Below are 72,089 nucleotides of genomic sequence, written 5' to 3'. Positions count from 1 at the left end.
CAAATTGGTTTCGAATACTCCATATGAACTTTAGACCGGAAAGAAACCAAGTGTCAGACATTTGAAAATTTGGGGTTGTCCAACACATGTTAAAAAAATGAGTGCAGACAAGTTGGAATCCAAGACCAGTCGTTGCCTATTTGTAGGCTACCCAAAAGGATCTGTAGGTTACCTATTCTATGACCCAAGTGAGCAGAAGGTGTTCTGCAGTCGAAATGCACAATTCTTGGAAACCGATTACATCCTGGACACCCATCATCAGGAAGTTGTTCTTGATTAGGAGAGCTCAGGAGCAGTGGGAGATGTCCCACAAGTTCCATGTAGTGACCAACCTAGAAGATCCACTCGGGTATCCAAGTCACCAGTCCGTTATGGTTATGACCAGGATAGTTACCTGGTGGAAACCTTGACTAGTGAGGAGGATCCCGTGACTTACACGGAAATTATGTTGGACATAGATTCCCAGAAGTGGGTGAAGGCCATGAGAGCAGAGATGGACTCAATGGAGACCAATGGAGTCTGAACTCTAGTAGATCCACCCTCTAGGGTAAAAGCAATCGGTTGCAAATGGATTTACAAGAGGAAGAAGGGCCCCGATGGTAGGATTGTGACCTTCAAAGCTCGTCTGGTGGCAAAAGGGTACACTCAGAAAGAGGGCATCGATTATGAGGAAACCTTTTCACCTATGGCCATGCTTAAATCCATTAGGATCCTGTATAGCTATAGCAGCATACCATGATTATGAGATTTGGCAGATGGATGTCAAAACTGCATTCCTGAATGGAGATCTTACTGAAAAGCAGTCGCAAGGCTTCATTGCTTCATTGCTGCAGGTCAGGAAAACATGGTATGTAAACTTAATAAATCCATTTATGGATTTAAGTAAGCTTCTAGAAGTTGGAACATCCGTTTTGACTCTGCTATCAAATCGTTTGACTTCAAGCAGAATCCGAATGAACCCTGTATTTACAGGAAGTACAGTGGAGATAATGTTACCTTCTTGGTTCTATATGTAGATGACATTCTACTCATTGGGAATGATGTAGGAATGTTAACTATGGTGAAAGTATGGCTTTCACAGCAATTCTCTATGAAAGATCTTGGAGAAGCCTCGTATATACTGGGTCTTCGACTATATAGAAATAGATCGAAGCGGATAATAAGATTATCCCAATCTGCTTACATTGACAAAATAGTCAAAAGATACAGCATGGAAAACTCCAAGAAAGGAAATGTTCCTTTCAGGCACGGAGTCACTCTCTCCAAGAAGATGTCTCCCAAGACTTCTGAGGAGATTGATGGCATGAAAGACGTTCCCTATGCCTCTGCCGTAGGGAGCATCATGTATGCCATGCTATGCACTCGTCCTGACATCGCTCAGGCAATCAGTGTAATAAGCAGATTTTAGGCCAACCCAAGGCAAGAGCACTGGACTGCTATGAAAAACATACTTAAGTACCTTCGAAGGACAAAAGAGTTTTGTTTAGTATTCAATGGTAACTCATTACAGATCCAAGGGAATATAGATGTCGATTTCTAGTCGGATCCAGATGATAGAAAGTCTACATCTGGATATGTTTTCACGATAGGATCATGTGTTGTTTGCTGAAAAAGCAGCAAACAGGGGTCCACTGCAAACTCCACGACCGAGGCCGAGAACATTGCCGCAAGTGAGGCTGCCAAAGAAGCCATGTGGATGAAGAAGTTCATTCACGAGTTGGGAGTAGTTCTGTCCAGCACGTCACCCATCCCATTGTTGTGTGACAACAATGGAGCCATTGCTCAAGCTAAGGAGCCACGAGCCCACTCGAAGTCGAAGCACATCGAGAGGAAGTACCACGTACTGCAGGGGATTGTTGGTAGAGGGGACGTCCTGATTCAGAAGGTAGCGTCAATGGAAAATGTAGCAGACCCATTGACAAAGTCACTATCACAGAAAATGTTTGAGAAACACGTGGAAAGCATGGGACTCTGGCTTGTACCTGATGGGACCTAAGAGCAAGTGGGAGCTGTTAGACAGTTTTGTGTGCCCTTAGCTTCAATCAGAATGATGTACTTTATGAGTTTATTATAAATGAATAAAAGTGCATATTTGATTCATGTTCCCTTGGTATGTTTCTATGTAATAACCTTAAACTGGACACTTAATGAGACTCGTGTTAGTTTAGAATATTCACAGTCAGTGGGTCGGTCTAGGGAGACCTATCCTGATAAGGCTGATACTGTGGTGCCACCAAGTCGGTTGGAGTGGCCTGTCTCAGCTGCCAGGGTGAGACCCTAGGCACATACAGTGTAGGATTAATTGAATCTATGAACTGGACCAGATTTCCAGTATTGCCCTAGACCTTGGAGATTGATGGGCAAAACTGGAAAGTTACACCCGACCCCTAGACTCGATTATGATACTGCAATAGATGTCGGATTGGGCTGTCTTTGATGTACCAATCAGTGAGATCCTTAGCGGGGTTCAAAACCTGGGTATGTTGGGACAGTCTGAGAATTCATCTGAGTGTGTGATCATAGTGACAGGATCAGCCCCTTTGTCGGACAAAGGTAATGATCGGGGATGCACTCTCACTGATGGAAACCAAGACTACCGGCAGCTGATTTCAATCGTTGAGATTTGTTTTGCAAAGTATATTTTATATGAGATATAAAAGTATATATATTATAGTTTCTAAAATGTTTGCAAGAAAGTTTTAATTCCTGGAATCCATATAAGTAGAGAGTGCAACACTGTTCCTTGCAGCCGAGGGAGAGGTCCTCTCTTGTCGAGCAGTGTATGATCATTATGGGCTGAGAGGTTATGTGTAAGACCATTGAGGATAATACCTGATGGGCTAATCATGCATCAGCCCACAGTCCCTGGGTGTTACAAGGTGGCTTGGCCCAGGGACCACTTAGGGTTAGTGTTGGGCCCATTGAGCCCATTTGATGGGTTTCAGGGGGTGCACTGTCCATAACAGTGTATTCGGCTAGGCCTTGTAACAAAGGCTGGGCCGAACCCAATGGCTGATGTGTAGATCAATGCTTGGGTCCCATGCCATACAAGGAAGCCCAACTGGGCAGCAGTTAGGAAGGTTAAGTGAGCACATAAGCTTAATGGGCCTAAAGCCCATTTCGAACTGGGCTATTTAATTAGTCAATTATGGGGCGAATTTCTGAGATGGATTAGCAGATAGGATAGGATCTTGACCCTATCCACTCAGAGAGTCCTGATCTAAATGTGATTCAGATCTAGAAACCTCCTAATAAGATTAGGAGAAAGCTGATATAATCTGCAGATAAGATAAGGGTTTATCCTTATCACCTAAAGAGAGGGCTGATCCAAATATGATTTGGATAAGCAGCTCCTAATTGGATTAGGAGCTGATTTTTTAGTTTAACAAAAGAAGGAGGGGGCGGCAGCCTTTAGGAGACAGATGTTAGACAGTTTTGTATGCCCTTAGCTTCAAACAAAAATGATGTACTTTATGAGTTTATTATAAATGAATAAAAGTACATATTTGATTCATATTCCCTTGGTATGTTTTTGTGTAATACCCTTAAACTTGACACTTAATGAGACTCGTGTTAGTTTAGAACGTTCACAGCCAGTGGATCGGTCCGGGGAGACCTATCCTGACAAGGCTGACACTGTGGTGCCACCAAGTCGGTTGGGGTGGCCTGTCTCAGCTGCCAGAGTGAGACCCTAGGCACATACAGGTTAGGATTAATAGAACCTTTGAATCGGACCAGATTTCCAATATTGCCCTGGACCTTGGAGATAGATGGGAAAAACTGGAAAGTTACACCTAAACCCTAGACTCGATTATGATACTACACAAGATGTCTGAGTGGGTGATCATAGTGACAGGATCAACCCCTTTGTCGAACAAAGGTAATGATCGGGGTTGCACTCTCACTGATGGAAACCAAGACTGCCAGTAGACGATTTCAATTGTTGAGATTTTGTTTTGCAAAATATATTTATATAAAGATATATATATATATATATATATATATATATGTTATGGTTTCGAAATGGTTTGCAAAAAGGTTTTAATTCCCAGGATCCTTATAAGTAGAGAGTGCAACACTATTCCTTGTAGCCGAGGGAAAGGTCCTCTCTTGTCGAGCAGTGTATGATCATTATGGGCTGAGAGGTTAAGTGTAAGACCATTGAGGATAATACCTGATGGGCTAATCTTGCATCTGCCCACAGTCCCTGCGTGTTACAAGGTGGCTTGGCCCAGGGACCACTTAGGGTAAGTGTTGGGCCCATAGAACCCATAAGATGGGTTTTCAGGGGGTGCACTGTCCATAACAGTGTATTCGGCCAGGTCTTGTATCAAAGGCTGGGCTGAACCCATGTGGCTGATGTGTAGATCAATGTTTGGGTCCCACATCATACAAGGAAGCCCAACTGGGCAGCAGTTTGGAAGGCTAATTGAGTACATAACCTTAAATGGGCCTTAAGCCCATTTCGAACTGGGCTGATTTGATCAGTTAATTAAAGGGTGAATTCTAAGATGGATCAGCTGATAGGATTGGGCCTAGACCCTATCCACTTAGAGAGTCCAAGATCTAAATGAGATTTAGATCTGGAAACCTCCTAATTAGATTAGGAGATGGTTGATCTGATCTACAGATAAGATAAGGGTTATCCCTTATCACTTAAAGGGACTTCTAACCCAAATATGATTTGGATTAGCAACTCCTAATGAGATTAGGAGTTGATCCCTTTAAGATTATGAAAAAAGAAAGGGGTGAATACAGTTTTGTGATTTTGATGTTCAATTCTCTTCAGAGCTGAAAATCACAGAAATAGAGATTTTCTGGACCTTGCGAATTCTCTCCTGCCGCCTCCTTCCTGCCGTCGCCATTGCCTTTAGTTAGATCTCCAGTTCTTGGGAGAAATCAAGATCTGATCTTGATTCCAATCTTTTGGGAAAAGATTGGTTAGAGCTGTACCCACAAGCCATCCAGTTGATTCTTGCGAAGTGTCAAGTTCTTTTGGAAGAACGTTGTTGATTCTGCTCCATCCTTCACTGCGCCATCTTCAGTGGGAGCAGATTTTGGATCCTTCCTTGGGCGTGAACACCTCCATTGGGAGATACTTCTTCTTTGTATCAGGTACATCCTTCCTCCTACTTCTTTTGGTTCAGATCTGATTTGGTTATTGATTCAAGATTGATCTTTGAAAATATGTTTTCTAAAATAGGGAATTTGATTCCCTGCAAAGATGGGAGAAATTTTTTTTTGAAATTCGCACTATCCTTTCCGCAAGACTTGGGCGTCCATGTGACGGATATCCCATCCCTTCAGTGGTATCAGAGCCATGGTTCAAATCTTGAATCAATTTAATTCAGATCTGAACCTACGCAAATGGGCAGAAGGTGCTCTACTCGATTTGCGCAGATATGGTTTTGGGAAATTTATTCCCAAAATTAATGGGCAAATAATCTGAAATTAATTTTATATAAATCTGATTATTGTTTAGAATAGTTCTTTATGATTTTCTTGATTTATGGGTTGTTCGTACAAGAGGAGATCGAATTCTTGGTTTGCACAGGGAACCTGCAAGATTTGCAGTTTCTTGATTTATTCATTACATTTGGTCTGTAAATAATTTTTTTTTTTATTTTTAGACTCAATGTATTAGGTATTCGATCTGATGTAATTATAATAGAAATTAGGTTTTCTATTTAATTTATTTTTGGATCGAAGATGGCGACGCAAGGAAGGAGATTTCGCAGATGGGACATTCGCTACCTGCGATTTGCAGTTTATGAAACTGCATTCTATAATCTAACCTCTGTTTTGCAGGATGGATTGTATGGACAGCCCTAGATTAACTGATTCTTGTTTTCTTTTATCAGTTCTTTAATTTTAGATTATTTTCTTGAATTAATGATTTAATTAAAGAACAAACCCTAAACCCATTCGAACCAAGATTGCTTCAAATTGTTTGGACCGGAATCTAGGGCTTATTCAAGGTTGAAAGTCAACCCTAATTTTCCCACAAATGGGCCTAAGGATTGATGTTTAATTAAATGGTTAATTCGGCCCAACCTGTAAGGCCCAGTTTTAAACTGTTAAAACTACCAAAAGCCCACTTCAAAGAAACAAGCTATATGGGCTGAACTGGGTAACCCTGATTCAGCCCATATACCTAGATGATATTAATTGTTAATATTATGAATTAAAATGGGTTTCAAATGGGCTATTACAGATATTTAATTGATTGGATCAATTCCTCCCTGCATGTGATGTATGGATGTGTGTGATGTGCTACGTTCATGGGCCATAAGTGCTTGGCCCATGCTGATTCGATAGTGGCTCTTGCGCACACCATGGCTGAATGCACATCATTGCCATGGTGTCCCTACTTGTCATTTGATGACCTCCCTCAATGGTGATCCCCACACCTCCTGAAGAGGTTACGTGCGAAACCCTAGCCGATTTAGGCCCACCGAAATCTGGCTTTATGAAAGTCAGTGGGAGCCACTCTGGTTTGACCTAAAATAAACTAGGGCGTAATTCTTGTTCCCTCCAGTAAGTATGAGTGCATGTGATAGGGAGATTCATGTGATAAACTCTCTAAAGGCCTTCCATCATTAGCATGAGGATGGGTCCTTCAGTAATGAGGAAACGCACCAGAAAATGGTCTATCCATTTGCTGTTGGGCTTGTCTAAGTGTTTCATAAGATGATAGGGGCATCATAGACCGATGTGGGAGAGGCTTCACCAGAAAATGGGAACTCTCTCACGGTACCTTGGCATTCACGAATATGATGGGTGAGCACTCACTGGACAGAGAGGTTTACCTGAAAACGACTCTGAACCTTGTCTGACAGAGGCCAAAGGGAAAACTCATATGATGAGTGGATGTGATCCTTCACAGAAAGGTGGTGGGGTTTTGCAGCTGAAACAGTTGGCTTCATGCACCCTATGTGGTTTCCCACATTTCCAGAGATAAGTCGCTGTCTCCGTCCATGAGCAAGAGGGAAAACTCAGAGATGAAAAAATGGGAATGGAACATAGATTAAAATCCATATCTGTGATTTGAACATGAATCAAATAAGGTTGTGGACTGATATTTGCTGCTTTATCAGAAAATGGCAAATGGACAATTTGCAAAGTTTCTTGACGACAACAAGCTTAAGGGCCCAAACTATGCCAACTGGTACCGTAACCTAATGCTGGTTTTAACATCTGAAAAATTGGACAAGGTAGTCAAGTCTCCTGCCCCAGAATGTCCGGGTGATAGGGCTTCTGAAGCCCGTAGGAGAGAATTCCAAGATTGGGAGGATAAAAACTCCCTAGGTTCAGTTTATGGTTCAAGAATGATCATTGAAAATATGATTTTCTAAATAAGGAATGTGATTCCCAGTTGAAGGGAGAGAAAAATTTTTGAAATCTGCCCCTTTATTCCACAAGACTTAGGCGTCCATACGATGGATCTCTCATCCCTTCAAAAGAGAGGTTCTCCTAATCCCATTAGGAGTTTCCTAATCCAAATCTTATCTATAGATAAAGATCAGCCTTCCTAATCTAATTAGGAGTTTCATGATCCAAGTCATTATTTGGATCTGAACTCTTTGAGAGGACAAGCATAATCCCTTATCCTATCTACTGATCTAAATCTCAGAACCGCCCTCTTTTAATTAATCTCATTAAGTTAGTTTGAATTGGGCTTTAAGCCCATTAAGTCTACCTGCTCACTAGCCCCTCAATTTGCTACCCAGTTGGTTATCCTTGTATGGCGTGGGTCCCAAGCAATGATCTACACATCAACCACAAGGGTTCAACCCAGCCTCTATTACAAGGCCTGGTCGGATTCATTGTAGGAGACAGTGAACCCTTGAGTCCATCACCATCGGCTTTTAATGGGCCCAACATTTACACAAAATGGTCTTTGGGTCAAGCCACCTTATAAAATTGCAAGGATAGTGGGCAGATGCAAGATTAGCCCATTAGGTATTACCCTCAATGTTCTTACACTTAACCTCTCAGCTCATAATGATCAAACACTGCCCGACAATAGAGGACCTCTCCCTCGGCTGCAAGGTATAGTGCTGCACTCTCTACTCACATGGATCCCGAGAGTTAAAACCTTTTGCAAATATTTTGAAACCATAATATATATATGTATATCTCTATATAAATATATTTTGCAAAACAAATTTCAACGGTTGAAATCAACTGCCGGTAGTTTAGGTTTCCATCAGAGAGAGTGCATCCCCGATCATTCATTTTGTCCAACAAAGGGGCTGATCCTATCAATATGATCACCCACTCAGATGAATTTTCGGACTGTCCCAGTATACCTACGTTTTGACCCCCTGTAAGGATCTCACTGATTGGCATATCAAAGACAGCCAAATCCGACACCTAGTGCAGTATCAAAATCGAGTCTATGGGTCAGGTGTAACATTCCAATTTTGCCCATTTATCTCCGAGGTTCAAGGCAATACTGGAATTCTGGTCCGGTTCAAGGTTTCAAGAAAATCCACACTGCATGTATCTCAGGTGTTTCACCCTAGCAGTTGAGACACAGGCCACCCCAATCAACTTGGCGGCACATCAGTGTCAGCCTTGACAAGATAAATCTCCCTAGATCTATCCAACGACTATGAAGATTCTAAACTAACACAAGTCTCATATGTGTCTAGTTTCAGGGTATTACACAGAAACACACCATAATAACATGAATCAAATATGTACTTTATTATTTTACATTAAATGTCATAATGTACATCATTCTGATTGGAGATAAAGGCATACACTATCTAACAGTGTTGCGGTTCAACAGTCAATTAGTAGCTCAGGTTTGGTATTTCACTAAACTTTTAGCTCAGGTTTGGTATTTCACTAAACTTTTGCATCGATTTTTTATTATTATTTTTTTCTTGCTTAAAGGCAAAGTGTCTTGGAGGTAATTAATTGCTAGAGCTTGGTAGGTTTTATCAATTTAGTTTAGTGGCCCTATAACAACCTCAAAAACGATGATGCAAAATCTAATTAGTATGAATTGCAATGTTTCTAAACGGTTCGCTTGGCTAGAATTGATTCTTGGCCCTAAAGTTTGTAAGAAAAAGTATAGCTTCCCAGCTACAACGAAAGAGTAACCGTGAAAGGTTGGTTTAAGTTGCAAGTTTGTGTGCACTTTTTCTTTTATTTTCTTCTCTCTAATCTCTTATGTTCTTCTCATTCTTGCATCTTACTTCTTGTCTTTTTTACTAGATAATAACCATCTAATAGTAAGGGTGCTTGAAATTGTGCTTTAAAGAAATGAACTTTTTACAGATTTAAAAAAAAAAAAAAGTGTATTGAAAGCTTACATAAGAGGGAAATTAACTTCTACTTATTCTATAAATTTGCACTTGACTACACGGATGAGATACAAAACTAAATGGCTAAAAATGTTGCCTAATTAATGGTAAAAAATGTGGTTCATTTCTATGGAATTATGCATAACAGTTTTCAGATTATGAAGGATTGGATCATTTTGATGGAATTAATCACGACAAATTTTAGTTTAGAAAGGATTATTTTATTTCATTTTAGATTATGAAGTCATATTTACCTTTGGAGACCAACCGTGAATCTTTTGCAGGGATTAGAATCTTATTTTTTTTGTTTGTACTAAACCAAAGCAAGTATTTATTTATATTCAATGGATACAAGATTCATTCATGTTACTTGTTTTTCCTTTCCTTCAACAAATGATGAGTGGATGCATAGTGGATTGAAGAAACACTAAAGCGCGATTAACAAGGTTGCATTTCTTACAGGTATTTTCTGCTAATACTACTTTCAAACCCTGTTCCTTCCATCTCTCTCTCTTAATTTAAAGCATCTAGGTTTTATTTTCTAATTCACCATTTTTCCATTTCTTAAACTCACTATATGGACCATTTTTGTGCAGGAGAGGCAGTGCTTACTGGCATCAAATATTCTCAAGTGGAACCATGACTGGTATAGTTCATATCTTTGAGTAATTTCATAAATGGATAAGAATGTGGCTATACAGATCCACATAGGATGATCACTTGATCTTTTCTTTTTTGATTCATATTTTTGGTTTCTGGAGAAACTTATCATCTTATTTTGGATTTTGAGTTTGATACAATCAACTAAGAAGTAATGGGGGATAGGAGATAGAATTTTGTTAAATCCTATCTATGTGGGTATAAAGGTTGTAAAACAATGTTAGCTTATGAAGATACAAATTTAAGCAAAGTCCTAACTAATGGAGACTCAATTTCTATTAGGAGTTAGGAGGCCACTGTTACACAACCCCCAAATTCCTTTTGCATTGACGATGTGGTTTGGATCTCCCATGCAATTAAGAATAGGGAATATGCTTCAAAATTCTTGGATTCACTGTTTGTATTCCCATATTACCTCCCTTTGTACAACACATGATATTTTTGTTATTCTTGGTTAGATTATATTGTATTTGCTTTGTTGTTGATCCTCATGTTCATACATGTTTGTTGGTAATGGGCTAAAGGACAGGTGCCTAAAGAGAATAATGGGTTTGGCTACTACAGGTGTAAAACATGTGAATAAGTACCTGTTTAAGTATATCGGACTACCTGCTCATTTCTATTTGTGAAATGTGAATATCATATGGGTTTAGCAAAGGTGAATATCGTGGTTTTTAAGACAAGTGCCAACACCAAATGGGGAGAAGGATTGGAGTTATGAGAGAGAGAGAAAGAGAGAGATTGTCATAGGTAATCAATGTTTGCTTTGTTCTTTGTTGTTTTTTTTTATATTTTTGGTACGAGGTGCATATACGAGGTGCATATATATATATATGGTTCATCATCATCATCTATTTATCAAGCAAGGAAATTTTTCAGAGAATGATAATTAAGCTCACCTTGTATGTAATTTCAATAACCCAAGTGTTGGGACTGATATTTTAGCCAATGACCACATGGCAATCGTAATTTTCTGAAAGGTTCCAGTGAAAAAGAACAGCCAAATGAACACCTACAGACCTTTTTGAGTCCTTTTCCTCCCAAATGAAACAAAATTTCCCTATAGATTTTTTAAAGAAATAGGAATTGGGAAAGTTGGTTCTTAGTTGTGACAATCTATAGTTTCTTGATCAAATCTTATTTCTTCCCTTCTCTTTTTATTTATTTGTTTGGTTATCTCTTTCTTTTAATAAAAAGTAAGAATTGCACTAAATTTCCTTTATTTTTCTATCGTGTAGGTCCAGACTAGGCTGCCAATCTTTTCCCTTATTAGCTCCTTAATAATTTATTTTCCTTTTTAATTGAGCAGGTTCGGTTTTTATTGAAAATGGAAGATGATCAGTTGGGACACCCCTTACCATTGTCACAAAAAGGGGATTGGGGCTAGGCTGGGATGTGTTCATGATGGTCTAACAATCAACATAACTTTACCTTCAACCAAGTGGTCTCGTAGCCTCTCCAAGGCAAAAAATTTCACATGTTTTAAGAATTGTTTTTCTACACTCGTTGTGCAGGGGCCACCCTGCTAGTTTTTATTTAAAACATTAACTTTTTTAGGTAATGTTAGAGGAAGCGGGATCTTTTTCTCACAAATGGGCATCTCACAGGCACATTCATCGTGCATTGGGAACATCTCCCATGAATAATAATTAATAAGTATAAAAAATGCTCCCAATGCATAGTAAGATGTACATGTGAGACGCCAGGTGTGAGGAACAGATCGGATCTCATGTTGGAAAGTGACATTTTTCCAGGTCTGACAAAACGGTGCTGCCATAGCATATCGTTTTGTCATAAAATAGGATTTTTTTGGACCATTCTTCCATTCTTACATCAGTGTTTTTCAACATCACATCATCCTATTGTTGCTAACAGTATAAAAATGAGAAAATGGAAAGAGGGCCATTTTTATTTGTGGGACTTTATGACTGGCTATGTCCAGGTCCAGAAGGGTTTTTTTGCGGTACATGTTACAGGTTGGTGATGACAATGAATGATGGTGCTGCGAACTTTATATTAGAGATTTGTTTACGCCAAAGGGTCCTATAATGACGAAGTCGTCGGTCAATTAGTTTTCAATTTACACTGATTTGAAGGAAGAGAAATATAAGGAAACCTGATTTTTCTACCATTTTTTTCTTTTTCCTACTTCTTCGTTCAAAGTAAACACAATATAAAGACTTTTGGGTTCGTTGATTAAATATGAAGTTATGTGGCCTATTTAATTTTTGAAAAACCCATTTTACCCTTCTCTATCCTGTTAATAATCAGTAATGCCAATAAATTGATTTGGGTTAGAAAATAGAGGTACCCACCACCTGTTAGACAAATTGTATGAATGGACTAAGTCCATAAAAATCCTTTTCAACACACACAACTCCCCCATATGCTTGGATGCATAGCTTGGCCCAACATCCCTTGCGCCTAGTGTCCCTCGGGCACAACCAGCCCACATGCTAAGCCACCCCTGCCCTGCTTACCCACCAGCCCACCCTATTGTTTGAAAAAATGCCTCAATGAGACCAGCAATCAAAGACAAAGATTCATGTACTGCAACACGCTCCTCTATTCAAGTATGAAACGTTAGTCTAAGAATGAAAGTTGAGAATGAAAACGTTAGTCTGAGAAAGAAAGATTGCAATGAGCTCTGCAGAAGCACCACTATACATACCTCTTGATTTGAACAAAAACAATAGAGAACTAAAGGAAACGGCTGAAATCAAAGAACACAGAGAAAGGTGCTGGAATAGGAAAAAACAGAGGAAAATCGTACATTATCTAAACATAACTATTAGAATCCTAAGTTTTTTAAACTCTATTTACATATATGTTCATTCAAAGAAAACTGATTTTATCATCATATCCAGTTTTTCATAAACAGACGTTCCTTAGTGTGAAGTGGAATGGAAAGACATCAAAAACTGATAATTTAGCAGTTTGGGAATGGTAGGAAAAGGAGAGGAGAGAGAGTTAAAGAGAATGTAAGGTTGAGATAATGAAACAAGTGATATATGCCTTACGTCCCTTTAATTTGCATGTTATTAATGTGGGAAATTGGACTGCTTTCTTTGCTCGATAACTTGTTTATTATATACTCTGAGCATCAGGAAAAATAGAGATGTTTTTGCTTTCCTCTCGCTCTGCATTTTTTAACTTATGCGGCAATTATATATAGAGTTTTGACGACAGATTATAACAATTATAGATCAAAAGACCCATGTCGTGAACACTTGAATGTTGTTGCTTTGAATTTTGAACTGAAGTAGGAATCCAGCCCAAGTTGCAGTCGAATGGCCTGGAATGGAGTGGGACCCCAAAAACGTGAACCCGCAAACATCCAAACCCCACCGCAACTCTCTTCAACACTCCTTTGGTTCCACCTCTTCACAACCCATGGTAAGCCATTGAAATTCAACTTCCCTAATTTTAGAGCTCCCTCTGCCTCCAATACTGAGGAGAAAATGAAGAAGCTTCATAACCACTGGACTTGATTTACAATGCCAAATACATTTTGTCCATCTCTCCACTAGTTCCAACTCCAGAAATCTTCTAAACGAACCAACTAAATGGCAGTCCAAAAACTCGTCATCATCACCAAGGGCTTTTTCAAGTTGATGATATATATAATGCAAGCAATAGACCTTCCTACCCACCCTGCTACCAAAGAAAAAAACAAAAAAAACAAAAGGCCTTGTAATTCGTATAGCTAATAATCATCATCCGTTGATCATCTAATTAATCCTTGAAGGAAAATTATTGAAGTTACAATTTAGCCATGAAGGATAATTAGAATATTATCTTCATACACAAATAAAGACTCCATCCTTGCATCATTTGTATTCCTAACACAACCAACGAATAAATGCCTAGGTGAACTTTTAATAATTGATAAACAATGTTTTTTAGGAAATTAGGACACCAATTAACATAAATTACTATTTATTCCTGGATCAGTTGCAGAATTTACGTCAAGAAGGGGAAAAGAAGAAAAGAAAGTAAAACATAGCCAAGAAAGCAATTAGAAGCACCACTAACAAAACTACAGCAATCGTTAATCACTTGATTAGCTAAAAACCATTATTTAATTATTACTCTATTCATAGACGGTACTTCTAGAAGGACCCGGGGGAGCTGGTACCTCTGCACTCCCTTCCAACATCATGACCACCTTCTTCATGGACGGACATGAAGGGATGAGAGATCCATCCCATGGACGCCCAAAGATTGCGGAATAAGGGGCGAATTTCAAAATTTTTTCTCTCCCTTCAACTGGGAATCATATTCCCTATTTAGAAAATCATATTTTCAAGGATCATTCTTGAACCTTAAACTGAACCAGATCTGAACCAAAAGGAGTAGGAGAGAATTATACCTGATACAGAGAAGTAGAATCTCCCAACGAAGGTGTTCACGCCCAAGGAATGATCCAAAGACTGCTCCCACTGAAGATGGCGCAGTGCAGGTGGAGCAGAATCAGCATTGTTCTTCTCCAAGAACTTTGTCCTTCGCAAGAATCGGCAAGATGGTACGTGAGCACAACTTCCTTTCAATCATTTCTCAAAGAACTGATGTCAAGATCCAATCTTGACTTCTCCCACAACTGGAGATCGAACTGGCAAACAGGGCAGCAAGAACAGGGAGGCGGCAAGAGAGTATTTGCAGGGAGCAGAATTCTCTCTTCTTTTCAGCACTAAAGAAAACTTGATAATCTGTCTCTAAAGGCTGCCGCCCCCTTCTTCTTTTATAATCTTAAAGGGATCAGCTCCTAATCAGATTAGGAGTTGCTAATCCAAATCACATTTGGGTTAGAAGTCCCTTTAAGTGATAAGGGATAATCCTTATCTTATCTGGAGATCAGATCAGTCATCTCCTAATCAAATTAGGAGGTTTCCAGATCTAAATCTTATTCAGATCTTGGACTCTCTAAGTGGATAGGGTCTAAGCCCAATCCTATTAGCTGATCCACTTCAAAATTCGCCCCTTTATTAACTTAATAAACAACCCAGTTCGAATTGGGCTTTAGGCCCATTAAGCTTATGTGCTCACTTAACCCTCTTAACTGCTGCCCAGTTGGGTTTCCTTGTATGGCGTGGGACCCAAGCATTGATCTATACATCAGCCACATGGGTTCGGCCCAGCCTTTGTTACAAGACCTGGCCGAATACACTGTTAAAGACAGTGCACCCCCTGAAACCCATCAAATGGGCTCTACGGGCCCAACACTTACCCTAAGAGGTCCCTAGGCCAAGCCACCTTGTAACACCTAGGGACTATGGGCAGATGCAAAATAGCCCATCAGGTATTATCCTCAATGGTCTTACACTTAACCTCTCAGCCCATAATGATCATACACTGCCCGACAAGAGAGGACCTCTCCCTCGGCTGCAAGGAACAGTGTTGCACTCTCCACTCATATGGATCCCGGGAATTAAAACCTTCTTGCAAACATTTTAGAAACCATAATATATATACTTTTATATCTTATATAAAATATATTTTGCAAAACAAATCTCAACGGTTGAAATCGGCTACCGGCAGTCTTGGTTTCCATCAGTGAGAGTGCATCCCCGATCATTACCTTTGTCCGACAAAGGGACTGATCCTGTCACTATGATCACCCACTCAGATGAATTCTCGGACTGTCCCAACATACCCAGGTTTTGACCCCCGCTAAGGATCTCACTGATTAGTACATCGAAGATAGCCCAATCCGACACCTAGTGTAGTATCATAATCGAGTCTAGGGGTCGAGTGTAACTTTCCAGTTTTGTCCATCAATCTCCAAGGTCCAAGGCAATACTGGAAATCTGGTCCAGTTCAAAAATTCAATTAATCCTACACTGTATATGCCTAGGGTCTCACCCTAACAGCTGAGACAGGCCACCCCAACCGACTTGGTGGCACCACAGTGTCAGCCTTGTCAAGATAGGTCCCCCCAGACCGACCCATTGGCTGTGAACATTCTAAACTAACACGAGTATCATTAAGTGTCCAGTTTAAGGGTATTACACAGAAACATACCAAGGGAACATGAATCAAATATGCACCTTTATTCATTTACAATAAACTCATAAAGTACATCATTCTGATTGAAGCTAAGGGCATACAAAACTGTCTAACAGAACGAACTGATGGCTCATCTTGGATGCACCAAAGTCCCACCCAAACCATCTTCTCTAATGTTCTCGTGTCCACTACTTCATCTCCCACTAGCTTCGCTACCCGACCAACTTCGAAACAGTCGTAAACCCAATCCACAAGAACAACTTGATCCTCAGGAAGATTCACGTCGACACTCCTTCGGCAGTATACTATCTCCAGCAACACAATGCCAAAGCTGTAGACGTCCACCTTTGCTGTTATAGGAATTGGAACGTTTCGATGCCACTCTGGTGCCACATAGCCCCTTGTCCCCTTTATCCCTGTCAATATCCCTGTTTGGTCTTGCTTCAACAGCCTTGCCAATCCAAAGTCTGCAATCTTTGGACATTGATGGTCACCCATGAGTATGTTCTATGGCTTTATGTCGCAGTGGATGATCTGCGTTTCGCATTCTTCATGCAGATACAAGATGCCTTTAGCTATATTGAAAGCAATTCCCACTCTTTCATCCCAAGTTGGTTTCCTTTCAGATTTGAAGAGAAAGTCTGCAAGTGATCCATCACTCATGAACTCATAAACTAGAAGCCTATTAGGGCCTTCATTGCAGTAACCGAGCAATCGGACTAGGTTTCTGTGATGGATTCTGCCAATGACTTTCATCTCAGTTTGAAACTCACTTTCTCCTTCATCTATCACTTTATGTACTCTCTTGACTGCAACTTCTAGACCATTTGGTAAAACTCCTTTGAACACAGTGCCGCAGGCTCCCCTACCCAACTCTTGATTGAAACCTGCTGTTACTTATTCAAGCTCACTATAGGTATATGGTCGTAGTGTGATTAATTCCTCGTTTAGTTCTCTAATTCCACGAACAGTTATCTTTTTATAAGACCAGAAGCGACTCCTTCGAATAAGAATGGCAGAAATTACTAGAGCAATACATGAACCACAAATAATTCCTATAATAATAAATAAAATATCCTTCTTGGGCTTACTTTCTGGAGTAGCACTTGTGTTCACTTGGCCTCCAGTAACCACCTTGATAAAAGTTTTGGTGGCGTCATTTTCGTTTCTTTTCCCATATCTCAACGGAGGCTTCTGTTTTCTGCACTCTTGATCTTTATATAGAACAACTTCACAGTGACAGTCCTGCAAGCAAGCATTTGAGCAATCTTCTTCTGTCATGGGCGGTAGAGTGTCATATGCATCGTCTTCCTATTGGACATTATTCAGTGCGGACATGTTGATTTCGAGATGTTTACTGTTTATACAACTTTCTCTCCCAAAGCCAAGAATTCTCTGGCAGCCCAGAATATTTTGGCTCTGATCAACGAAATCAAAACCAGGAATGCAATTGCAAGTAAATTGTTGATCGATTTGGATACAATAACCATTGAAACCGCACATCCCTGTAGGACAGCTGGTGTTTAGCTGATTTGTTGCCACCCAGTTGCCACTTTCACCCAAAGCGTACAATCGGAATATACCATCCACATCCATAGTCCATCGGCAAGAGATTATTCCGTTGGTACGACACCCAGATCCACCTTTGTACAGAATCTTTATAATTGTACCTGTGATATTGACCAAGTAGAGAGAACCATCGTCTTCAAAGTTCAATGTGACGTTGTCATTGCGGCCAAATGTATTGGAAGCATAATAGACAGAGGGCTATCTATTAAACCAGGTTTGATTCAATCCAACCCAATCCAACTTGTGTCTATTTACAAAAGGACCGGGATCCAATCCAATGCAAATCTAGTACAGCAAACCAAATCCAAAGCAATCCATTTAAATTTAAATGGATCAGATTGGATCCAATTAATCCAATCCAAACTGAATGAAACATTAGAAATTAACATGGAAAACCCAATAATATAAAATATTATAGAAGTACATTAGAAATTCCAAAAAAATCTAAAAAAGAAGAAAATATCTGACATAATTAACTATTCATCAACATGACTCTCTCCATACCCACCATACATACCCCAATTAATATAAAAAAAAAGCAAAACTAAAGAAAACAACAAAAAGCAAACTGAATTAAGATCAAACTCCAAAAAATCTGATATAATTATCCATTCAATTCATCATATGCTACTACTAATCTTGAAACCAGTATGCTATAAGTTGCATATGATCTAAGAATAAATGTATAAAAATGAGAAAATGCTATAAGTTGCAACTCATTAACATGACACTCTATTTTTGCTGTTGAACTCTGGTATCTTTGCTGAAATGGCAAAATGCATAGCATCAGTGCAATTTGAATACCTGCAAGTTTTCAACTCATTGAGCATTCAAATTTTGGTTTCATCATTTCATTGTTCACATGGTAATGACAGCTCCTTTGTCATTGCAAAACTAAAATTCAGCTTCCAAACTCTCTCTCTCTCTCACCATGCAAAAAGACCACCTCAACATTATTTTTTTGCACCTCAACATTATTAGACATACAAAAACCATAAGAACTCGATATCTCACATGCTAGATAATGTGCCTTTAGGATTTCATGTCTTCATTTCATCTGTTAATTAACCTTACTGTTGAGCAAATTTCCATGAAATGATCACTTCTACTTAAAGAGGTCATCCTTTTAAGTTATATGTTTGAAAATTAAGAGAGAGAGAGAGAGAGGTAAATGCAATAAATAGAAGGACTTAGAGTTACTAAATAGTAATTTGGATTGGAAAACCAACAAAAGAAATCTAGATGACCCACTTAGGAAATTTTCCTCCCAATTTTAGTTAAAGCAAATTATTTAGAACTTCAATTGAAATTAGTGGTAATGTTAAAAATTTTCCCATATTTTCTAGATAGCTCAAGGAAAGCACCTGTATAGGAAAATCAGCTAGGAAAGTCATAACTGACCCATCAATTGGATGGACTATGACCGTACCATGTATACTAAGGAAAATCATATTGTTATATGCATGTTGTGGTACTAGTACATACCTATAACTTCATCAAGTGTGAATTGCAGGTTGCAACTACTACTAACTGAATTGCTTAGGATCTCAACTTACTTGAGACTGAATTTTTCTTTCATTTTGCAGTAGACAATAAGAAAAGCTTTTAGGCTTGAAAATAGCAACCAAAACATTATCAAGAAGCCCAAAAACTGTTTCTTTTGGGATGCACTTAAAAGCCAAAACATTATCAAGAATTAAGCCTAGAAATTTATGCTCCCTATCAAATAGCTATCCAGCATCCTATTGTGGACGCATTCGGGGGGAAGAAGTACCGCCGCCGGCAGCAGCAGTAACGTGGGACCCTCATCAAATTATCTAGCTAGCCACAGTTCATCTTACCTTATCCTTATCTTATCTATTTTCTTACTCTTATCTTATCTGTAAGCAATTTAGTTAGTCTTATCTAGGAGTCTTATCTATCTTATCTGTAAGCAGTTTAGTTAGTCTTATCTAGGAGTCTTATCTATCTTATCTGTAAGTAGTTTAGTTATCAAGGAGTCTTCCTACAAGGAGGACTCTTACCTCTTGTAATCTCCTATTTAAGGAGCTGAAATTATTGAATAAAGATATCAAATTTCCAGTCAAGAAAGAGAGTAAAAGGAGAGTTCGGTGATCTCTTGGACAAATCACCCTCTAGGACGCCAAGATAGGTTCAGCTAGGAAAGGGAGGAACAAGGGAAAACAGGAGCTTTTCCCCGTGGACCGACCCGTGACGCGATCCTATTCCCGGGCCCATAACAACTTGGTATCAGAGCCTACCGTCATGGAAGATCTGGAGCAGCTATCATCCAGGGTCCACGAACTGGAGCATAGGCTCGTGGAAACTAGCGTGGAGGTTCGTGAGGTCAAAGACGATGTCCGGGAGCTGCGACGCTTGCTGGAATCGTATTTCTCTAACAAGGAGAGGAATCCAGAAGGGGCTGTAACCACAAACAGCCACCGACCAGACTTGACGGAGTCGTCCGGCGAATAGCAGGTCGTTTCCCCGGTAGTCGCGGTCGTTCCCAAGTACAGCAGGCTGGAGTTCCCTTCATACAGCGGCGCCGGAGATCCTTTGGGATGGCTGTATAGAAAAGAGCAGTTCTTCCGCAACCAACGGACAAGGGACATCAACAAGGTAAGCTTGGCTGCATTCCACGTGACGGAGGAGGCCCAGCTCTGGTTTTATAAATTGGAGCAGGAGGAACCCGGACTCAGTTGGACCCAATTCAAATCCTACTGCCTCCTCAGGTTTGGGCCCCCATTGACTAGCAACCCGTTGGGTGAACTGATCAACCTCAAACAGACGGGAATGGTGGCTGAAAACCAGTGCCAATTCCAGACCCTCCTTGCTAGAGCAGATTCGGTACAACCGGACCAACAGGTAGACATGTTCACCGCAGGGTTAGCAAAACCCTTGAGGGTGGATGTGGAGATGCAACACCCCCCCAACCTGGTTACAGCCATGAATCTAGCTCACGCCTTCGAACGAAAGATGCAGCTCAACCGCGGAACCTTCAGTATGGGGCGGCCTCCAACCGCATGGGCATCCCCAGAACCACTCGGAATGGCTCCATCTTCAGCAGCCAGCCAAGAACGGAAACCATATCAGCATCCAGTGAGGGGAGCAGCGTTGTTGCACCCCCTATTAAGCACTTGTCCAGGGCTGAGATGGCGGAACGCAAGGCGAGGGGACAGTGTTTTAATTGTGATGAACTCTACTCAGCAGGGCACAAGTGCAAGAGATTTTTCTGCCTCCTGGTGGAACAAGAGGACGATGAGGATGAACCCCCTTCATTGGAACCCGATCCAGGAGGGCTAAATCATTCCACCTATCCTGGATTCCCTTGACTGAACTCCAAGACACATATCCAGATTTCGTGCTTGAGAACAAGCTCGTAGTCCAAGAGGGGAGTAATGTTATGGACGCATTCGGGGGGAAGAAGTACCGCCGCCGGCAGCAGCAGTAACGTGGGACCCTCATCAGATTATCTAGCTAGCCACAGTTCATCTTACCTTATCCTTATCTTATCTGCTTTCTTACTCTTATCTTATCTGTAAGCAGTTTAGTTAGTCTTATCTAGGAGTCTTATCTATCTTATCTATAAACAGTTTAGTTAGTCTTATCTAAGAGTCTTATCTATCTTATCTGTAAGCAGTTTAGTTAGTCTTATCTAGGAGTCTTATCTATCTTATCTGTAAGTAGTTTAGTTATCAAGGAGTCTTCCTACAAGGGAGGACTCTTACCTCTTGTAATCTCCTATTTAAGGAGCTGAAATTATTGAATAAAGATATCAAATTTCCAGTCAAGAAAGAGAGTAAAAGGAGAGTTCAGTGATCTCTTGGACAAATCACCCTCTAGGACGCCAAGATAGGTTCAGCTAGGAAAGGGAGGAATAAGGGAAAATAGGAGCTTTTCCCCGTGGACCAACCCGTGACGCAATCCTATTCCCGGGCCCATAACACATCCACTACCAAGTCTAGTCTGCACAGGCACAGTGATGTCTAGGGATACAAGCTCATTACATGCTATCAGAGAACTAGTTATATCACAAGCAGGTGCAAACACCTATATAGCACTTTTTGCCTAGGCACCTAATGGCCATATAAATTAGATGGCTTAATTTTCTGTCAAATTTTGATTAATTCAGTTTTGTCAAATTACAAAAGTGAGGAAGGGGGGGGCACAAGCATCCACTGATAGCTAAATTTGTACTGGTTGACCTACCAAAAGATCATAACTAAGCATTGTAATTTGTAGCTAATTGGTTATTGGCTCTCTCTGAGAATCGTTAGTAGATTAACCTCTAAGATGGCAATACAGATGTGCTTACATTTTTTTTCAATAAAACACTTACAGTTAGATTATTTGATTGCTGATTTGAAAGAACCCATTTGATATTTTAGTCATTAGATTGAAAGTTCCTCACCAAATTACAGTACTATTAAAAAAAAACTAATGCCCAATTTTCTCAAATCATTGTAGGTTTGAAATTCCATCTAAACTTTCTTTTTTCATTATCTTTTGCAAGACCCCATTTGATGTTTTGGCAATTATATATTGAAAGTTCTTCAGCCCATTCATCTAAAAATGTATTCACAGAATAAGTCAAAGATCTCACTTCCCTAAAATAATTAATATAGAATCAAGATACAGAATTTTCTGTCATTTAATAAAATCTTTATTTATGTTACTGATTAAAAATATCACCCTTATGATCATGGAATGCCCCTCCCATATGGTGATGTGTGACTTGAATTAGGAAGAAACACTTAAGAAGTATTTTAGGAAGATAGCTATGATGCTTGGTCTGCTCAGTGCAATCAAATATCATTTTTTTTGGCACCAAACATCCCCTGAAAATGACATTTTTAGGGTCATGGAGCATCCGAATGTTTGTTACAACTGTTCCATGTACCAGGGTTTCCCTTGAATATCACTCTGTGGCCTCTTGCTCTAAGAAATTTCTGTTGTTTTCAACATTTTGAGTGTGACCCATTTAATATGGAACCCCTATATCACTAGCAATTAAAAATTGTTAGCAAGCATGTGCAGTAATATAGCGAATTAGGAAAACACAACAGCTACAAGAAGGATGATAAATGATAAAACGAGTTGTAAAGGAAGTTGGATGGAGCCAGGTTGAGATGAATGCGTCTGATGATATTTCTTCATTGGAGATCAGTCGAACGATTGATTAGTTATTATTTATAAGAAGGTAGAGGAGTTAAATGTCGAACTTAAAGAACTTTGACATATTTCAGAAATAAAGGTGGTGATGCATGACTTGAACTAGGAAGAGAGAGCAATTAAGAAGTATATTGTGAGGGTTGGATCATGCTTGGCTTTCTTAGTACAATCAAATGTCATTGAAGAACAAATGATGATAATGATGGCTACCCTCACTTAGGTGGGATGAAGCCGAATGAGGGCTTATAGTGTTTGACATTCCATAATGTAATATGTGGAAGTTCATTTTCCGTCTCCAGATCATACAGTTTTACTTGGATTTAAACCTATGACTGTTAAATTGATGCATTTCTAAATTTAGGTTTGATAATAATATCTTGAACTTATTTTTATTATTTCTTCTTGATTAGGTCTTACTTTTTACTAAGGATCTAAGCACGCATTGGTTCTTGAATGTTACAGGGTATGATATTGGATTTCATTAGATATAGAGAGAGGCAACCACAAATTGTGAACCTACATGGAAGGTTATTTTGCGCATACCAGTGAAATAGACTACAAGACTTCAAACAAAGTACCACCTAGATAAAAAAACTATCAGACTTCACAAACCATATGTTGATGTCTGCACTCGAAAATGGTGCCTTGGTGGTCTGGCCATCTGCAGTGGAAAAAAGGGGAAAGAAAAAAAACGTGAGAGAGAGGGGAGAGGAAGAAGAAGAGGAAGGGGGAGAGAGAGAGAGATCCATGACAAATTACCTGGCCAGAGTAGCTCAAGTCGGATCTTCAGAGTTCGGCTGCGAACTGCAGAAGGGATTGGAGGGAGTGACGAGAGAAGAGAAAGAGGGTTTGAAACCTGAAAGGCTGGAATCGGGGGGTTTGAGGGGTTTTTTTGTCATTTTCATTTTTTTTGTTTTAACCGGCTGGAATGGGAATCCGATTCCGAGGGGGTGGGCCGGGAATGGCTATTCCCTCAAATGGGGGAATGCCATTCCGCCTGAAATGAGAATCGGATTCCGATTCCAACCAACCAAACGGCTGGAATCGGAATGATCTATTTGAATTTCGATTCCGGACCTCTATTCCTGCGAACCAAACATACCCTTACTCTCTATTTCATTTTTCTTTTGTTTAACTTGACTCTTCCAAACCCTCCCCGTTTGCCATCCCTACACTTCAAACCTTTTTCACAAAATGTATGCATAAAAATCCATTTAAAATTGATGAAGTCTCTCTCCTCTTGTATTGAAAAATTTTCTTATTCAACCGAGGTTCAATCTTAGAGGCAGAGGCCCTGATTGTCGCACGTTCTTTCAATGCCCAGTCTAGACGTTGTATCGGGATCGTTCCAATAAAACCCAACTAACTGTAGAAGTTGTACTGTAACGGCTTTTCAGATCACATGGGTGTTGGCCATACCCCAACGGTCAAAAAAAAAGGTAGAGGTTAGAAGGAAATAATATATGTACTAGCGGAGAGTACAAGGGCAAGTGGAAGGTAAAATATTAAAAAAAAAAAAAAACGTATAAATAAGGGTGGGAAAAAATAATAATTTGAATAAAATCATAAAATAGTCTACTTGTTTAGTCATACTGTCAACCACGTATGTAGTATAAATAGTGATTCAAAATTTCAGAATGTAGAGCTCTTAAGTTTATGAGTTTAATTAACTATTCAAGCTGTGTTTGTCGTAATTAAAATACATGCTAGAAAATTCATTGCACAGCTGTGTCGACACGTGGGCTGAAAGCTAAGTTCTATACCTTCCAAGAATAACATAGCCTTCCAAAAAGGTATCCCATGCTCTCAAATGCTGCTTGGAATTGCTTAGACCATGGAAATTTACTTGGCTTTCTTTTGTGGTGAACTACTTTCTCCAATGTATAATTTCCTACGAACACCTACAAAAAGTTTAAGCTCTATTAGAAATGAAGAGAAATGATTGGTAACTTGTGTAATTGTATTTACCTTGTAGAGAGAATGATGTTGGGTTGGAAGTGTGGTGGTTGTAGGTGAATCTACATATAAAGAATAGTTAATGAGATAGTTTATATATGAGTATTATTGGATCAAAATTGAAATGAAATTATTTGAGAAAAAGTTATATTTGTTTGTTTTTTTATATTTTATAAAAGCTTCTTACTGATCAGCCGAAGTTGTGAACTTTCTTCAAGAGATGTAAAATACAAGAAACATATAGTATAAAGGTAAAGAATTCCAAATATATTGGATTGAATAACATTAATCCCCTTTTTAGAAGATCTCTATAGCTTGCAAATTGACACTACTTTAGAAAATAGAAGACTGGCTGGAAGAAAATCTGGGCAATTTACTGTAAAATCTTTCTACAACAAATTAACCCCCAGAAGAAGAGGCAGGATTTTCCCATGGGCATAATCTGGTGCAAATATATTACCTCAAAGGTAGCTTTCTTCGTCTGGTCTGCCTATCTGAATAAGATACTCGCTAAGGACAACCTGTTAATTAGAGGAATGATGTTTGATTCGGGTGAAAGTTGTAAAGATATTTACTCTCAAGGGATGTTGTCCAGCATCTATTGAAACCATTTTGAAAGGCTGACAGATCAAAGGACTGAGTAAGAAAGGAAATGCAATTTGGAAAATGATTCCATAAGCAATGTTCTGGGTTGTATGACAAGAAAGGAATGCAAGGATTGGTCAAGGGTTCAAAGCATAGATGCATTGAAAGAGGGGGGTTTTCCTAAATCTGCTACTGTCCATATCATTATCTCTATCCTGATGTTTCCAGTTTAATATTACCCATCTAGCTGCATCATGAACTGCTGCCTTTTGGCAATAAAATTATAATTAAAAAATGAATAGCATGTTCAAAAGAATGCGATGGGTTAGGTATGGGCTTTTTTTGGCCAGTAACAACATTTCTTTTGGTGTACCACTAAGAAATTTTAAGCAACTAAAATAGTACATTTTTGAAAATCACAATCTTGGACAGAGATCATGTGGGTTTACCCAAGCTATAGTACAAGTGGAATCAATATCTATGTGCTGGGACCTTAGCAATGCTTTGGGAGCAGCAATTGATGTTGTCTTTGTGTTGGCGGCATGTTAAGGTGGAGGGAGACTTGCAGAATGTCGTAGGGTGGATGAGAGATGGTGTTGAAGAGCTCTGGTATTTACTTAATCACATTAGAGAGGCCACATCTTTAGCAGCCAGAGTGAAATATCATTGATCTGGGTGCTTGGATCAGCCAACTTCCTGGATGATCCATCAGTGAGGAGTTGAGAGATTAGAGTTATACTGGGGCCCTACTCCTAGAGTAGTTTGTATAGGTTCTCGTGTTTTGTTTATTGCTTAATTCTGTTTTTGATGGTATCCTCTTCTAGGCCTGTTTTTGCCTTCTGTGCTATTGAGGGAGGTTTATATACTTATTTTATCTTATCTGTTTCAGTTATCTATTGAACAAAATCAATAATAAATAACTAATCACTTAATGTGTGAAACTTCAAAGAAGTTTAAAGATCTGTAACATCTACTGTGGATTCACGCGTGAAGACCAAGGTACACCACGCAGTGCAGTCTAAGACCAAGGTACACCACACGTGAAGACCAAGGTACACCACGCGTGAAGACCTGGCAAGTTTTGGATCACCCATATCACTGCTAATGTCCCCATGCAGAAGAATAACAGGAAAGAGGGAGAGCGATCAAAGAGAGAAAGAGAAAGAGATAGAAAGTAAAAGTATAGGCCGAGGGAGAAAGTAACGACAAAGCAACCGTCAGGTCGTGACAGAGAGTGGAGGCAGGCAGGCATAGAACGAGAGAAAGAGGAAGAAGAAGAGTTCTCTGAGTCCGGACAAAATGGGTTAGGATGTAGTAGGCACGTTAGGCAAGCACAACGAGTGAGCACCAAATAACTGTGTGACATCCATTAGGCGGATTTTAATTTTTGACAAATATTAAAATCATTCAGAGTCCTGACGCCCATTAACTTTTAACTCGTTAGTGTCTGTTAGTCTTAAAATTATATAAGTGATGAAATGAATTCTAATTGGCCGATGCAGACCGATGCAGAAAACTTTATACAAAGTGGATGATGTGAGCTCAACAAAAACAGAGTTCAAGAACTGCGCAAGGATAACAAACACAACCTCTATCTTTGGACTGTTAACTCCATGCACAATTTGTATTCCAAACACGATGAATTGATCCCTTATAATCGAACTTTTAATAATAATCGAAAAAAAAAAAATGTTTTTCTAGGAAACTAGGACACCAATGAAGGAGATGACAAAAGGGGAAAGAGGGAAAGGAAAGAAAAAGATGACCAAGAAATTAAATTAAGCTATTAGGAGCAAGACAAGAAAAACTTCACCAATCGTTAATCACTTTATTAACTATTTAATAACTATCCGTATTCATAGATGTTACTTAGAGAAGGACCAGGGGGAACTGCTACCTCTGCATTCCCTTCCAACACCATGACCACCTCTTCATGGAGGGACGAATTGATGGCTCATCTTGGATGCACCACAGTCCCAGCCAAATCATCCTCTCTAAACTTCTCGTATCCACCACTTCATCACCTACCAGCATCCCTACCTCACCAGCTTCGAAACAGTCATAAACCCAATCCACAACAACTTGATCCTCGGGAAGATTCACGTCGACACTCCTTCGGCAGCAGATTATCTCCAGCAACACAACCCCGAAGCCATAAATGTCCACCTTCACAGTTATAGGCATGTTAATTCGATGCCACTATGGTGCCACATAGCCCCTTGTGCCCTTTATGCCTGTCAATATCCCTGTTTGGTCTTGCTTCAACAGCCTTGCCAATCCAAAGTCTGCAATCTTTGGGCATTGATGGTGGCCCATGAGTATGTTCTGTGGCTTTATGTCGCAGTCGATAATCTGAGTCTCGCATTCTTCGTGTAGATACAGGATACCTTTGGCTATATTCAAAGCAATTCCCACTCTTTCATCCTGATGAAGGGTGATTTGGCCTGACCTCCTAACAGAGTGACACGTGTGCATGACTCATCATGAACGAAAGCTCGGTAGGGGCGAATCGTCACATAGACGCGATAACGTAGGCGACAGCTCAGCAATGCCAGCCGGCCGCAAGACGAGCTCGGGATAAAATCACTTCGACACACCGCCAACAGTCAAGACAGTTGTCTCGCCACTAACAGCTCGTTACAAGGTAGTTCGCTACAAGGCAGCTCGACATCCTGCGAGAAGCAACCTGCCTAACAAGACCATACTTGCCAGCCCTGAGGACTATGCCCATAGCCCTCGTCTGGCGGCACAGCACCTGCCAACTCTGAGGACTGCACTCATGGTCTCTTGTCTGGTGGCGTCGTGCCTGCCAACCCCAGAGGTTGTCTCCTGCCTGGTGGGACCGTACCCTACAACGGTCACATTGGCTCACCTACCCCCCATTCCTGACGATAGCAGCCAATCACTTCGAGGCATTACCTGGCAACAGATCACCGCATTAGAGATTTGGGATCAGCCCCTCCAAGCTTGTAAGAACGTTAGTACATAAAGCTCTCAACGCCCCAGGGGCCAAGGTATTGCATATTCACCACTCTCTAGCTTTCTCATCTTCTTAAAAACTCACTCTCTTCCAAGCTCACACCCGAGTACTAACTTAATCATCGGAGTGTTCCCGCCGGGTGAGCAACCCCGGGTTCCTTCATCTCTTTACGCAGGTATCTCTAGCCTGACGCTAGCTAGGAGCGCAATCACTTCCAGATAGGAGTGGTCAGATTGTGCATCATCAATTGGCGTCGTCTGTGGGAATCATTTCGAAAAGCTTTCTATACCAAACTTTCACCAGCATCAATGGCGTCTTCTAGCAACGCCGGGCAGAACAACGGAACAAACACCCCCTGGGAGCACCTTCAGGCTCCCACCATGTGTATCGGTCATTTTACTGTACCCCTCAATACCTTCGGTGTCCCCACGTTGGACCTACCCCAGGTCGCCAAGGCGGTGAACACCCCATTCCTTCCTGCGGTGAACACCACCTTCACTGAACCCCCCACGGTCCCTTCTGCCATGGGGCAAAACCAACTGGGTGACCTAGTGCAGTGTGTGCAGGCCATTTAGGCCCAAATGCAGCAAGTCCATCAGCTCCAACACTACCAACAACAAGTCCTGTGTCACTTCTATCAGCAGCAATTCCCGACGCTATAGCAAAGCCAACAGCCGGCCCCGTCGTGGTACCCGATAACGCCGCAGAACCAGCATCCGCTCAACCACTGCCGAAGTAGCCGCCCTCCCCGCAAAGAAAGAACCTCCCAAGCCTCATCCCGCAGCAGGAGAGAGCCGATAGCTCCCGCCGCCTCGTAGCAACAAGGCCAATCGGAAGACACTCACCCCACCAAGACCAGTCTGTCCCAGCGTGCATGACCTGAGGCCTCACTGACGGGCAACCGGTTTGAAGTCCTGGCGGCAAACTCAGAGCGAGACTCTTCGGTTCGCGAAAGCCAGTATCAGCTAGATTCTCGCCGGGCCAAGACCCGGCCTGATAGCACCGAAGCAACCAGCACCAACACGGATTCTACCAAGAAGCAGCGGAGGTGATGTCCCAGGGCACGCCGCGCCATAATTCCTGAACATCTCGCGAAGCCTAGCCAACCGGAGCAACCCAAGGGTAAGACGGGAGCGAGCCCAAGAATCGCAAAGACCGCGCCTCTCCTCTTGGTACCATCTCCTCTCTCTCCCGACCTCCTAGCAGCTCCTATGCCAAAAGGCTTTAAAGTACCTCCTCTGGACAAGTACGATGGGTCGTTCGACCCAAATGACCATGTGAACTCCTTACAGTCCCAGATGCACCTCGCCAGAGCGAGTGAAGCCTGCATGTGTGTCGCCTTCTCCCCTACCTTCAGAGGGGTAGCGCGCACGTGGTATAGGAACATCCCACTCGGAGCCATCCAGGGCTGGGCGCAATTCGTGCAAGCATTCACCTCGCACTTCGTCACCAGCAAGAAGTGTCTGAGGTCGTAGGAAAGCCTTCTTAACATAGTCCAGAAAGAAGGAGAGTCCATTCGAAGTTATATCAAGCGCTTCAACGACACCGGCCTCTCGATCCCGAACTTGGACCCCGTAGTAAGACTCGCCGCAGCCAAGAGAGGAGTCATCCACCGGGAGTTCAAATGGCACATAGTGGCGAACAAGCCCAAGGACATCACCGCTTTCCTCAAGCTCACTAACCAATTCATCGAGATTGAAGAGGAAATGAACGAAAAAAGGTTGGGGCTCCAGTGGAAAAGAGGAGGAGGGATGATGACAAGGCACACCATGGAAGCGGTAAGAGGAAGAAGAGTAAGCCCCCGACCCGGGGAGACGGCAAGTCAGGTTGGCACCCCCGAACTCCTCCAGTTGAGAGGACGAATTACACCCCCTCAATGCGAGGCGAGGGGAAATTTTAATGATGATTAAAGATGCTCCATTTGTAAGGTGGCCACCCCAGATGAAGGGGGACCCCGTCACCAAGAATAAGAATGTATATTGCCATTTCCATAAAGATCACGGTCACAGTACCGAGAATTGTAAAAGCCTCCGCAACGAGATTGAGGAACTCATCCATCATGGATACCTGAAAAATTTTATACAAAAAAGTAATAAAAATCATACAAGTCAACAGGGGGAGTAGAGGAGAGATGCTCCCAAATCCAGTAATAGACAAGCTAAGCAGGAAAGTGCAACCGAAGAAAGGCCAGTCTGCGAGGTGATTAACACAATTACTGGCGGGTCCATCGTCGCAAGCTGGACCTCGGCAACAGGGAGGACCGCGGTTCGCGAACTGGAGCATGAAGGACAGAACCCGCCGAAGCACCCACGGTTTGCGGACCCCATATCTTTTACCGAGGACAATGCATGAGGAGTCCAGTACCCCCACGATGACGCACTTGTCATAAGAATGTAGATCAACGACTTTGAAGTCAGGTGCGTCTTGGTGGATTCGGGAAGTTCAGCTGACATCCTGTTCAAGAGCACCTTCGACAAGCTACAGCTCTGGGAGAGCGACCTCCAGCCCGCAACAACCCCTCTAGTGGGCTTCAGTGGGGAAGAAGTTAGGCCCCTTGGCCGGATCTTGTTGTCTATAGAGGTCGGGACGTGGCCTAGTATAGCAAGGTTTGAGCACGCCTTCCTAGTGGTTGCAACACCTTCCCCATACAATGCCATCATAGAGCTGCCCATCACCCACGTGCTTCGCGCGGTGGTGTCCACCTACTACCTGACAATGAAGTTCCCTACGGACTTCGGGATAGGAGTAGCCCGGGGTGAGTAGCTCGAGTCCCGGAAGTGTTACGTCGCAGCCCTCAAGGGGAAAGCCAAGCTAGCAGAGAGGGTTGAACTCGAACAGCCCATAGAATACCCAGAAGAGCGAGCTACACCAACCGAGGGAATGGCCCTCATCCAGACTTCGGAAGAAGACCCAACTAGGACCCTCCAGAACGGGGCAACAGTCGGAGAGCCTCTTCGAACCCAACTAGTAAGCTTCTTACTCAAAAATTTAGATATATTTGCATGGTATGTGGCAGAAATGCCCGGCATAGACTAAAAAATAATAACTCACAAGCTAAACACTGATCCCATAGTTAGGCCCATTAGACAAAAGAAACGCAACCTCGCCCTGGAACGCTAGAGGATAGTCGACGAGGAGGTCGGAAAACTTCTCGTGGCCAATTTCATCAGGGAGGTCCACTACCCAAGCTGGGTGGCCAACCCCGTTCTGGTAAAGAAGGCCAACAGAAAATGGCGCATGTGCGTCGACTATACCGACCTGAATCGAGCTTGCCCGAAAGATTGTTTCTTGCTCCCCAAAATTGACCGTCTGGTGGACACGACTTCGGGGCACGAGTTGCTAAGCTTCCTGAATGCGTATTCGGTCTACAACCAAATTAAGATGGATCCCACCGATGAAGAAAAAATAGCCTTCATTACCGAACTGGGCAAATCCTGAGGCAAATCCTGCTCAAGCCTGAGGTATCCAGAAGATTGACGAAGTGGGCCATAGAGCTCAGCGAGTACAACATCAGGTACGAACCCCGAACAGTGGTTAAGGCCCAAGCCTTGGCCAACTTCGTGGTAGAGTGCACTTTCAGTGCTGTAGCCTCCGAACTGATGAAGACCGAGCCCGTGAAGGAAGCCTCAACTAGCACGGAACCAGTCCTGATTAGAACAAAGTCGACCTGGGACGAGGAGCCCTAGATCCTTCACGTAGATGGATCATCGAACCAACAAGGAAGCGGAGCCAAAATCATCCTATACGACCCAGGCAGAGCAAAACTGGAGCAAGCACTCCGGTTCGAGTTCGCAGCATCCAACAATGAGGCGGAATACGAAGCACTGGTAGCTGGCTGCATGTTAGCAAACAAAGTACAAGAGAAGCACCTCGTCATCTACAGCGACTCACAGCTCGTGGTCAACCAAGTAATCGGCGATTACGAAGCTCGTGACCCCACCATGGCCGCTTATCTAGCCAAGGCCAGGGAAGCTCTGCGCGGCTTCCAATCGTACTTCATCAAGCAAATTCCAAGATCTGAGAACGCTGAGGCTGATGCATTATCCAGGTTATCCAGCACAAGTAGCAACTCCATGAGGGCCGTGTTTATAGAGAACCTGCCTTGGCCTAGCATTCTCGGAGGGCAGAGAAGGTAGCTCCCATTGCGTAAGCGGAGCCGAGCTGGATTGACCCACTCGCGAACTACCTACTACACGGGACCCTCCCCTCAGATCGCAACGCAGCTAGAAGGGTAGAGCAACAGGCAGCCAAGTACGTCATTATAGACGGGCGGCTATATCGAAGATCCTACACGCTCCCCTACTTGCGTTGCTTACGACCCTCGGAGGCCGAGCTCGTTCTCCGCGACACTCATGAAGGGCTGTGCGGCAGACACTTGGGGGGCAGGGCCCTCACCCAGAAAGCGTTACGGCAAGGATATTACTGGCCCACGATGAAAGCAGATGCACTCGAGCTCGTCAAGAAATGTGATAAATGTCAGAGGCACGCCAATATCCATCATCAACCCGTTGCCGACCTGAAATACCTCACCAGTCCATGGCCCTTAACACAGTGGGGAATCAACATTCTTGGACCATTCCCACCAGCGACAGGACAAAGGAAATTCCTAGTGGTAGCAGTGGATTACTTCACAAAATGGGTAGAGGCGGAACCCCTAGCGACAATCACAGCTCGAACAGTACATAACTTTTTCTGGAAGAACGTAGTATGCTACTTCGGACTACCTCGAGTGATCATCTCCGATAATGGCAAGCAATTCGAAGATATCAAGTTTCAAGACTGGTGCGCCAAGATGGGGATACAGCAGAACTTCACCTCGGTAGCGCACCCTCAAGCGAACGGGCAAGCAGAAGTCACAAACAGAGCTATACTCCGTGGACTGAAGGCCCGCTTAGCCCGAGCTAAAGAGTTATGGGTGGACGAACTGCCCTGTGTACTATGGGCCTACCGAACTACTACCAAGACTGCCACGGGTGAAACCCCCTTTAACCTCACCTACGGCACAGAGGCAGTAATCCCGACTAAAATCGAAGTGCCCACATCACGCTTAGAAGCATACGACAAAGAGGTCAACGTTGACAAGCTCTGCACCAATCTCGACCTAATAGAAGAGGTACGGGACCTCGCGTATATCCGGACTATAGCATACCAGCAAAAGGTGGCTCAGTACTATAACAATCAAGTCAGAAAGCGGCACTTCCGTGTCAGCGACCTAGTCCTATGAAAAGTTATGGTGCCTAAGCGCGGCGTGGGTAAGCTCGGACCGAACTGGGAAGGTCCCTACCGAGTAAAACAAATACTCGGGAAAGGTATGTACGAGCTTGAAACATCGGAAGTTAGGCAAGTACCTCGAGCTTGGAACATCAGCAATCTAAGGCAGTACTACCTGTGACCATCAGCAAAAGCTTAGGAGCGGACTTTGAGTCGCTCCTAGAGCCTAAGGACCAAGATGTCGAACTGATAAGGACCTCGGCACCGAATAAGTCCCATTCGCCTCTACGGCATGGGTAAAGCTTAGGAATGGACTTTGAGTCGCTCCCAGAGCCTAAGGGCCAAGATGCCGAACTGATAAGGACCTCGGCACCGAATAAGTCCCAGTCGCCTCTACGGCACGGGCAAAGCTTAGGAGGAGACTCTGAGTCGCTACCAGAGCCTAAGGGCCAAGATGTCAAATTGATAAGGACCTCGGCACCGAATAAGTCCCAGTCGCCTCTACGACATGGGCAAAGCTTAGGAGTGGACTTTGAGTCGCTCCTAGAGCCTAAGGGCCAAGATGCCGAACTGATAAGGACCTCGGCACTGAATAATTCCCAATCACCTCTACGGCATGGGCAAAGCTTAGGAGTGGACTCGGAGTCGCTCCCAGAGCCTAAGGGCCAAGATGCCTAACTGATAAGGACTTCAGCATCGAATAAGTCCAAGTCGCCTCTACGGCATGGGCAAAGCTTAGGAGTGGACTCCGAGTCGCTCCCCGAGCCTAAGGGCTACGAAACCGAACTAATGGAGGCTCCAAACAATGCGTGAGACCTCACTGCCTCGCCTGCTAAAGTCAAAAGTGCAGATGACTAGGGCATGAACCCTACGATGCCTACACCACCTCGGCAACGATCACGATTCGGGCCCATCAAAGGACCAACATTCAAACAAACGGATTCTATGCGGACAGATCGAGGCAAGAAACTTAGAAAAAATCTTACTAAGGTTACCCTTACTCGTTACCAAGCTCGGTAGCCTGATAGTTCAGGGTAACTCACGTAATTCGGAACAACAACTTCCACTTCAGTTACCCTCGCTTGTTGCTAGCTCGGTAGCTCAACAACTTGGGTAACCTATATACGTATGAATTAGATCGGAAAAGAATCATTCTGAGTAAAAACATTACTTCATTTAGTTTCAAGATTTTTTACAAAAGACCAGGCCCAACAGCCCGGGAAAGTACATCAAAAAGTTTAAGAGAAGCAAGAAAAAGAAGACATCACTCGGAGGGCTCCACCACCTCAATCTCGTCATCACTCTCCTCTTCCGACGAGTCAGACTCCTCATTCGCTGCATCCACCACCTCAGGAGTCAGGACCTTCATTGTGATAGCCTTGAGGTCAAGATCGGGGAACTCTTGCCGAACCAGGTGCCTGCAGAGTTTAAACCCGGAACGGTAGGAGCTCGCACCATATTCAACCTGGAGGTCATGAAATTTTGAGGACTCCTTGAAGTTGTCTACAGCCTTAGCCCTCTCATCCTGAATCATCTCGAGGCTTCGGATCCTTTGTTGAAGTTGCGCCCTCTCTTCGTCCTTCTCCTCCTCCCTCGCAGCCATAGCAAAAACTTGCTCCCTGAGCTTGGTGTTCTCCTTAGTCAGCGAGGAGATTCGTCCCTCCTGGTCCCGGACCAGCTGCTCTCGAGCTTTGCTCTCCTCCTTCGCCCGAAGGGCCTCCCCCCAAGCCGAATCTAGCTCGCGGTGGAGTTTTCACGCCTCCACCTTGGCATCGCGGGCCCGATTGGACTGGATCGCGGACTGGCACGCTAGCACGTGAAGAGCAGAGTTCGCCTATCAAAGGGAAATTGAGGTTAAAGAGAAAGAGAAGGAAGAAAAGAAAGGAGAGGGAAGGAAGAAAGGAACATAACACTTACAATCATACAGTGGGTGGCAGCCAGCCCCAGAAGCCGCCTCGGATGTATGTCAGCCCACCGGGCAACCTCCTCTGGGAAGACTGCGTCCCGGATTTTTCACACAGCGAGTACATGGTTCATAACGCTCTCCCCGTCAGCAGCAGGAGCGAGCTCTGATTCGACGACAGGCTCCACCGAATCCAGCTCAGGTGCGTTCTCTGACCTATCATAACCCTAAAAAAAATCCCCGAAGAAACCTACCAGGACTCAGGCCGACCTGCACGAGCTTATCCTCAGCAAGGTAGTCTGCACAGAGAAGGCCAAGCTATGCTCAGGACTGAAGCGTTTCCCTCGTCTTCAGGTCTAGCCTGATGCCAGGATCCTGGATGGTAGCCCTCCAGTGTGTCGGAAAAGGCCACCCTTCGGGGTTGCGGACCACAAAGTAGTCCCCTTTCCAAGATGAGACCTTATTAGGTAACTTATGGAGGAGTTTATACCCCGAGCAGGGAGATAGATAGCAGGACCGCCTATGCGGGGGACGCCACGGGAAGCGTTTTTTATGGACAAAATAGTGGAAAAAATGTCAAGAGCGAGAGGAAGACAATACTCGTGGAAGAGTGAAATGGTCCCCACTACGTTACGAACAGAGTTTGGGTGTAACTGATCTATGGTAACGTTGTAGTGATTCAGGACCTCTACAACTAACGGGTGCAAGGGAAGATGGAGGCTAGCAGCGAGCTGCTCCTCGAAAATCACAATCTCATTGTGATCGTGTTCCCAAGGAAAACTGCCCCCGGGGAGACTATAGGAGAGCTCCCCCGGGAGGTTGTACCGAAGTACCAAAGCTCGGAGCCTTTCCGGGGTCATTGAAGTAGGACCAAAACTGTCTGGCGTCCGACCTCGATGAGAGGAGGATGCCAGGTTACCAGAGGCCTCCCGAGCCTCTAGGAGAGACTGCCCCTCAGGAAGACCGCGAGCTGCCCTGGAGCACGAGGCAGCCTCGTCTTGACTACCAACTTGGGCCGAGGTGCCCACCTCAGCCCCATCTAAAGAACTGTCTAAACTAGACATAGTGGAAAACGAAGTTGAAAGGAAGCGAAGAGACTCACCGAAGAAAGAAGAACGGATCGAGGGAACAACGCGAATTGAGCTAACCGAGCGAAAGCGCGACCTCAAAATCGAAGGCAAGTCAGTTTTTGTGGGGAAAATAAATCATGGGCCTCCCTTGTTTATAGCCACTGTACCGAAGAAGCAACGACCAAGATCAAAGCAATCTAACGGCTCACAAGAAAACCGGCTGCATGACCCTCGAAACCGAAAACAATTTAGCATGTTTTTTGGCATCCGCGGGACTTAATAGTTTGCGTGACGTCCGCGCGTAAGCCACACGCAATTCAGCTGGACAGCCGAAGCTTCGAAGCCAAATCCCCTTGTCACATCGTAAACTCCCCGCGCCAGGACAGGACCCCTAGCTCGGGGAGTGGGGGACAATTGATGAAGGATGATTTGGCCTGACCTCCTAACAGAGTGACACGTGTGCATGACTCATCATGAACGAAAGCTCGACAGGGGCAAATCGTCACATAGACGCGACAACTCAGCAATGCCAGCCCGCCGCAAGACAAGCTCGGGATAAAATCACTTCGGCACACCGCCAACAGTCAAGGCAGTTGTCTCGCCACTAACAGCTCGCTACAAGGTAGCTCGCTACAAGGCAGCTCGTCATCCTGCAAGAAGTTGCCTGCCTAACAAGGCCGTACCTGCCAGCCCTAAGGACTGCGCCCATATCCCTCGTCTGGCGGTGCAGCACCTACCAACTCTGAGGACTGCACTCATGGTCTCTTGTTTGGCGGCATCATGCCTGCCAACCCTGGAGGTTGTCTCCTACCTGGCGGGACCGTACCCTACAACGGTCACATTGGCTCACCTATCCCCCAGTCCTGACAATAGCAGCCAATCACTCCGAGGCGTTACCTGACAACAGATCACCGCAACAGAGATTTGGGATCAGCCCTTCCAAGCCTGTAAGAACGTTAGTACATAAAGCTCTCAACCCCCCAAGGGCCAAGGTATTGCATATTCACCACTCTCTTGCTTTGTCATCTTCCTGCAAGCTCACTCTCACAACCGAGTACTAACTTAATCATCGGAGTGTTCCCGTCGGGTGAGCAACCCCGGGTTCCTTCATCTCTTTACGCAGGTATCTCTAGCCCGACGCCAGCTAGGAGCACAGTCACTTCCAGCTAGGAGTGGCCAGATTGCACGTTACCTGACAACAGGCCACCTCGAAGGCCCACCTCGGCACAATATCAGCAGCTCGGCACAAGGTGGCTCGATACGCAGTAGCTCGCTGAGGAGCAGCTCAGCATATCGCAGGAAGATCTTCTACCTGACAACCATACCCGCCAAATCTGGAGACTGCACCCACGTCTCTCGCCAAGCAGCGTCGTGCCTACCAGCCCTGAGGGATGTCACTTCTGGCAGGGCCGTACTCTGCAATGGTTACCTGCGCCCACCTGCTCAGCTCTGGCAAATAACGGCTGCAGCAAAGAATCAGCGGTGGTTGTACCCGACCTGTCAGAATATCAAGTATATAAGGGTTCCGACCCCCAAGGGAAAAGGTAATTGCGTGACTCTCACTCTAAGATCTTTCATTGTTGTAATTGCTCTACTACTCTCTCTCAGCTACTAACTTAAGCATCGGAGTGTTCCCACTAGGTGAGCTCCCCGGGGTCCCTTCATCTTCTTCTTCACAGGTGTCTTGTCCGCCGCCAACTAGGAGCGCAGCCCCTTCCAGCTAGGAGTGACCAGGTCGCGCAACATCAAGTTTTATTAGTTTATTATTATTTTTGTATTATTTCTTGGTAAAATTATAAGAAAACATCATCTTAAAACAATTTTATAAACCACCTTTGTGTTTTCACCCTAACCAAGGCATCTCTTATAGTTTTGAGAAAAAAGTGCAAACATCTCCTTTCCCTTGGCTTTTAGCAACAAAGACATTGAAGCCTTATCATTGTTAATGCATTATCGTACATAATTTAAACTTTCAACCTTATCCTTCACTAATTTATTTTTTCAAATGATTTTCAAAGAATAATTCTCCTTACTCTTCTTTGACAAAATAAGGTAAAGAGGCTGAAGTGAAGTAAAACTAATGTATTACATCAACATTTTTTATTTGGAATGCTGACGAAAGGAAGGTATTTGCATCTTTTTTCAAAACAAAAGGAGAGGCTTGTTAAGGTCAAAACACAAGGGAGTTTCATTGGATTGTTACAAAACCAAATGAGGTTTTTTAATTTTCCTTATTTTTAAATGAAATTTAAATTGATTTTAAAATAATTAAACTATATTTAAAATTAATATTTTTATTAATTTTTAAAATTAGTAAATATTGAATTTATTTAAATAATTAGGTTTTTATTAAATTTAAATTCCTTATGAAATTTATATAAATTTTTATTTTTAGTAGAACTTAAGTTGGTTTTAAATGAATAAAATCTAATTATAAAACTAATAATTTTTTGATAATTTTGTATTAGTTTTATAATAATTTTAAATTGATATTAGTTTTTGATTTATCTTATTCCTTTTATTAATTAAATTTTTTTATTACATTAATAAAATATTTATATCAATAACAATAATTAATAATTATTTTTATTTTATTTAAATAACTTACTAAATTATTTTACTATGATTGATTAGTTTTTATTATTTTCAAATGGAATATAAATAGATTATATTTTTTGAATGGAAGTAGATTATTTAGTGTAATAATATATTATTGAATATTTCAATTTCAATATAATTAATCTTTACTAATAATTCAATTTAATGCAAATATAACTAATATATATAATTATGGGTAAATTGAAATGAATGCATATAAATAAAGTTAATGTATTTTATGCAATTTAATGGAGTAATAGAGATGAGAGAGAATTAATGGCATGAGTTATTGAAGGAGAGAGTAAATAGCATAATTAATAAGGAGAGATTACTAAAAGAGTTAATGGAAAAGGAGGGGAGGGAGAGAGAGAGAGTTAATGATTTAATGGTGTATAAATAAGGAGTGTTAAAAGTCTTAAAGATGATTGGTCACTTTTTATTTTGCTCAATTTTAAAATTAAAAAATTAAAGAAAAACTGAAAAAAGATATATGCCTTTGAGAAGAAACAAGAAAAAAAAGATAATGACTTTGAGAATAAACTACAAAGCATAAAAGTTTCACCTTCGCACATTGCATTTTAATATAGAGATATAGATGTTTATATGAATGAACTTGTTTTGGAGTTGTCAAATTAATGAGGTTGAAAAGAAATAAATGAATATTTTTGGGAACAAGGAATTTGTGCGGTAATCCCACATTTCACTTAGGACTTCAATTGATTTTCTCAGTCCCTTCTGGTATGATTCTAGAAGCAAAATCCCAGTTGCATCGTTCAGGTCCACGCTATCTGCTTACATTCTCTTGCAAAGATTTTCAGTCAATGGACTCTACAACAAAACCTGTTAAACCTTCTTCTAACATTTCAGACGTTGTATATGGATTTCCGAGGGAAAATGCAAATGAAAAAGGAAAACAAAAATAGAATAGAATGGAAGAGGGGAAAAAGCGCACCACATGTTTATTGTTGCTAGTGGTTGCCTGAGATGGCCAGTGGTAGTGAATAACCTTCCCTTCTCTGTTTTGAATTGAAAAAAAAAAAATCAAAAATAATATCAAACCCTAATCGTAATGGATGTGAGAGAGAGATGGGGAATAAATACCTCTAAACGGTGAGATTGTCGAAACGATCATCAGCGCCGGAGAGTGTGGATTCCGAGCTCAGATTGGATGAAGGAGAGTGAATAGGGGTAAGGGTACACGTCTCAATCAAGGGTGGGAATGGAGCTTTTGGGCAAATTTTAGAACTTACAGAACGAGCTAAAGTTTATCCCGTGTTAGGGGTGCAGTTTGTGTGGGAGGACAAATGGCTGCACACAATTATTTGGGGCACTGATGTAGTAAGATTACATAAGCAATACAAAATTCCAACAGCTAGGGTTCTCCCAACCTTAGGTGCAAAGTCTGGGTTTTGAGGAAGTTACGACCATGGTCATTGGGTTGGATGAGTCTGCATCAATATTGTTAGCTGTCAATCAAAATTAAGTAGGTTCTACCTCTGTTATTATGTTGTGTCTTGGGAGAATTCATCCTTAAAATCTAATTGTTGGAGGGTTATTATGTTATGTGCCTTACGATAATTCACCTCTAAAAGCTAGCTTCTAATTGTTGGAGGGTTATTATGTTATGTGGCTTACGAGAATTCACCTCTAAAAGCTAGCTATTAGAGGGAGGGAACCCAAACACATATATACCCTATAACAGCATCCCATACTACAAACATGAGACAAATGGATCGTAATATTAATGTCACGGACTCTGATGGAGGTCCATCACAAGGCCCATCTCATCCCTAGGGGCGGCAGCTCCTAGGATAAGGATAAGTAAAATAAGAATTCAAGATAAGCAAGGGATCCAAGAATCTAAGATTAGCAAGACTCTTCCAAGATTAGCAAGATAATGCAAGACTCTTCCAAGATAGAGCAAGACTCTCCCACGATTATCAAGAAAGACTCCAAGATAATCCAAGATCCATACATCTAGGGAGACCGGACGGTGGGGATCAAACCCAAGAATTCTAAGAGGGTTCGACCTTATCAAGACATCTCAAGAAGATCAAGATCAAGATCAAGATCCATGTTCTTTCCTAATTATTTTACAATTTCTCAATGTATTATAAATACTGCTATTTCCCAGAATTATTCATCAATTCATACTTCATATTTTCAGAATTTCTTCTTGTTCACTTCTTCCTATTTTCGCCACCTTTTCTCTCTCCTAGAGAATTCAGTGCTCTTCGCTAGGAACTAGCGAACGCCCAGTGCTTGCATAGCCAGCTCCGGTTTTCCATTGCTTCCACGCTGCGTCAGGTGGTATCAGAGTAGGGAATTCGCCCAGTCATGTCCAACCCAGATGGTAGCAGTCGCAACCCACCCCGTGACGGAGGTCAGGGGTTTCCAGCTGTTTGGAGAGCAATCGAAGAACAGCGTACAACCACACGTAACATCGAGCAGCAGTTGGCAGAGATGGCTGAACAACTGCGAACCTTGTTACGGGAGGTTGTCCCACGGAACCGGGAAAATCCATAGCAGATCGAAGGAGACAACCACGACAAACCACCCGTCGCTACTGTGTCCCGACGTCCAGTTCTTGACGACGACAGTGATGATGATTTCGAATTTGGTGGTGCTCCAGTTCTTCCCGGCAACGACAGAAACGGTAGAAATTGGCACAATCAAGGTAATTTCAATCCCCGTAGGAATAATGATGAATTTAAACTCAAGGTAGATATTCCTACTTTTAGTGGAGATCTTGGTATAGAGGGACTCCTAGATTGGATCACAGAAGTCGATAGGTTCTTTGATTACATGGAAATACCAAAGGAACGAAGGGTAAAATTAGTAGCTTTCCGATTAAAGGGATGCGCATCTGTTTGGTGGGAACGGATGAGAGAGACCTGGATGAGAGAATGAGGGGTCTTTTTCGAACCTGGAGGCGCATGAAACAATTAATCAGAAGTAGATTTTTACCTCCTGACTATGAACAATATATGTTTGAATCTTATCAGAGGTGTGCACAGGGTTCTCGTAGTGTTAACGAATATACATTTGAATTTTTGAGATTAGCTGAAAGAAACCAATTATCTGAAAGTGATAACCAGCAGGCAGCCCGTTATCTAAGTGATTTGAGACCGTCCATCAGAGACAAAATTGGTGTACAAATGGTTCTTAGTGTGCAAGAAGCAAGGAACCTAGCCTTGAAAACAGAATTAATGTTCCAAGACAAGGCACGCATTGATAATTACCGCCGGTACAGCGGGAGCGACAACAGACTGGCAACTGTCGACAGAAACAAATCAGTCCCGGTAGTACAACCTTCTCACCCGACAAGCACAAGTAACGCCGGTAAAGCTACTACAGGAGGACATACTCAAGGTAATCCTTCCAACCCTCCTAAACCCATTAACCCTTATGCAAGGCCTGCTCCTATTAAATGTTTTAAATGTAATGAGGTGGGACATAGATCCAGTGACTGTCCCAGGAGGAAGGCAGTTAATATGGTAGAAAGGGAGGAGGAAGAAGATATTGAGGAGGAAGTATATTGTGGACCTGATGGGGAGGATGAAGAGGGTTCATATGAACATGAGGAGTATACTTGTGTGGTAAGAAAATTAATGTTGTCCCAGAAAAATAATGATACTTTTCAAAGGCACTGATTATTTCGCACCAGATGTACTGTCAAGGGAAAATTATTTAATTTAATTATTGACAGTGGTAGTCAGGAAAATATTATTTGCAGGAATGTCATCCAACAATTACAGTTGATTCCTAAAAAACATCCCAACCCATACACAATTGGGTGGATCAAGGAAGGAGGCGGCGTACGAGTGAAAGAACGCTGCAAGGTACCTTTTTCAATTGGTGAGTACCATGATGAAGTATATTATGATATTGTAGATATGGATGCTTGCCATATTTTGTTAGGGAGGCCTTGGCAGTTTGATACAGAAAAAGTATTGCAAATACTCCAAAGGCACATGAGAAGAATTTCCTTACCATCACCCATCATCATGCTGCATTTGTTAAAGAATGTAAGGATACTCATGAGATACATTTGTTAGTAGTAAAAGGAGAAGATGTTAATGATGAAAATACAATTCCAGCCAAAATACAGGGACTACTAGATGAATTTAATGATGTAGTTCCAGAGGAGTTACCAAATGAACTCCCTCCCATGAGAGATATACAACACCATATTGATTTTGTTCCAGGTGCTAGTCTACCTAACCTCCCACATTACAGGATGAGTCCTAAGGAAAATGAAATCTTACAGGAAAATGTAGAAGAATTATTGAAAAAGGGGCACATTCAAATCAGCATGAGTCCGTGCGCAGTACCTGCCTTATTAACACCCAAAAAAGATGGTAGTTGGAGAATGTGTGTCGACAGCAGAGCCATTAACAAGATTACTATTGGGTATAAATTTCCCATTCCTAGGCTGGACGACATGCTGGACCAACTAAGCAGAGCTGTAGTCTTCTCAAAGATTGATCTCTGGAGTGGATATCATCAAATCAGGATCCGCCCCGGAGATGAATGGAAGACAGCCTTCAAGACTAGAGATGGTTTGTTCGAGTGGTTAGTCATGCCCTTTGGACTAACCAACGCACCCAACACTTTCATGAGGCTGATGAACCAGGTATTGCGCCCCTTCATTGGTAAATTTGTGGTAGTCTATTTTGATGATATTTTGATATATAGTCAATCTATCACTGAGCATGTGGGACATATTAGGGAGGTTCTGAAGACATTAAGGGAATATAAATTATATGCTAATTTGAAGAAATGCATCTTCATGAATGATAATTTATTATTCCTAGGATTTATTATAAGCAAGGATGGTGTGAAAGTAGATGAGGAAAAGGTGAAAGCCATTAGAGAGTGGCCGACCCCATCCACTGTCACAGATGTCAGGCGATTTCATGGGTCGGCAACCTTCTATAGGCGCTTTATTAAGAATTTTAGTAGTATCATGACTCCCATTACTGAATGCTTGAAAAGGGGTAAATTTCATTAGGGAGAAGAACAAGAGCAAAGTTTTGCTCTCATAAAAGAAAAATTGTGTACCGCTCCTGTTCTTGCCTTGCCAGACTTTAATAAATTATTTGAAGTTGAATGTGACGCCAGTGGAGTTGGCATAGGGGCTGTATTGTCCCAAGAAAAAAGACCCATTGCTTTCTTCAGTGAAAAATTATGTGAAGCCAGGAGAAAGTGATCTACTTATGACAAGGAGTTTTATGCTGTGGTTAGAGCCCTGAAAACATGGGAACACTATTTAATTGCAAAAGAATTTGTTTTCTACACTGACCATCAAGCCCTAAAATATCTTAGTGGGCAAAAGCAATTAAGAAGTGATTTACATGCCAGATGGTTTGCTTTCTTAGACAAGTTCCCATATAAAATTGTGTATAAGACAGGACAGCAAAATAAAGTGGCTGATGCACTTAGTAGGCGTGTAGCTCTCATCAAGACCCTTAGTGTTGAGATTGTGGGTTTTGAGTGCCTAAAAGACTTATATGCCCAAGATGAAGACTTCCAACAGGTATGGGAGAAATGTGTGAATAAGCAGCCAGCAGAAGACTTCTTTATTCATGATGGGTTCCTTATGAAAGGGGAATAACTATGTATCCCTTGCACTTCCCTCCGCGAAAAGATCATCAGGGATTTGCATGGGGGTGGATTAGTAGGATACTTGGGAATGGACAAAACAGTAGAAGCAGTTAAGGGGCGATACTACTAGCCGAAATTAAGAAGGGACGTGTCTACCATCGTAAGCAGGTGTTATGTTTGTCAGACAGCTAAAGGACAAACACAGAACACAGGTCTCTACATGCCCCTACCCGTTCCTGTTGCTATATGGCATGGATTTTGTGCTAGGCTTGCCAAAGACCCAGAGGAACATGGACTCCGTCTTCGTGGTGGTTGATAGATTCTCAAAAATGGCTCACTTCTTCCCATGTAAGAAAACAACAGATGCATCCGCAACAGCCAAATTATTTTTCAGGGAGATTGTCTGCTTGCATGGGATACCCAAGACCATCACTTCAGATCGCGACACACGGTTCCTCAGTCACTTTTGGATGACCTTGTGGAGGTTGTTTGATTCATCACTTAATTTCAGTAGTATAGCCCATCCACAGACAGATGGACAAACAGAAGTGGTAAACCGGACCTTAGGGAATTTAATCCGCAGCATATGCCAGGAAAGACCAAAAAAGTGGGACTTCGCCATAGCCCAGGCTGAGTTCGCCTATAACAGTGCAGTGCACAGTTCTACAGGCAGATCACCATTTTCCATCGTGTACATGAAGGTCCCTAACCATGCACTGGATTTAGTAAAGCTTCCCAAAGTACCCAACGACAGTATCTCAGCAGAGCAAATGGCAGAACAAATCCAGTCCGTCCAAGAGGCCGTAAAGCAGAAGCTAGAGCAATCCAACGCCAAGTACAAGATGGCCGCAGACAAGCACCGCCAACCTCAAATGTTTGATGTAGGTGATGAGGTCATGGTCTTCTTAAGGAAGGAAAGGATTCCCGTAGGTACTTACAACAAGTTGAAGCATCGGAAGTATGGTCCATATAAGATCGTGAAGAAGATTAATGACAATGCCTATGTAGTAGATTTACCAGATCATATGGGTATGTCCAGGACCTTCAACGTTGCTGACCTTCATCGGTACCTGCCGGAAATAACACTCGCCTACCCTAGTCACGACTCGGGGTCGAGTTCTCTCCAAGTGGGGGAGAATGATGGAGGCCCATCTCATCCCTAGGGGCGGCAGCTCCTAGGATAAGGATAAGTTAAATAAGAATTCAAGATAAGCAAGGGATCCAAGAATCCAAGATTAGCAAGACTCTTCCAAGATTAGCAAGATAATGCAAGACTCTTCCAAGATAGAGCAAGACTCTCCCAAGATTATCAAGAAAGACTCCAAGATAATCCAAGATCCATACATCTAGGGAGATCGGGCGGTGGTGATCAAACCCAAGAATTCTAAGAGGGTTCGACCTTATCAAGACATCTCAAGAAGATCAAGATCAAGATCAAGATCCATGTTCTTTCCTAATTATTTTACAATTTCTCAATGTATTATAAATACTGCTATTTCCCAGAATTATTCATCAATTCATACTTCATATTTTCAGAATTTCTTCTTGTTCACTTCTTCTTATTTTCGCCACCTTTTCTCTCTCCTAGAGAATTCAGTGCTCTTCGCTAGGAACTAGCGAACGCCCAGTGCTTGCATAGCCAGCTCCGGTTTTCCATTGCTTCCACGCTGCGTCAGACCCACTAATGGGCCCATGGGTCAAAGTTATTAGAGAAACTTGGGGAGTCATTGGGTGGATAAGGGTCGGTTATTGAGATTTTTGTGAAGAAATATTTACATTTGGGTCAATTAAGAGTTACAAGTTGAGTTTAATTAGTTGGGTCATGTTGGAAAATTATGTGGATAGTGGTTGAATCGAGTAGGATACATGGATTAATGTTGGGTCCAAGTTGTTAGGAATTAGTTTCAGAATCTATTTAAGTTGTATTTTTTTCTCAATTAAGAAATTCTGAGAATTATCTTTTACAATTGAGATTCTTATCTCCTAGAGGTCTTGCTCTCACTCGAAGTAGACAGAATTCACGTTACATCCTATTTGGGACTGTAATAAATGGTATTAGAGCCAGCCATGGATCCCGGTTTTGAACACCGGCTTTTCCAAGTACAAGGAAAGGTTCGATTGTTGGTGACGAAGCAAGACAAGTTTAGGGAGAGAATGATGCAGATGTTCGAGTCTCTCAGCTCGTCTTGATCAACTTGAAGCTTTTTATTCACCATGCAGATCCAATGAAGATCAACCACAGCAAGAGTCATGTGATTGGTCTGTTACATAACACCCTGACAGGAAGAACTCCATGAGCTTTTCTTGTAACTCTAATTTCTCTCATTGGCAGAGAAAAGTCTCAACCTTAGCTGTGATGGCTCTCAACAAAAGACGGTCATGAAGAAGAAGAGAAGAAGATAGGCACAATTGCTGATTAGGGTTTGCAGAGATCAGTGCCAATGGTGTGACAAGATACTGACAGCATTCAGATGGCCAAGTGCTCATCATGTATTATCCATAAAAGAAAGAAAGGGTAAATTACAAACTGCCACCTTGTACTTAAGGTTTATGGGGTGGTGACACTTAGCCATCCAAACTTTGTTTTGCAACAAAGGCCCCCTAAACTTCTGGCTTTCAGCACTACCCCTGCTCTGTTAACAGGGTTGAACATCTTACAGTGTTCCTTCCCCAGAAAGTCGAGCGCTTGAGATTGAAGCTGGAGCCATTTAGTTTACTTGCATGCTTTTCTGCACATAATTTAGGTCCAGGTGCAGGGCAACTAGTCCCGGATCCATTGAAGACAGAATCTCTCCCATTGATTGGTGAGATTCATTAGCAGGTAAATTGCTACTACCATCCATCTCATTCATTGGATTCATTGGCTGGTAAATTACTCCACTTTCATAAATTAATAATTTACAAAATAAAAAGTTACCAAAATTAATAATTTAATAATATCCCAAAATCACAAAAACTGTTCATTCATAAATTAGAAAAAAAAACTGGTTAATTGTTAATTTAGACCTAGACCCAGACCCGACCTACTGACCTAGATTATGTCATCTTGTTGACCCGAAATGTTGCTATAGTGTTCACTCGACAGAGTGGCCACAACGTCTTAGGGGTCAATGGGATGGCTATAATTAATCAAAGTCAGAAAGGAAACTTCATTATATCTTCCTTCCTTCCACCTGATATAGAATGTTTAGGCTGAAACTATGTTAAAAAAAAAAAAAAAAAAACAGAGTTTGATCCCAACAAACTTACCCAAGAAGAGAAAATATAGTTCGATCTCTATAGAGTTTCAAGTTTTTAGAAAAAAAAAAAAAAAACCCAGGAAGAAAAACTAGATAGTCAAGTGTAAGATCTACGAACAAACTTCTTGTTGCTGGTGGCTGGACAGTGAGATTGCCACTGTTAGAACAAGGGAGTTCAAGTTATAAAAAAAAACAAAAAAAATGATTAAATGAGAACAATAACTTCAAAAAATAGAAGAAAGTGGCCAAACGACAAGTCTGCTGACCACTTTTCATCACCACTGATCGTTGTCAGTAGACTTGTAATTGGGTGCACCACCACCTAGTAGAGATGTTCGAATGAAAAGAGGAGGTATAACCCTCGTGTGGGGGTATTTTAGGTATTACAAAAACATATTAGGGACTGGTTCGCCCCATTTTTTTGCAGAAATACTTCTTCAAGTGTTGAAAAATATACAACTTGAAGTTACTTTTTTAAAGAAGTATTTTCCCCACTTTTTTACCAAACACACAAAACCACTTAATAACCACTTAGTGTGTGGTCCCAGCTCTTAAAAGAAGTACTTTTTGTAAGTATTCTCAAACATGGGCTAAGAACACTTGTATGAACAAACAAAATAAAACCTCTCAACCATTTAGGCCATGTTTGGAAGTGCTTAAAAATAAGTGTTTATTCAAAATAAGTGCTTATTTGGGCCATTAAGCACTTATTGGTATTTGGGAAATAATCCTAAAATAAGTGCTTATTTACTTATTTAGGGCTTATTTTTTTAAGCCAAATTTCCAGCTTTTTTTAACTACTTATACAATAAGCACTTATTCAATTTTTTCTTCCAAAATTATCCCTAGCTGAATTTTAAAATACCACTTATAAAATTATCCTTAGCGAAAGCATTTTTACAAAAGAACTTTTATAAGAGTACTTTTATGAAAGCACTTTTACAAAAGTACTTTTATACAAGTGCATTAATAAAAGTACTTTCATAAAAGTGCTTTCGTAAAAGTACTTTCATAAAAGTACTTTTATAAAAGTGCTTTTGTAAAAGTTCTTTTCATAAAAGTATTTTTATAAAAGTGCTTTTGTAAATGTGCTTTCATAAAAGTATTTTTATAAAAGTACTTTCATAAAAGTGTTTTTATAAAAATTCTTTCAAAGGGTATGTTTTAAAAATTTGAAAGAAAATGAAGGATAAAATAGTCACAAATGCTTATTTAAGTGCTTATTAGAGAAAAAGACTACCAAACACCCACACCCAATATAAAATAAGTGCTTATTTCAAAAAATAAGCACTTGAAAAAGTTGGGTGCGAAATGCAAATAAGTGCTTATTCGAATAATCACTTGTTTTTAAGCACTTATTCAATAAGCACTTGTTTTTAACCTAAGCACTCCCAAACATGGCCTTAATCTGCTTGATGTCATAGTTTATTGTTAATTGGGGTTCATTAGACTCAATTTAGAAAGAGTATAAATACAAATACATAAAGTGTAAAACTTTGTATTTTATATTATTTTATATGTATTTGCATGTTACATAACTACATATATACCTTAAGGTGTACAATACGTGAAGTTGGTCTGGGTGCTATATAAAATGAAAGTTGTGGAGGGCTCAAGGTTGGTTAAACCATGGAAATTTCATTGGTTCAATGCCATGCAGTTACATTGTATCATGTCTTGCATGAGATCTCCACTTTTCACCTATAATTGGAAGAAAAGAACATTTGTGCAAATGGTGACTTTGATGGTGTTTGGTATTTGATGTAGCTTTTTCAAGCAACGGTGTCAGCTCAGCATTGTAGATGAGTTTAACAAGAAAAAATAAATTCAAACTTTTATTATTAAATTAGGAGCTGTTGCCTGGGTCAACAGTTCAGCAGTTCTGCTCTTCAGATCAGTGATTTACAACTGAGTTAATGGTTTTTAGTCTCAGTTTGGAAAGAGTATAAATACAAATATATAAAGTGCAAAACCTTACATTTTGTATGTATTTGTACCTACATATTTGTTTTGGCACTTTTACCAAACCAAACCTTAAGCTCAGTTTGCAAGGAGTACGAATACAACTATGTAAAGTGAAAAATCTTGTATTTTGTATTACATCATATGTAATTGTAATGTACACATTTATATTTGTACTCCTTCCAAACTGAGGCGTTTTATGCTGTGTTTGGTTGCAGTGCAAATTTATTTGCTCTAGTACAAATGCTTGAAAATGCAAATTCTTGTTTATTTTGTTTTAGATTTTACTTTACTCTTCTTCATGTCTTAATTTACTTCAATTGTGTTGCAATCAAACAAAATAAACTAAAATTTAAAACAAAAAATAGGTCAGAATTTACACTCAAATCATTTGCATTGTCATAGTTTTGCATCAATACAAATTTATTTGCATTACAACCAAACACAGCATTGGGAAAAATCTAGGCGAGGTGAAAAACAGAATTGGGTAGGCGATGGGTTTCAGAGTCGATGGGTTCAAACTTCCCGGTCAATGACAGTTTTAAAACGTTTTGACATGATTGCCACGCTAATTGGTTATCGACTTATTGGACTGTTAACTCCATACACAATTTGTATTCCAATTAAACACCATCAATTGATCCCTTATAAACAAACTTTTAATAATAATTGAAAACAAATTTTTTTTCTAGGAAATTAGACACCAACGAACATAAGGTATTGATATGCAATTATTGCAGAATTCAATCGTAATTTTATTAGCTATTTAATAACTATTACTTACTTATTACCGTATTCATAGATGTTACTTAGAGAAGAACCAGGGGGAACTGCTACCTCTGCATTCCCTTCCAACATCATGACCACCTTCTTCATGGAGGGACGAAGAATGTGGTTTAGGGTGGATGTGGTTTAGGGTGGCTGGAATTCAGAATTTTGCATCGTGTATCTCCGTACTTTTCTGCATCATGTGATGTTAACACTGATGTAAGAATGGATGAATGGTCCAAAAAAACCCTACAGTCTACAGATATACCATCGCCACCCATCCAACCCATTTTTCAACCGTAAATTTTTAAGGCACGGTGGTCGGTGGGATGGATATATATCAGAGATATCCACAAAGAATGCCATTGGAAGGTGCAACTTCCAATTCTCACATTTCATGCATATTTACAGGGAAGGCCCATGTGCTCCCTCAATGAGTGTAGGGGTATAGGAAATCAAGATTCTAACCAAATATGAGTCAGGAACAGAGACCCCACGGAGACAAAGAAACAGTCACAAAAGAATCAAGGCGAGCAAGATTTGCAATCTCAATAACAGGGACGTCACAGTAAGCAAGAGCTGGTAGAGCCGATCAAGTACGGTGGTGTTTCTCGTCTCCGGCGAACTTGCGGACAAGTCCATAGTACCGCAAAATGCTGCCATGATTCAGACTATAGACTATAGAGCATCTGGTGCTTGGATAAAACTCTGATAAAATAAAAATTAAAAAAAAAAAAAAAGTAATTTGAACATTTAGAAAACTTTATACGGTCGAAAGAGAATATTTTTTCGAAGTCAATTAACGGAACGCTAACGGGGGGGTTCTTTGTCTAATAGCCTAAGTACAAGGGGTGTTAGTCACAAAAAAACAGGCCCATAATACAGGGGGTCCCTGTAATATACCCAAAATTAAAACCCTCCCGATCTCCTATTTTGTTTGAACTCGAAAGGCCTCTTCTGTATTTCCCCCCTTCTTTCCCTGCCTCCTCTCTCCCCTGTCAAGAGCTACAACTGTTCACCGGTGATGGTTGCGTCGCCAGTACTCTCTGTCTCTCCTTTTCTCTCCCCTCCCTCTCCCTCTTTCCTGTTTCTTCTTCTTTCTTGCTCCAAATCGGCAACCCAACACTCTGACCGACGTCTTCACTGCAACCTCTGACGCCTCTGCAACCACCGGTCAGTAGGGTTTTCAGTTTCTAATCAGAAACATACAACTTCCGACGCCCATGGGACCAATTCGCATGGAACCACCACCGAATCTTACTAGCCTGATAAGAAGTTAAGAACTTAGGCTGGGTTTGTCATCTTGAATTTTAAATCTGACAATAGACTCGACTCAGGTAAACCCTAGCCTGATAAAAGGAGTTTTCTTCTTTAAATCAAAAAGTGGACCACAAGAAAGCTAGATACTTAATGGAACTTATGGCTGCGTTGGGTTTAATAGAAAATAAGTGAGAAAAAAAGAAGTTGAGAAGTTATTAACAAATTGTGTTAATAGAAAGAATGAAGAAAACAGTTAGATCTTCCCGATAGCGATGATGAGTACTAAGTTAATCTTGTAGTTATGCGTTTTCTTTTTCTTTTTCTCGTTTTAGGAAATTAGCCACAACTCTCACATTTAAGCTATGAGTCGGCTTATATATTATTAGTATTCAACCACCAAATGAATTTTCTTCTGGTGTGAAACTTCAAAGAAGTTTAAAGATCTGTAACATCTACTGTGGATTCACGCGTGAGGACCAAGGTAGACCACGCAGTGCAGTCTAAGACCAAGGTACACCACGCGTGAAGACCTGGCAAGTTTTGGATCACCCATATCACTGCTAATGCCCCCGTGCAGAAGAATAACAGGAAAGAGGGAGAGCGATCAAAGAGAGAAAGAGATAGAAAGTATAGGTCGAGGGAGAGAATAACGACAAAGCAAACGTCAAGTCGTGACAGAGAGTGGAGGCGGGCATAGAACGAGAGAAAGAGGAGGAAGAAAAGTCTCTGAGTCCGGACAAAATGGGTTAGGATATAATAGGCACGTAAGGTAAGCACAACCAGTGAGCACCAAATAACTGTGTGCGGATTTTAATTTTTGACAAATATTAAAATCATTCAGAGTCCTGACGCCCATTAACTTTTAACTCGTTAGTGTCTGTTGGTCTTAAAATTATGTAAGTGATGTACTGAATTCTAATTGGCCGATGCAGACCAATGCAGAAAACTTTATACAAAGTGGATGATGTGAGCTCAACAAAAACAGAGTTCAAGAACTGCGCAAGGATAACAAACACAATCTCTATCTTTGGACTGTTAACTCCATACACAATTTGTATTCCAAACACGATGAATTGATCCCTTATAATCGAACTTTTAATAATAATCGAAAAAAAAATGTTTTTCTAGAAAATTAGGACACCAATGAAGGTGATGACAAGAGGGGAAAGAGGGAAAGGAAAGAAAAGGATGACCAAGAAATTAAATTAAGCTATTAGGAGCAAGACAAGAAAAACTTCACCAATCGTTAATCACTTATTAACTATTTAGTAACTATTACTTATTACCGTATTCATAGATGTTACTTAGAGAAGGACCAGGGGGAACTGCTACCTCTGCATTCCCTTCCAACACCATGACCACCTTCTTCATGGAGGGACGAATTGATGGCTCATCTTGGATGCACCACAGTCCGAGCCAAATCATCCTCTCTAACTTCTTATCGATCACTTCATCACCCACCAGCTTCCCTACCTCACCAGCTTCGAAACAGTCGTAAACCCAATCCACAAGAACAACTTGACCCTCGGGAAGATTCACATCGACACTCCTTCGGCAGCAGATTATCTCCAGCAACACAACCCCGAAGCTATACACGTCCACCTTCGCTGTTATAGGCACGTTAATTCGATGCCACTCTGGTGCTACATAGCCCCTTGTGCCCTTTATCCCTGTCAATATCCCTGTTTGGTCTTGCTTCAACAGCCTTGCCAATCCAAAGTCTGCAATCTTTGGACATTGATGGTGGCCCATGAGTATGTTCTGTGGCTTTATGTCGCAGTGGATAATCTGAGTCTCGCATTCTTCGTGTAGATACAGGATACCTTTGGCTATATTCAAAGCAATTCCCACTCTTTCATCCCAAGTTGGTTGGGTTTCAGATTTGAAGAGAAAGTCTGCAAGTGATCCATTGCTCATGTACTCGTACACTAGAAGCCTATTAAGGCCTTCATTGCAATAACCGAGCAATCGGACTAGGTTTCTGTGATGGGTTCTACCAATAACTCTCATCTCAGTTCGAAATTCTTGTTCTCCTTCATCTATTACTTTATGCAATCTCTTGACTGCAGCATCCTGACCATTTGGTAAAACTCCTTTGAACACGGTGCCGCAAGCTCCTTTACCCAATTCTTGATTGAAACCTGCTGTGACTCGTTCGAGCTCAGCATAAGTAAACGATCGGAGTGTTATGTCCTCATCATTGAAGTTTCTAATTCCTCGATCCGTCATCATCTTTCTGTATGACCTAAAGCGATTCCTCTGAACAAAAATGGCAAAAAGTGCGACAACTAAAAGGGCACAACCAGTAATTGCAATTATAATAAATAAGATATCCTTCCTCAACTCCTTGGGCTTGCTTCCTGCTTCCATGGAATTTGTGTTCATTTGGGTTCCAGAAGGACCAGAACCAATAACCATCTTGATGAAAGTTTTGGTCTGGTCATTGTCGTTTCTTCTCCCATACCTCAACGGAAGCTTCTGCTTGCTGCACCGTTGGTCCCAAAATAGAGCAACTCCGCAGTTACAGTCTTGCCAGCAAGCCTGTATGCAATCTTCTTCTGTCTTGGACGGTAGAAGTTCATATCCGTTGTCTTCCCATTGGACATTATTCAGTGTGGACATGGTGAATTGGGGATGTTGTTTACTGTTTCTGCAACTGTCTGTGCCATTAATTCTCTGACAGCCCAAGATCTGTTGGCTCTGGTCAATGAAATCCAAGCCAGGAATACATCTGCAAGTATATTGTTGATCCATGACGACACAATACCCATTTAGACCGCACATCCCTGTAGGACAGCTACGGGGGTTTAGATGTACCGACGTCGACCAATTGCCGCTCTGACCCAAAACATACAGCCTGAAGATCCCATCCACATCCATAGTCCATCGGCAAGATATAAATCCATTGGTGCGACACTGGACTCCACCGTTGTACAGATTTTTAATATTGATGCCGGTGGTATTATACAAGTTGAGAGCACCATCATCGGTAAAATTTAATGTCACGTTGTCTCGTCGGCAACATGTATCGGAAGCATAATAAGAAGTCTCTGCCTTAGCATTTTGCATTGGATACTGCACAAGGTTTCCGTCTGACTGCATTATAATGTAAAACCATCCGGACGAGTGATTGGTCTCTGAAGTGCTAGAAACCAGTTTCCCTTCCACCAGCAGAGGCTGACCTGGTAAAATGGTGTCTGTTGGGAAATCAAAACTCTGCCATATGATGTTTCCACTAGAATTACAGAGAACGAAGTTGCCGGTGTCGAGCATAGAAGCCCAAGAAGCGGATTGAGCGGCTTCAGCAATCGATGTGGATTGGGATGCCGTGGTTTGCAGGATGAGCCTTCCGTCTCTGGTCAAGACCAGTCTAGAGTCCTGTTGCAGTGGTGGGTCGTCTCGGTTTGCTGTCCAAATCACTGTTTTTGTAGGGATTTTGGCAAACCAAATACCAACTGCGTAGCCATTGGCGTATTGATAAAACCCAAATGCAAACTGGCCGGACGGGGACAGCCATGAAGAGTTGGTAGTGGGGGAGAGAGAGGAACCTAAGCTGATTTTGGATGATGTTTGCTGAGCAGCTGTCAGTGTGAAAAAGATAAGAAATAGGAAAAGCAGAGATATAGCAGCAGCCATGATAGAAGGCTAGAAGTGCATCCAGTTTTTGTGCGTATTTGAAATTAAAGGGCTGGGAACTGAGATATACGTAGAACTTCTGGAAATTGGTAGACTTTCCACCGAGTTTCCCTTGCGTGTTGAAGTGTTGGAATCCAGTTGTTGGGCGTATTTGGAACGAAAGAGCATGTAGAAATTGGTTAGACTTCCACCGAGATTCCCTTGAGTGTTGAACCGTTTGGACAAAGTGCAGTTTTTTTTAAATATTTTATAAGGTACAAAGAGCGGTTGCTCATATTAAAACCCCTAAAAAATTAAAAACTTCACACTATACCATTTTTTTTTTCTTGTAAACCACCATAATATGGATTGCGTGTCAATTAGGTGGCTCCAATTACAATAGAGGCTGTATAATGGTGCTTTTTTTCGTTAGGTTTCAAAATGAATTGTATATTTTCATTAATTTGTTTCATCAATGCCTTTTGTCAAATTTCTTAAAATACCGCAACTATTTAGCTAATTGACATATTCCATATGAATTGTCTTACAGCATCCGTAATGTTTCTGACAATTGCCACTGCCGTTAAATCGTAACGATTATGTTGAAATGTCCTTCTACCCTTCCGTTAAGTATTGCCGGCATTTGTACAAAAGGGAACCCGTTTTCAGGAAAGAGATCCCACACCCGTTGTGATTGGAGCATTCTATTACTTGATTCTAACGGTCACAGCTGTAATGAGATTTCCGTGCAAAAATGCATTATGTACATCAATTTGATGAACATGTCAACCCTTAGAAACAACAAGAGAGAGTAGAAGTCAAATAGTTGTTGGCTTAATCACTAGACTGAATGTATCATGAAAATCAACCCCTGGTTGTTGAGAGAAGTCACGGGTTACGGGGTGAGCCTTGTAATGAGACACATGCCCATCAGGATCTCGTTTAATACAAAACACCTATTTACAAGTGATAATGTTTTGGCCCTTGGTTTGGGTACAAAATCCCAGGTTTGATTGCGTTGAAGGGCATCAAATTCCTCTTGCATGAGACATATGCCTATCAGGACCTCATTTAATACAAAACACCCACTTGCAAGTGATAATGTTTTGGCCCTTGACTTGGGTACAAAATCACAGGTTTGATTGCGTTGAAGGGCATCGAATTCCTCTTGCATGGTGGAGCACCAATGAGGGGTAGATAGGGCCTGGGTTATAGAGGAAGGTTCAGATTTAGGTGAGAGAGGAGGATGCTTTGTTTCAAGAAAGGTCTTTGGTTTGAAAATGCCACTCTTAGCTCTAGTGGTCATGGGGTGTGTGTTGGAGGGTGTGGAGGTTGATGAATAAGAGAAGTGTTGGGTGGTGCTGATATAGGTAGGTTAGGTGGAGAAGATGATCTGGCATGGTCATCATTAGGAGATGGTAAAGGTGAAGAGGAAGGGGAAGGTTCAGTATTGGATGAAAGAGGAGAGCTATCGGAGATAGTTGATGGTGTATTTGCGGTGGGACATGGTTTGGGTAAAATGATGGAGGTGATGGGTAGTGGGGCAAGTTGAGATGGTTGTTGTATTGATGCAGGGGAAGACGATAGTTCCTTGAAAGGAAAATGTGTCTCATTAAATAATACATGGCGAGACATGTACCAGCATCCAGTTGCAAGTTGAAGACACCTATAGCCATGATTTTTTGGGTTATAACCCATGAAAATGCAAGGGGTGGATCTGAAATTCATCTTATGCTGATTATAGGGTCTCAAGTAGGGAAAACATTCACAACCAAATACCTTAAGGAAAGTATAGTTTAGTTTGGTGTGAAAGAGTTTTTCCCATGGTGAAACATATCCAATGACTTTGTTGGGCATTCTATTATATAAATAAGCAGTAGTATAAAAAGATTCACACTAGAAACGCATGGGTACGGATGCCTGTGTTAGCAGAGTTAAACCAATCTCAGTTATATGTTTGTGTCATCTTTCAACAAAATCATTTTGTTCAGAGGTGTGAGGGCAGCTTAGCCGATGTGAGATACCACACTTCTCAAGAATGGGACGAAAAGAAGAGAATTCCTTCCCACCATCAGTTTGTATTGCTTTAATAGAATATCCAAGTATATTTTCAACATTAGCCTTAAACTTGATGAAAGCATTTAAGGCTTCAGACTTTAGTTTAAGAGGAAAAATTCAGAAGTACTTACTAAAAGCATCAACAAAGCTTATATAGTATTTAAAACCACCATGAGATGTAACTGGTGTAGGTCCCCAAATGTCTACAAATATCAATTGTAATGGTGCAATGACAATAGATGAACTAACTGAAAATGGTAACTTGTGACTCATACCCATGGGACAAGAGGAACAAAAACTTAATGATTTACTAAAGCCAATTGGCAATTTATTCTTGTGTACTACTTATCAAACAATGCTGGGTGCTAGATGTCCAAAATGTTGATGCCAAAGATCTATTGAGGTTCTTTCTCCTACGAGAGCAAGATGTTCTGCACTTGTAACTTGATCATTCTATAGTTTATAGAGACCATTGCCAATTGGCCCTTCCAATAGGATCTTCTTCGTTTGTTGATCCTTTACAACAAAGAAACGATGATGGAACTCAAAAAACACATCATCGTTTGTAGAAAATTGAGCAACTGATAATAGATTTTGGAAATTTTTGGAACATGCAACACATTTCTAAGAATGAGAGGTTGTGAAGAAGACTTTATACAAGAAGACCGATATTCTTAATTGTCCCACTGTGACTTTTCAAATTACCAAGATTTATAGTTAGATGGTTTGTGGCTCCAAAGTCTGGATACCAACCCCCATCATTATCTATGTTAGCAAAATTGATTGAGTTTGCAGCTTGATTTGAATCACCATCTTTGTGATACCTGAAATAACAATTCTTCGTAATGTAGTTTTTCTTTTCACAGACCTGACATGGTCCAAGATTAGTATTCATCTTTTTATTTTCACTAGTGTTCTGTTGATTTTGTCTAGGTCGATTATCTTGACCTTTGTTTTTGTTGTTATTGAATCTAGACCCTCCTTGCTAATGTCCACGTTGAGTAGCATGGACACTTGGTACAGTATGATCTGTGCTATTCCTCAGGGCTTCCATTCTGAGTTCATGATTATAAAGCATGCTTTGAATGTCATCAAGAGTAAGTGAACCAGATAAAGTACTCACAGATGTGATGAACGCTTCATAATCTGATCCAAGACCAGTTAAGGTTTTAATCACCAAGTCTTGATTAGTGATGGGTTATCCAGCCATTGAGAGACTATTCAAAATATTTTTGGCCTTTTATAGATATTTGTTCATTGGCATGGTGCCTTTCCTCAGGTTCATTAACTCTGCATGAAGTTGCGTAACTCTGACCCTGGACTGGGAGGAAAACAATCTTTCCTGAGTGCTCCAAACGGCTCTGGTTATGGTGCAGCCAATGACTTGGCCGAGGACACTCTCAATGAGTGTGGATAGCATCTAACTAAGTAACAGTTGGTCTTGTTTTCACCACTAGGTGTATTTTGGGTTGAGAATCTTTTGCCCATCCAATTCAATATTTTGAGGTGGACATGGTAGTGATTCATTTGCATATCCAATCAGATCTGAACCATCTAATGATGGCAAAACTTGTGATCTCCAAAACATATAGTTATACCGATCTAGCTTCACAGTAACAAGCTAACCAAAATTTGTAGTGGTCATGCTTCCAATCTAGAGTTGCCTAGTTTGGGTTTGAAGGATTAAAATAGGGGAGGTCGAAACAAAGATGGTGTTACTAACCATGATGACCTATAGCTCTGATACCATAAAAGATAAAGCAAGAAAAGAAATAATGGAGAACTTTATTGAATTGTTTGAGTTACATATATAGATATAAGTAGTTGAGTCCTAACAAAACACTTCAGTATTGAATAGATAAGGATAGGCATGAGCTGGGTTATCATGCACTGGATTGATGCATTAGCTAGATGTTACGTGTCTAATACTTAGAAACTCCATTTCCAGATGTTGAACTGAAGATTGGCCTTACATTTCGGATTAGACGACAGAGACATGGAGGACATAGTCTTGCCTTTGGGAATAGGGACATCAATCCCACCGCAAGTCACATAAAACCCTAATCCCGACCTTCTTAGTCTTGAGACTCCCAATCTTCACCTTCACCTTCATGTCCATCTGAATCTCTAAAGGTAACATGTTCTTCCTCTTCATATCTGACTTGAGCGAATTAATGGATTCAATGTCCAGACCTCCATTGGAATTCAATATCAAAGTTGTTAGCTTAGTGGTGTTCTTAGTGCCATGAGTGAATGATAGGAACAATCCATTTCCTATATCCATGTCGTTGGAGTTCACAATCACAATGATGGGATCGTAGAAGAAGACTTTATTTTTTAACTTTTTTTTTTCAATACAAAACATAGAAGGGAAGGAAGATCACCAGCGACCACCCAACCAATATACAAGTGTGGTTTTTTCCTCTTCATTCTCATCTATTTTTTTTATTGCATAAAAAACTTTGATTTTTTTCCAATTTCCAATGATCCAGTACTCCTATTGACATAGATCAATAGACATTCACCTTCATTGGCAATGGAACTAGAGTTGGGTTCCTCACTTTGTTTATTTGTTAAAATTTCTTCCTCATCTCCGTTTCAACAACTACCGTCGGCACTCACTAGATAGTAGATAACATTCTCACTTGCCAGCAAAGAGTGTATTGGCATAGAGATAATTGCTTCCCCGATTATAGCATTTGAATGCAAGATCTTCCAATGCCGGATGGTATAACCACCAAGGATTCAATATGCCGGAGATAGTTTGATGTCTTTAGCTTCTTGTCCTCGTCTAGAATGGCAATTGAAAACTAAATGTTCCTCCTCGGAGGAGAAGAAAAAGAGTGATTGATGAATATGAGAGAGGTTGGGGATTCAGTTCCTCCATGGGTGATGAGATTCAAATTTTACATATATAGAATGGGTTGGGAAAATACAAATAAAAAAATAGATGAGAATGAAGAGGAAAAACCCACACTTATATAATGCTCGAGTGAGTCTGTTGACGCCAATGAGTTAGTTCAACATCAGAACCAGCATGTCCCCTTAACAGACAACCCAACCCAACCCAACCTACCCTTGTGCAAACTGAAAAGGGCATTTTAGACCAATAAAAAGGTATTTTAGGAGATTTTGAAAAATAAATCTATCACGTGATGTCACATATAAACGGTTTATGATGGAGAGTTAACAGTAGGGGAGGTTTTAGACAATTGTTAAAAATAGTAGGGCTGCTCCAAGACAATTTGTAAAATGTAAGAGTAGAGTTTGTCAATTAGCTAAACAATAGGGGTAGTTTAAGAAATTTGTTAATACCTTTTTTATTTGTTCCATCATTGTATTTATCAATAATGTTTTTATTCATATCTGTATTTGCACTCTTCTCAAACCAAACCTCAAGGAAAAATTGTGCATTTATGATTGAGTTTTTTATTGAATAAAAAAGAATTATTGATAAGGTTTGGATTGGTCATATAAAATGAGTATTGGGATGACAATTTCTATCCTATTTAATGGATATGCCCATCCGTACCCATCTAGTTGGGTCTAGGGATGGCAATTTTACCCACAATACCGGGTCCCCAATTCGACCCGCCCCGAACACGGTGGATTTTCCCTGATCATAAATGGGGACAGGTCGGGTTCGGGAACTTTTCTTTTGTCCCGGATCGGGGATAGGGCAAGGATGCAGTCTACATATAAATCTCCAAACCCGCCCGACCCTAGTTATGAATTACAAAAATACCCTTTTATATATAGGTAATAGGTAAGTTAGGTTTTGGAGTTTGGACTTTTGGTTTTGTTTCTCTTCAGTCATTGACTCTTCTCTTCCTTCGCAAATTACAATTCAAGACTTTGTTTGCTGACTACCAAAGAAGAGGAACTGCCGACTGCTAGAGAAGAGGAACCATCGACTATTGTAGCAGCAGTGACCAGTTATAGAAGAACTATCATATATCATTCTTCCTCTCTCTGTTCATCTACTGACCACCGAGCGCTACCGTTGTCGTAGCAGTAGTGACTAGTTATAGAGGAACCATTGTATGCCTGTATCTATCATTCTTCCTCTCTCCATTCATCTGTCGACCGCCGGGCACCGCCACCATTGTCATAGCAATAGTGACCAATTACAGAGGAACCACCATATCTATCATTTTTCCTCTCTCCGTTCATCCATTGAGTTTCTCCCTTTGTAATTGTGTTTCTCCCTATAATAGTGTTTGTAATTTCTGACATCGCTTGCAAACTTACAATTTGATGGATGAGAGTAAGAAGATAGAAGTCTGGCATCAGTTGTTGCATTTTAGTTGGTCAAGTTGTATCTCATTACTCATTAGCTTATAGTTTGATACTAGCAGAGTAATCCCTCAAATCCCCTGTTTGGATAAGTGAGAGGGAATCGAAGATGAATACATCTTGAAGCTTTTCTATGATTACCTCTTTTGTAGAGTCAAGATGTCTATAACATCTCAGTGGTTTCTATCAAAGGAAATGCCAATTCATAGTGTCCATTGGATTTATTAAGTTTTACAGAAGTCCCATTTTTGAAGAAGGTCAGACCCTCTCGGTTAGGCAATGGGATTGCAAGAATCGTATCAGTCTACAGACAGAAAGTACAAATAGATGTTCTCTATTCAGTGTGGATATAGACATTGAGAAAGAAAACTTAGAGTAATACAATCATTCTCTCCAAATGGACCTATTTCAAAAGAATCTCTTAAATGTTGCTTGATGTTTCCAGCTAAAGATTCCTTTTGGAGTAATATAGTCAATCTTTTGGAGTAATACAGTCATCCTTGTTGTTTCCGGTTGAAGTTAGAATGTACATAATGAGTTATCTTATGTAAAGTAATGTTTATGCTTCTTCCTGGTACTCTTGCCTTATCCATAGCTTTATGCGTGAATGTTGGTTGATGAAGTTCGATGTGTTATGTATTCTTTTTATATAGGAAAAGAAGATCGGAATTAGTCTTAAGGAATCTTGTTCACTTCTATTTTTTTTTTTTTACTTGGTAATGGAATATACTTTGAGTCTCACAAAAAAGAAGTAGTAATATGCCTATTTAACAAACGTTAACTCATTATAGTAACAATGCAGAAAAGAGTAGGCTGCCTGTGATCAATGTTGAGGAGTTGGAGCTTGAACAGTTCATACATATTAGGCTCATCTTGGATCCAACTCAAGATTGGATAAGTTATAGGATTGATTGTAGAAAAGTTTAGTGAGAAATTGACAGCATAAAAGAAGAGATACATTTCTTTTGGAGGGGTGTTCCGTGTTCTTTCGGCATAAAAGAAATTGCCTTGTTCTTGCATGGCAGCATGTGCTTTTGGAGTAATACAGTCATTGGGGTGGGCATATATCGAGGATTACCCGTCCCCAAGTTCAATGGTTGTGGGGCGAGGACATGTTGGGGATTCCCCATACCCGACAGGGCTGGGATGGGGGTTGAATCTTTACCTCGATATCGGAGACGGGGTGGGGACGGGTTAGGGGATTTTAGCCATGGGGCGGGGGAGGGGGAGGGGGTGCCCCACCCCATTGCAATTCCTAGTTAGGTTTGTTTCTGCTTGAAAACTAGATTTTGAAGTCATAGGCTAAATCGAACCCTCCTCTGCATATTGTTGGAAGGTATATGAACTTATGTATTATGTTTTATATTTAATAATATTTTGAATTTTATATGAATAATAATTGATAGTTTATATGTTTTTGCATGTTTTAATCAAATAATTGAGAATTTTGTTGTTTATGTTATTTTACTTATTTATTGTTTATATATAACAGAAAATAATTAGAATTAGATGCAAGGTTCTAGACCCAACCCCATCAATCCAGCCCACCTCACCCTCAAATGCAGAAAGAGTAGGATTGAAAAGGATTTTGCATTTTCAAATGCGGAAGAGTGCTTGAATTCTTAAAATCCAATCCACAATGAGTTTTGAAGAGGATAAGGGTTGGGAGGCTTAAGAAGGTGGAAAACAGGGGTGGAGCCAAGTATATTGGTGGGGTCCTTTGCCCCTCCAAAATTTGAGTAGTTAAAATGTAAAAGATCCCTCTCTAATGCTTCTCCAACTCCTAAAATTAATATATACAGTTTTAAAAAATTAATAGTAGATTCAAACTTTCAAGCCATTTTTCTCCAAACATTACCTCTTTTACTCCCTATTTCTTTTTTTTTTTCTTTTTTGTTTAACTTGACCCCTCCAACGGAAAATTCCTGACTCCCCAGTAACGCTCCCCAAACCCTCCCTGTTTGCCATCCCTACACTTCACTGTGAACCCTTTTCATAAAATGTATGCATAAGAACCCATTTAAAATTGGAGTCTCTTTTCTTGTAATGAAAAATTTTCTTTATTCAACCGAGGTTCAATCTTAGACGACTCAGACTATTATTGATCATAATTGAGGCAGAGACTCAATAATTGTTGCACGTTCTTTCAATGCCCAGTCTAGACGTTGTATCGGGATCCTTCCAAGTTCCAATAAAACCCAACTACACTTCAAAATTTAAAGGTGAGACACATGCAAACATTTCAAAATTTAAAGGTTTGGGATGATAGAAGGCATCCCTTTAATGCTGATAAAAAAAATGATAAATAATTTTCAAATAAATCGTTTTATTCAAGATTTGTAAGATTGAAAGTCATTACAAAAAGAAAAATAAACTGTCCTTTTAAATAAAAAAATAAATAGTTTTCATTAAAATAAAAAATTTTAAATTCTTAAAAAATAAAACATATACAACCTCTCTTTGCTAATACTAGGCCCTATCGGGTCCCACATAATCCCTCTCTGCCCAAAACAACCCTCTCTTTCTCCATTTTGATCACATATTGTCCAACCAAAACAATGATAGTCTTAGTTGAACACAATAGCTATTTAGTAGACTATGTAACTAATAATAACGCTCCACTCTAGTCATAAAATACATGGAACTCCAACCTAAAATTAAATAAATAAAGTAATTAATTTTATGTGATTGAATTATGTCAAATAAATTAAATTGATTTAGATAATTGAATTATGTCAAATAACTTAAATTCATTTAATGAATTTTTTAAATATTTTGTTAATTAATTTTAGACTTAATAATTATATTTTTAAAAATATTTTTTAAACCATAAATAATCAAATTAACTATATTAAAAGCTTAGGTCGTGTTTGGCAAGTCTTTCCGTGCGGATTTCAAGCTGTTTAGAAGTCTGGAAGCTTGAATTCTGGCTTTTTCTGTTTGGCAATAGAAAGATCTATTAGGGAAAAGCTCCAAACCATAAAAGATGCCAGAAGCCCGAATTTGGGCTTTTTCAAGAAGCTTCAAATGAAACTTTTATAGTATTTTAGCACCCTGCCTTCTTCGAACGTGTGGCACGATGCACACGTTTGGGAGAAAATGGGTTAATCTTTCCACAAGATCTATTTGAATGTGTAAGTGGGACCTACCAATGGTATGTGGGACCCACCTTGTAAAATATATGTGGGCCCCACACATGTCCACACATGGACTCACATGCATATCCACCAATGGAATGTGGGGCCCACCTTGTAAAATGTATGTGGGCCCCACATACATGTCTACACATGAACCCTACATGCATGTCCACCAATGATATGTGGGGCCCACCTTGCAAAATGTATGTGGGCCCCACATGCATGTCCACACATGCACTCTACATACATATCCACCAATTGTATGTAGGGCCCATCTTCAAAAATGTATTTAGGCCCCCATACATGTCCACACATGGATCCACATGCATGTCCATCAATAGCATGTGGGGCCCATCTTGAAAAATGCATGTGGGCCCCACATGCATGTCCATACATGGACTCCACATGCATAGTCACCAATGGTATATCGGGCCCACCTTGTAAAATGTATGTAGACCCCACATATATATCGACATATGGACCCCACTGCATGTCCACCAATAGAATGTCGGACTCGCCTTGTAAAATGTGTAGACCCTACATACATATTCACCAATGGTATGTGGGTCCTACGTATTAAATGAAAGATTAATTGACTCACACACAAGACATTTAGTTACCATATGGTCTTCTAGTTTTTATGGTCATTTGTGAGATCTATATAAAATTTTTTAACCAAATAGTCTTTAGTTTTCCAAAATTTATTTGTAAAAACTCACCCTATCTTTTAACCGGCAGATCTTATAACATATATTCCGGAAAAGACTTGCCAAACAGGCAATTAGTTATATCAAGTGGTTACACTATAAGAAAAACCTTCTAAGCCGGCAATTTAGAACCGGCAGTCTAAGACTGATGCCATAGAAAACGCTAAGGTAGAAGGTTTGGAAAGACCCCCACCTCCAAAATCAAAACTCGTGCCGGACAGCAGACAGTCTTTCCATCGTTTATAACTTTGAATCACATTTGAACTAGTCCAAACCCATTCATTTATAACTTTAAACCAGATTTAAACCGGTCCAAACGTAGTGCATTCGAATCAACATATCAACCAAAAGCAAAGTTCCAAATAGAGGGAACCCCGTCTTCTCCTTCTCACCTTATGCTATTTGTTCCCGTGTTCGAGTCCAAAGAGAGGAATCCAAGAGCGAATATAGCTTTTGGCATAATACTTTGAGAGAGGGAATTCAAGAGATCGATCAAAGGGAAAAAGACGTTTGCTACTTCTCTTGTTTGTGATGGCTCTATATGATCATCATTCGGATGAGAATGATTGATTGAGAAAATGCCCGAGAACGAGTGAAAAATCGGCATTGCAAGCTTGAGAAGGTTCCAATATTTTTGTGAATCGATCGTTTGATAAAGCTCCAACATCAATCCTTTTCCTTATCTAATAGTTCAACCAAGAGAAGGTAATTCTCTAACCCTCTTCCAATTGATCGTTTTTCCTCATCTAATAGTTGTATTTTGGGGATAATAATTGTATTATGAGAATAGTCGGTAATAGGGTTTTCTCCCTATCCTTTTAAATCTTGAATCACATCTATATACACATGCCCTATTGAAGCTATAAAATTTAGTGCTCTAGTAATTCGTTTCTATTTCATGTTCCAAACTGATCTACGGCTTGTTCATTAAGGTATGCAAAACTTATTTGACTAAGTTAACTTTTATTTCCTTCCCTCTATGTTTTCGTTTCTATCATCTTCCTTAGGGTTGATCTCAGTATTCGTTATAAGGATTTGTGAAGCTATTGTATCCTTTGGCATGGTTGGATTGAGGACAAAATGTCTTTCCCTTATAATCATTAGCTGCTGTTAGTGCCAACCTCCCCACCCCTAACTGGAAACCCCTGAAATTCTTTATATGTATAGAATAGATTGGTGGTCGATTCAAAGAGAACAAATTTACTCAATTAACTCATCCAGTACTAGTCTTATTCCTTTCTCTTGAAGGTGCTACACCTATAAACTTCCAAATCATTCCAGACCTGAGCATGAAGAGTTGGACCATGCAGTTGCACTTTCTCTCGCTGATGACTTGAAAAGGCATATTGGTAAATTTAGTATTTGACCCTTACAAACACTCCCTCACCCTATTCAATATTTGGGATTTCTTCAAGATAAAGAAGACACACAAACAATGATGAAGACCTAGATGGCAAACTAAGTCAATATGCCAGGGGCCTTGGGTAGGACCAATAAAAAAAGAAAGAATTACTAATAGAAAGACACATTGCAGCCAAGTCCTATTAAAATCAAAAGAGGTGTTAATAGCATATCCAACAGGATGACCCTTTGATTGAAACACCCTATTGTTTCTCTCTAATCCAACAGCCCAAATTACTGCCAAAGGAACCGTAGTCCAACGAATTTGTCTCTCCTGTTCTTGCCATTTACCCTCCAAGCATTGAGCCACATTGACACAGACTCCAGATGACAACCTTGGAGATGAACAGTCAACAAAGTTCATGGCTTATCAAGTTATGGACTTGATTCAACTAGGCAATAACTCACAATCTTATAAACAACTTATGGGATTTCCCAGAGATAAATTTCTTGACATTTGTCTTGATTGGTTATGGCAGTTCATATATGCATATTCCTCTCAAATACCGTAGTGGTTGCAACCATGAAATGGGTTGTGGCAAATACTTAGGATGCATACAAGCTTTTTGGAACCTAGAGTGCTTTTGCTGTCATTCCTGTGGTTACCCAATCATTGAGCATGAGGTACATTATTCTTTGTTGGGGTTTCAGTACTCTTTTCATCTAAGTAATATTGATTTATTGCAGGAGGCTTTAAACTCTAGAAGCCCTACCTCTTTTTTCTGTTAAATCAATTAAACTATATTATAAAATAAAATGTCAAATGTTTATTATACCTTGTTCTTACATTTTTATTTGTCAAATCAAGTTTTCTTTGTGAGGAAAAAATCCATACCTCTTGCCTTCAAAGAATTGCACCATTCCCAAGTGTGAAGTTTTCCTTCAATTTGTAAGCAAAGTTTCAGTATATTTGAACTTCATTGCTTGTTTTTACTTTATTGAAGGAAAATGAATAAATTTCAACCACTAAACCCAATATTGATAAATTAGAATAGTCTTCCTATAACTGTTTTGCTTGCTACAGTGTTGTTGCTTCCATAATGTCTTCTTTGAAACAACCAACCATTAGAGTTGTGGCCATCATAGCTGAAGGTGTTCCAGAATCAGATATTAAGCAGCTGATTACATATGCATGGTTGAATAATAAGGTGAAAAGAGATCATGATAGAAAACTTTAGGTTCATTTAAATGTCTCTTGCATCACATAATGAAATTCCATTACTTGGATACAAAATAATTGAATGCTATATGCTTCAATGAATGACACAATAAGTTGGCACGGTGTTCTTGTTTTTTTAAATTTATAGGCAGACATGGATTGATTGTTCACTTGGATCAGAGATCTGGGAACCATGAATTGGTTGTTCCCATCCTAGAGAACTATACACCAAATAAAACAAGGATGATCAAGGTTTGTATCTGGTACTATTGTTGTTTCTACCTTAATGGTGATGGAAACACAAATCTAATTTCGCATCTGTTTGTACATCAAAAAATGGATGAAAAGGTATAAGAAACATAGCTAACTGTAAGTGGTTGAATATCTTCTTGTTGCAGGAATGGTTTCAATTGAACACGTGCTTCCAAGAATCCAGCTAAAACTTGCGTTCTAATGTACTGCTTGGCTGCAAGAAAAAGACAATTTGTTTACTTTAAGAGATCTCCCCAAAATTGAGATTCTACTAAGGTTGGATTGAGTTTTTTTACCTTATCTATGTTTTCTACAGCAAGATGAGAAATCTGAACTACAGTTTTTTTTTACCTTATCTATTTTGTGTAAAAGTGAATTTTTTCATCCATACAATTGTTGATATTGCGTCATTATTAGTGCATTGGACAGCGGTCCATCCTGAATTTGAAGGTGTCAATAGGGCTGCATCTGGGTCAAATTTTTGGTTGATATTGAAATACTTTTCTTCTTTATTATGACATCATGGTGGTCAAATTCAGGTTTGATTTTGAATATAATATTCTAGGCCAAATGAATATTTGGATTATATTGTTGATATGTATGTTCTATTTATATTAGAATACAACAACAGATTAAGAAATTTCATTTTATGTTTACCAAGTTCAACTTATATCTTATGATTATTTGAGAGAGAGAGAGAGAGAGAGTAGACATGCAACGGTGGGCATTTGTGGTTAAGCTTTGCTTCTATCACCATTATCTTCATTTGCATCATCTTTTCTACATTATGATCTTTGAATCCTGACATGTTCTATAATAAGACTACTAGTTTTTGGCAGTTTGATGATCCAAAGGATAACCATATCTCACAAAAAACAACTTTTTCAAGGAATCCATGTTGAATCCTTCTAGATATACCTCCAAAATTTCATCCACAAGCTTCTGGCAGTGAGCTAGGAGAAGAAATGAGTTTAAAAGGAAAAGCTTGGGATGGGTGTTCCTCAATCCATTTCTTCTCAGAAATTAATATATCAATCAAGCATAGGAGATCGCTTGGCATGAGGGGGGCTTTTTATCATGTTAATATATAGTTGTTCTTTTCATCCAAGAGGCCATCAAGGTATTTGTTTGATCTATAGCGAAATTTATTATGATTTTAAAACATCTATTGAATGAAAATTGTTGTTAATATGTCAATTGGATATTATTGGAGAATTTGAAAAATTTTTATGCTCTTGTATTGTTAATATGTCAATTGGATATTGTATTTGAATAATTTATTTTGGACTTTTTAATATAATTAATTTTTAAATTATAGATGTTTTAAATTACATTTTTTATTTATATTTTCATGTATCAGTTGTCGTAGGATTCGTATTAAGTAGTATTAAAATATTGAATCATTAGAAAAAATCAAGTACCAAAAATGCTGAAATTAAGTATGCATATAATTTTTTTTAAAAGAAAAAGGTTGTTACCGTCCGTCATTATTCGTTGGCTGGTATAAATAAGATGAAACTTGGTGTCACAGGACCTAAGGCAGTGGTCAATGTCTGCGAGCGTTGCTGTTGATAAAACCAAAAGCGGCCACTGGAATAAGTTTGAGATGTTTTGCAATCACTGACGTGGTGGTCAAATAGGACCTAGGGCGGCGGTCATCACCGCCACCTTAATTATGCAAATTTGGCAGTCCAAAAAGAAACACCGCTTTAGAGAACTTTGTGCTGCCTTGGGCCGGCAAGCAAAGGCGGCAGTTTTTCCGACCTAAGCCAGCGGTCTTTAGGTTTAAATCAACGGTTTTGAGACCATTAGCTTAGACCATTTTTCTTGTAGTTTATTAGGAGACAGGACAAACCAGTTGAATCGTGTCTTTCAACTATTTGAAATTAAAGCCCATCGATTCAATAGCTTCAACAAAAACGATTCTTGTTAGGCTTGTATAGTCTACTACTCTATAAGACAAACAAGAATTAATTTGACACAGATAGAGGTAGATCGAGAAAACTATCCTTTTAGGTAAGGCAATGATTCACATAAGACCCATCTCATATGTCAATATCCTGTGTGGGTTTTTTGAAAAATATTGGGTAGTGTCAATTGGTCATTGTATCTCGCTAGTTCTTATTTGTCATTTTTAATCACTCACACATTCACACTTTCTCTCTCTTTCCCATTATGACATTGAGTCTCACATAACCCCTTTCTTTCTCTCTCTAATGACATTGGGCCTCACCAGGTCCCACACAACCCTCTCTTTAACATCAGACCCCATTAGGTTTCACACAACCCCTCTTTCTCGCTAACATATATAGAGCACCATCAGGTTGCACACAACGCTTCTTTCTCTCTAACATTGGGTCCCACATAACCTTTTCTTTCTCTATCTCTCTTTCTCTCTCCCTAACAATGGGTCCCATCAGGCTCACACAACTTCTCCCTCTTTAACATCATACACTATTAGGTTTCATCAAGGTTCAAAATATCACCCGATATGTATTGTATCGAGTTAAGGGATGGGAGATCCATCATATGGATGGTTGAACCCTGTAGAAAGATTGGGCGAAATTTCAAAAATTTCTTTATTCTCATTTGGGAATCTTATTCTCAATTTAGAAAATTGCATTTTCAAGGTTCGTTCTTGTAATCAAACCAAACCAAATCTGAAACCAAAATGAGAGAGGGATATACATAATATGGAATCTACGGAAGAATGCTCCTCCCAACGTAGGTGTTTACGCCCAAAGAGAGTACCAATTCCTCCTTCCACTGAAGATGACACAACTTAGGGTGAGACAGGATCAACAGGTAATTCTTCATTAAGAACTAATGATTTTTTAGCAAGAATCAAATGGGATAATGAGCACAGCTTCTAGATTGTTTCTTCTCGCAAGAAACAATATCAAGATCCAATTTTGATCGAATCCAAGAACTAGAGATCAAACAGGGTGGGGCGGCAAGACCAAGAAGAAAAAGAGCAGAAGGCAAGAGCAATCTAACTGTTTTGTCTTCTCTCCTTATTCAGTGAATGTGTCTTTGGAGGTTCGCCATGCTCTCTTATTTATAGCCTTAAAGAGAGAATTTTCTAATCCTATTAGAAGTTTCTTAATCCAAATTTTCTGAACTCTTTAAGTGATAAGGATAATCTCTTATCTTATTTACAGATAAAGATCAGCCTTCCTAATCAAATTAAGATTTCCTTTGATTCAAATATTTATTTGGATCTGGATTCTTTAAGTGGATAAGGATAATCCCTTATCTTATCTGTTGATCCAAATCTCTGATCCACCCCTATTTAATTAATCTAATTAATCCAGTTCAAAATGGGCTTTTATGCCCATTAAGCTTTCGGGCTCACTTCCACTTTAATGCTAGCTAGCTTGGCTCTCTTTGTATAGCGTGAGACCCTATTATTGATCTACACATCAGCCACATGAGTTTAGCCTAGCCTCTGTTACAAGGCTTGGCCGAATTCACTATTGAATACAGTGAACCCCTGAGTCCATCACTATGGGCTCTTAATGGGCCCAACATTTACACTAAATGGTCCTTGGGTCCAGCCATCTTATGAATGCCCAATGACTGTGGGCAGATACAAGATTAG

General features: G+C 40.6%; 3 protein-coding genes and 1 pseudogene across 19 annotated transcripts; 1 reads left to right on the top strand and 3 right to left on the bottom strand.

Annotated features, from left to right (window-relative positions):
• Positions 1 to 16,008: 16,008 nt before the first annotated feature.
• On the bottom strand, positions 16,009 to 17,264 carry LOC104588855 (G-type lectin S-receptor-like serine/threonine-protein kinase RLK1; annotated as a pseudogene).
• LOC104588853 (G-type lectin S-receptor-like serine/threonine-protein kinase LECRK1) lies at positions 16,009 to 40,457 on the bottom strand. Of its 3 annotated transcripts, XM_088888387.1 has the most exons (4): positions 27,163 to 38,426; positions 24,693 to 24,742; positions 24,488 to 24,625; positions 16,009 to 18,356 (listed from the first exon to the last, which is right to left on the bottom strand). In XM_088888387.1, the coding sequence occupies exons 1-3, from the start codon at positions 27,447 to 27,449 to the stop codon at positions 24,567 to 24,569; spliced, it is 396 nt and encodes a 131-aa protein (XP_088744513.1). In that variant the 5' UTR covers positions 27,450 to 38,426; the 3' UTR covers positions 16,009 to 18,356; positions 24,488 to 24,566. The 3 variants fall into 3 exon arrangements, 1 of the variants encoding a protein (XP_088744513.1); XR_016076427.1 differs by lacking the exons at positions 16,009 to 18,356; positions 27,163 to 38,426 and adding exons at positions 39,980 to 40,043; positions 40,129 to 40,457 and having other exon boundaries at positions 24,612 to 24,742; XR_016076429.1 differs by lacking the exons at positions 16,009 to 18,356; positions 24,488 to 24,625; positions 24,693 to 24,742; positions 27,163 to 38,426 and adding exons at positions 39,255 to 39,867; positions 39,980 to 40,043; positions 40,129 to 40,457.
• A 12,412-nt stretch (positions 40,458 to 52,869) lies between these two features.
• On the bottom strand, positions 52,870 to 55,900 carry LOC148803544 (G-type lectin S-receptor-like serine/threonine-protein kinase LECRK1). Its single transcript, XM_010246975.3, has one exon. It carries the CDS (start codon positions 55,497 to 55,499, stop codon positions 53,139 to 53,141), a length of 2,361 nt encoding a protein of 786 aa, XP_010245277.1. The 5' UTR covers positions 55,500 to 55,900; the 3' UTR covers positions 52,870 to 53,138.
• Positions 55,901 to 65,838: 9,938 nt separating this feature from the next.
• On the top strand, positions 65,839 to 69,805 carry LOC104588851 (ATP-citrate synthase beta chain protein 1-like). 15 transcript variants are annotated; one of them, XR_016076411.1, is made up of 6 exons: positions 65,861 to 66,381; positions 67,557 to 67,701; positions 67,886 to 67,966; positions 68,102 to 68,225; positions 68,635 to 68,764; positions 69,378 to 69,805. XR_016076411.1 is itself a non-coding variant. In XM_088888349.1 (5 exons), the coding sequence occupies exons 2-5, from the start codon at positions 67,697 to 67,699 to the stop codon at positions 68,674 to 68,676; spliced, it is 252 nt and encodes an 83-aa protein (XP_088744475.1). In that variant the 5' UTR covers positions 65,862 to 66,381; positions 67,557 to 67,696; the 3' UTR covers positions 68,677 to 69,138. The 15 variants fall into 15 exon arrangements, 1 of the variants encoding a protein (XP_088744475.1); XR_016076420.1 differs by lacking the exon at positions 69,378 to 69,805 and adding an exon at positions 68,385 to 68,488 and having other exon boundaries at positions 65,862 to 66,381; positions 68,635 to 69,138; XR_016076417.1 differs by lacking the exon at positions 69,378 to 69,805 and adding an exon at positions 68,385 to 68,488 and having other exon boundaries at positions 65,862 to 66,381; positions 67,886 to 68,225; positions 68,635 to 69,138.
• The last annotated feature ends 2,284 nt before the right edge of the window (positions 69,806 to 72,089 follow it).

The sequence above is a fragment of the Nelumbo nucifera genome, chromosome 1, assembly GCF_055504915.1.
Source record: "Nelumbo nucifera cultivar China Antique chromosome 1, China Antique-T2T, whole genome shotgun sequence".
Classification (NCBI taxonomy): Eukaryota; Viridiplantae; Streptophyta; class Magnoliopsida; order Proteales; family Nelumbonaceae; genus Nelumbo; species Nelumbo nucifera.
Note: the sequence above shows the minus strand (reverse complement) of the source record. Positions and strands in the feature narration are given on the sequence as shown.

Bases quoted from the DNA above. Each gene is read 5' to 3' on its own strand.
- LOC104588853 (XM_088888387.1), bottom strand. From the start codon at position 27,449: ATGCCTATAACTGTGAAGGTGGACATTTATGGCTTCGGGGTTGTGTTG. The intron at 24,743-27,162 runs GTAGCAGTTCCC...CTTTATATGTAG, and splicing joins TGTTGGAAGGGAATGCAGAG to ATTCACCTACAACCACCACA. The intron at 24,626-24,692 runs GTAAATACAATT...AACTTTTTGTAG, and splicing joins AACATCATTCTCTCTACAAG to GTGTTCGTAGGAAATTATAC.
- LOC148803544 (XM_010246975.3), bottom strand. From the start codon at position 55,499: ATGGCTGCTGCTATATCTCTGCTTTTCCTATTTCTTATCTTTTTCACA.
- LOC104588851 (XM_088888349.1), top strand. The intron at 67,967-68,101 runs GTAAGCAAAGTT...TGCTTGCTACAG, and splicing joins GTGAAGTTTTCCTTCAATTT to TGTTGTTGCTTCCATAATGT. The intron at 68,226-68,634 runs GTGAAAAGAGAT...TTCTTGTTGCAG, and splicing joins ATGCATGGTTGAATAATAAG to GAATGGTTTCAATTGAACAC.